Genomic DNA, 72,089 nt, shown 5'->3' with positions numbered 1-72,089 from the left:
ACACCATGAGGGGACCACAGGGTTCCGTTCTATGTGCCTATCCTGGGACCCACCAGAAAAGTGTTTTAGGGCCTAGGTGGAACCCATTAATTTCATTTGTCATCTTTAGAACATACCTTTTGTGAGTTTCACTGAAATAAAACTTATTTCTTCTATTTTTCCTTTATTAGAAATCATGAAAATATTTAACATACCCAGACTCATTTCACATAACAACTGCTAGTTAACCTTTTACTAAAATTACATTTGGAAGTTTATACCATATTCTACTTCCAAAATTTTTTCTCAGTGTAACAACCCTTTCACACCAAAGCCCACTAAATAAACATGCTAGAAGTCACATACTGACATTGTGATTTCAGGCCAAGACGCAGTCACCAGCTTACTTGACAATAGTAGTTTCTAATCAGAGAATATCATATGGAATAAATTTGATTTGTGTGCCCCGTGTGGATAAACCCAAAATGCTTTACTTTGCAAACATACATCAAATAAGAGCGACAAAAAGGTACTATCTTCTATGATTCTCCCATTCGTTGTGTATGTGAACTATTTCCATGTGTTTCAAAGCTATTCCTCTGTGCTCAGCATTAATTTTGTTCTAAAGATGCATTTCTGTTCTACAACATTTTAGGGCAGTGCGGTAGTTTGTTGCAGTAATTGTGTCCAATTTGTTCAAAACGTCCTTTTGCCCGTACTTCAGGTCGTCTCCTTCCACCACGACAGAGCCTCGCTATGCGGTTTGTTTTGGCCAATGGGACAGTGGCAAAATGTAATGTAACAAGGGGCTTGGGAGGCACCTGTGCACTGGGGCCTGCTGTTTTCTGCTGCTTTTTAGTCTAAGACCAACATGTGAAGAAGCCCAGGCTAGCCTCCTAGAGAACGAGAGATGCTGAAGCAGAGATGAGCCATCCTCGCTAAGACACTCTAGAGCAATGGTCCTCAAAATGTGGTCCCCAGATTAGCAGCCTCGGCATTACCTGTGAACTAGTTACAAATACACATTCTTCAGCCTCACCCCAGTTGTACTGATTGGAAACTCTGGAAGTAAGTGAGGCCCAGCAATCTGTTTTAATGAGAGCTCTAGGTTATCCTAAGACATGCTCAAGTCTGAGAACCATTCCCTAGACCAGCAAGCCTGCCAACTGCCAAATACATGAGTGAGGACATGATAGACAAGGGGCGGGCAAGGAACACAGCCACACCCATTCGTTTACATGTTGTGCATGACGGCTTTCACACTGCAATGGCCGAGATGAGTAGCTGCAACAGAGACAACATGACATGCAAAGTCTAAAAATATTTACATTTGGCCCTCTGCAGAAAAAGTTTGCCCACCCCTGTCTAAGAACAACCAGCTCCTGCTGAGTCACCAGCTAACAACAGGGATCAGCCAAGCTGGCCTGGGCCATAAAAACAGTCTACAGAATCATGAGAGATAATATGTTTATTTTTTTTAATATTGAAGTTTGGAATGTTTTTGTTTGCATCAAGACATGCAAGATACCAATGAATGCAAAATACATTGCCTTTCTGAAAGTTAATTGCTGACTCCCACCACCTTCCAGAAAATGACTCCCTTGCACTTAATCTCCAGCCTTCCCACCTACAATCAAGTCTTCTCTTTCCATTTGGGTGAGTATGATAAACCTACATTGCTTTACATTTTATGATCCAATAGTATTTAGTTCCTTCTAAATGATTGCTACTAATAGAAACTTAATTAATCATTAATTTGATATAGTTTGCTATCCGCAAAAATCTTTGGTACCTTGCACTGAGATGGCACATATGATTTTTCCCACTAAAATCAATGGAAATATTTTTGCAATTTAATGGCTTTTTATTCAGCAGAGTTTGCAGAAATAAATAAAGTTGTTAAAAATATAGAATCTGAGAAGAAATATAAGATGTTAGTGGTTTTGTCTTTGCCGTGGGATTATGCATGCTTTTATTTTTGGTCGTTTGTACTTCTCCTATTTTAAAAATAATGAAAGGATGTTATTTTAAAATCAGGAGTCCTCCGTTCTCTCCACAACAGATATTACTCACTTGTTTTATTTTTTGAACTTACATTAAGTTGTTTCATATGCTATAGTATATTGCCTGTGCAATATTAAATGACTAATGCCTCCAGATTTTATGTTTACTAATTTATTACTTATTTAATGTGGGGTGTGTATGGTAGGGGAGACCAATTTAAGATATAAAATAGACAATTCCAAGTTAATTTCACCAGAGTAGACACCAGAAAACACTGCCTCTTTGATTTGGCAATTATGCAGGAAAGTGAATGAGATCCCACCCTGCAGAGAAAGTGAAAGAAAATACATTCTCAGGTTGTCGGTAGTCTCTAGCTTCTGTGAAAATGGAAAAGAAGTTTTAATGGCTTTTAATGAAGATAGAAGAGTCATAACAAAATACATTTGGTGCAGGAGGGAAGGTCAGGTCCGACAGTATTGCCAAGATAGAGGTGAAAATTTTCCTTTTCTAAGTATCCTTTTAAGTCTAGATTAGACCACCATCTGCCTTGTATGACTCAGATGAAGACCCTCGTAGAGGCAGCAGGATATACAGAAATGACGTGTTGGACCTTGTGACTTTGCAATTTCGTGGAAATAAACCAGGAATGAGCTTTCACAAGTAAGTTTTCTCCACTTGTTTCAAGTTAAATATAGTTCTCCTGATTATTCAAGGCAGTGTGTGAGCATCTGTGGCTGGAGTGGGGTCCTCCTCACGGTCTAACAAGGCCACTTCTATGTGCAAGCGTTACTGCATAGATCACTGACACATCAACCAGTCTGGCCCAAATGAGCGAGGAATCTAATCAGACAACACCAGCCTATTTCACACAGTCCTGCTAGACCTTGTAAGTTCAAGCAGCAGTAGATGCGGTATATGCAGAGGGGCAGATGAGGTTGAGCAACAGTGCTTATACATTGTTGGAAGCTATGTGAATGCTGGAAGTTACACGAAAACATATTCTCCACCACTGCCCAAAGGTGAGGAATTGAAAAAGAAACCTTAAATTTTCAACTAAAGTAGAAAAAAATATAAGTAATTTGTTCAGAGACTTTTAAGATAAGACCAGCACTTCTGCTGTGGTAAGGTTAGAGGATTTTTATGAGGCAGAAGATCTCATCAGTTTGCTAGTACCCCAGATGGGGATGCCTGGACCTGATTCAGAGAGAAATGCCAGGAATGGGTCCAAATTTCAAGCAGGGGAAATAGCAGGAATTGCTTTCTCCTGACTATATTCAGTGTTTTTAGTATAAATCACTTATCAGCCAGAAGTACTTGTAACTTATGCACTAAGGTATTTTGTGTGTGTGGAAAATAGAGTATCAGGGGAAAAATGAACTAATATCTTTCATAAAGGTCTGGTATTCAAAGTTCTTTTGGACACAACTGCCAATGATTTTCACCACCCAAGATGAGGTGATGGAGCAAGTCTATTAGGCCTAATAGTCTTACATCCTCAGAGCTGAGATGACAGCCGTCACACACATACAAAAACCTCATACTGATACGATAGTCCCTGAGTTATCACTGTGCATGAAAAAAAATAATTCTGAGCTGGAAGGGTTTGGCTTGATTAACAATAATATTTCAGGTTTCATATTAGTGTGCAGTTACCTGGGTCTATTCCAAAAACACCCTAGATATTTTCCTCCTCTTTTTGGAAGTGTTTTCTCAGGATTTCTCTCTGGCAGCCACTTAGGCTAAGAAAGCTTTGGGCTCTTGGGCCACCAGGGGTCCCTCTCTTGGTTGTTCTGACCTACAAAGAAGGCTTCTTGCTGAAATAATTTCAACTTTTCCTAAGAACTTAGGCCCATTAGTAAAGTGTCTTGGGATGAACTTTACAAATCTCATCAAACATACCAGGGGGTGAGTAAATTAGTGCTCACAGGTATCTGCAGAAACAGCCAGTTGCTTCTTGGAGGCCAAATGCTGTGGTTCTGGGTCTCTAACTGAAGGCAGACTCAGACCTGCTCACTGGCTGAGAAAGACGGCGGAAAGCAGATGCGCCTTGACCTCAGACCTGGTGTTCAGGAAGGGCCTCCATGGGGGTGCTGTGGTTCTCGGAAGGTCTTAGCTGATCAGTCCTGGCAGGTGTTAATCCATTCCAGCAAAACAACCCCCCAGTGCCAGTGCTCTTTTGAATTGCTTAATGAGAAGCCTACTGTAGCAGGCTTCATAGGAGCACTCTGTTCTTTGAGCTGTAAAGAATACTAGGCCTTATTTCAGGAGGAAGGAAGAAGCAGAGGCTCTGAGGAAGTGGAAGTTCATGCAGATGGGAGGACTTGTTCTAAAAGTAACTCCAAGTCCAGTGCTCTTTGTCCATTATCCATACTGCCTGCATCACGGGTGCAAGGAGACCTTTGGCCCAAGTTAGACATTGAGACCCCATCATCACATAAACTATTTATTAAGTGCCTATTATGTGGAAGGCACTTTGCTGACAGAAAATAAGAAGAACAAGTCCCAGGTCTCAAGGAGATCAGGGCATAACGGCTAATTTGCAAGTTTGAAGGGAAGATGGAGTGAGACAAGGCAGGGGAGTCAGTGGCCTCAGTATGTGAAGATGCGTTTCTCTCCAGTAGAGAGAGGGTTCTTTGATCTTGAGTCTCAGAGGTGCCCATATAAGTCATGGTTTTCGTTCTTTGTTTTAGTCTTGATTTCAATGTTAAGAAAAATTCCCTTCTGTAGACTATGACGGCAGAGAGGGTAATTATTGATCTATTTACTGGGCAGTTCTTTGTGTTTGCCAATTCAGACTTGAATGGCTCTAGAACAGGAAAACTGAACAAAGGAGCCGTATAGAAATCAAATCACCTGACTTAATTTTCAGGAAATCTGTTGTTAGAATATTCAAGTGTATTGGCTTATGCAAAACATTTCCTCTGTTTTTAATGATTTAATGATTCTTCAGATGCACTGAGCTGTTTTTATTCCCAGTGACATACTGTACTGCACTGGGCTACTCTGAGTCCCATCTAGACCAAGTCAAGGAGGGCTCCATATGAATGGACTAGTTATTTGTTACAAATTGAAAATGGCTCTTTTATATAAAGAGGAGCCTTTTATAATATTCCCTTCTGCCAGGGCTACCATGTAGAGCCAAGCCAGCTGTACATAGGACAATTCTACAGGTATTTCTAGAGGTGTACAATATTGCAACCCTGTAAACCATTCATAAAATTGAAATGGCTGTAATGACTCCTAATGAGCAAACACATCATAATAAATCAGACAGTGGTCTTCCCAGACTTTCTATCTCCTGATTCTCCTCTGCTTTAATCTGTATGTATTATACAGAGTGACTGGGAAAGGACAAGGTGATGTACTATACAGGTATATCAGACAGGATTTGATCAGAGAAGTAGGACAACTCTGAGTGATAGAGCACATGGGATTCATTACAGGGCTTAGATCTCCCACCAGGATGGGAGCTGCTGAAGAACTCTATGGAAGACTATTGCCTCTGTATCTTGCATGGGCCTGAGGTCAGTGCAGACCAGCAGGGACAAACGTTGGGGAAAAACTAGCCGTGAAGTGGAGGAGAGCAAGGACAAACCAGCACCTCCCCAGGCAAACTGGAAACTGCATCTTTCCCTCACCACCTCCAGCGTCTATGCCCGGGACACTTGAAGAAGCAGCCAGTGTCTTCTCTGTGAGCTGCGAACACTGCAGGCCGAAGTCTTGGAGAAACTGGAGGATGGGATCCAGCAGGAGGAGCTGCGGGCCTGGCTGCTGCCCTGTGACGATCAAGTGAGCAGCACACCAGTGACGACAGGGGCATCTACACAGCCCCTGGCGCTCTGCCATCCTTCAGACTGTACCAGCTGCTTCACTGCTCTAAATATCATGCAAATTTCTGTGCAGACCCTCCTTAACGAGGAGCCATATTGGAGAGGAATTTGGGGAAATGTAGTTCCAGCTTAGCTAAGTTGACCTAGCACAAAACAACCATACCAGACTTGGACATACTGGTGACACACAGTGACTCACTTTATATTTTTGTTAGAGAACTGAAAGCTATGTGACACACGTGACACACATATAAATATCTAAACTTGCTGTTCTCACTAAATGAGTCAGTCGTAGTGAAAGAATACTGATTTGAATAGATACGGAAAATGATACAGTTTTATTTCAAAAGGTACTATCCTATTCACCTCCAAAATGGAGCCAGAGCTTATGTTCCTTAGATTCATGATTCTATCTTAAAATCAAATTATTAAACTAAGCTCAAAAATTCATCTTGACCACTCCTTTGTTACCTTCACTGAGCTAGATTATGCTCCACTCATTTATTCAGGAAACACATACTGATCTACCATTGGTCCACATTCTAAGGTGATCAGAATCCCATCCCATCCTCCCCTGACAGGTCAACCAGTCATTACGGCCCCGCTTGAGATGTGCTCAACTTCAAGTGCAGCACCAAGTGCTGTAGCAATGTCTGCGAGAGCTGCTCTGGAGAGACGAATGTGAATGTAAATCAAGCATTTGTCAAAACCGAATTTTTATTTCGAGAGGACCCTGAAAGGTACGTCAGTGAAGCCACAATGTGTGTGAACTTGAAACTCTTACTAATTTCAACTTCCTTTCTCTGATTTCAAAAGGGGAGAGATTCATTACCTCCACTGGAAACAGCAAAGAAAATTTACAAAAGAACTTTTGTGATTTCCTTATAGATACTAATCAGTACAAAAGAACAGAGTTTGAAATATCACTCTTTAGGAAGTCATAGTTGATATTCTGAATCAGATCATTTTTTAAAGTGATGATGAGAAAAATTACCTAGTGGTTGTAATAAAAATAGGTTTAGACCAACTGACTGTTTAAAGCCAACCCTCACAAAGTGTTGCATAATTTGGGGACCATCTCAGGTCTAGAATCTAGTCTCCTGCTTGGCAATTCAAAGGCTTATGTTTTGTTATTTCTGTGGTAGTGATCAGGCTCAAAGAATTGATTTATGTCCCAAAGACATAGAAAATTGATTCATAAACACAATATTAAGTTAAAAATATAAAGGTCTTTTAATGATCTTCAGATGAGAATAAGTGGAGTTAGATATTCTTTGGAGATATTTGCATCAAGATTGATAAATTATGCTTCTTTACTGTAAAAGTAATTGTTTTTATCTAAAATTTTTTGATGGGCCATTTGGGAGCAGCGCCCCCTTCCCCCCACTCCCAACCTCCATCCTCAGCTGGAAATCACAGAAGAGAACTATAAGCAGGCCTGTTGATTCTGTGCAGGGATGGTGGCAGGGTTCTATCCTGCTTGTACGCTCAGTTATATGACAGTAAATTGGAGGTGAAGGACTTTGTATTGAATGACTGGGAGGGAGTTTGAAGAGAGCCGAGAAATTTTAAAGTAGTCTATAATGAGACTATAGAAAAGGGAGAGCGAGCTGACCAGGGATAATGACAGGAGGGTGGATGAGGACGGCTGGTGGTCATGAAGTTGTCTGTCTTCCTTAAGAACTACTTGATGTCTGTGTATGGGTGTCCAGAGAAGGCAGGCAGTTGAATTCACTCAGGGTTGGGCTCTGCTAGCCCAGCAGGTGCAAAGGGATAAAGGTTGAGAGGGTGTCCTCCTACACATCCCTGGTTAACTTTATCTGCTTAACTCTGAGCAGCTATCAGCATCTCAACAAACATTGAACTTCAAAATGAAGCATCTTTTTCTCTCTAACCCCAGGATAAATTTTAAATGTCCTTTCCTAAAATACCAAAGAATGGAAAACTAAATGTGAAGATTTCTGGCTTATCTTTAAGGTTGCTGGTTTCCAAGACACTTGGATTTTGGAGAAAATTGTTCTCATATGCAACACTTCACAGTACTTCTAGCCATTTTGGACTTGGACCTTTCCGAGTGTTTGAAGAAAACTGCATCCATGTAAAAACTTACAAAAATTTGCAAATTACTTGATGAAGTCCAGGTTAAGAACCTATTAGGCATTTTAATGATATTAGTTGGTATTTTTGCCATCTAACATTATTGCCTTTCCAACAGCATGCTGATTTCATTTTGGAGAATAATGTCTCTCCCATTTTGGGTTCTCTTGGTGCGGAGGTAAAGCAAGGTACCCTCTGTTCTCCTAAACACACTGGACTCACACGATCCAAGCCAGAGCAGTCGGTTATTTTCTTCCTGGATGCTCAATCATCAGTCAAGTTACAGAAATGACAGAGAAAAAGATGGTAGATTAAATGGCTAAAAAGCATTCATTTCTGATGATTAGTAAAGGAAAGTTGTCCATGTGAGATGGTTGAGCAGCTCCTTTGAATAAATGCCAGAGCCATCCTGTAATTGTACTAGTTCCTATCCTATTGTTGAGCCTATGCTTTGGCCTTTTAAACCCCCTTGTGCACTATTCACTCTCTCTGCAATAAACTGTTTTTTATATTTGTCCAATTTATTTATTATTGCTTGCCATTAAAGAACCCTAGGAGAATCCAGCCCAATTCAGAATTCTGTACCTTAGCAATGCAACTTTCATGGAGGACAAGGCTGTGATGATCGATTTTCATTCAGAGGAATAATTTCTGGTTAGTTGGAACATCTGGCAAGAACTTAGTCTTCCTCAATTTGGCTTTTTGATAAGAACATCTCGTACGTACCTATTTATATATTCTTCTTGCAAAGGTGCATGTAGTCTTTGATGTTCTAGTCCCAAAACAACAGATTTCTCTATTTTATTTTATATCATTACCTGATATAAACATTTTAGGATTTGAACACAAGCTTTGGCAATGATTCTGATAAAGTTCCAACTCTGGAAAAAATGGGTTGGGAAGACTTTTTTCCTACAAGTGCAGGAAGGACTCTTGATGTATCACCAGCCAATGGTCAATTAAATAATTATTAATGCCTTTTGAGTTGGATTCTCTAATCTGGGTTCAAGGTGGATACTAAACTCACGGCTTTGAGTCTAATGGTATACAAGATTGGAATAGCAAGATATAAAGTAAAGATGGTGAAAGCATAGAAAAGACCTCTTCAATGTCTTCAGTTGCTTTCTATTAAGCTTTCTGGTTTGACAGATACTAGAGGATCATTAGAAGGCTGAAATGAGCTGTGACTTTCTCATGCATGAGAAATGTGTCCCCAGGATGGCAAGACTCTTGGGGAAGACAAAAAGGGATTAGAAAAAATAACTCAACAAGAATATAGGCACACTCATATTTATAAAATATTGCTGTCAAATTCATTCAGTCTTAATAATTAACTTGGCAGGTATAACCCCTACAGGACAGACTCAAAGTTAGTCCACCTTATATTAGGAAATGGTTGCCCTTTGTCTTTTCCAAATTACAGAATCAAAAGTTTGCCGGATAACCCATTACATTCTATGCCAAGTTTCCTACAAACAAACCACAGACCTGATTTTTCCAACTGGTATCATTTGTGAAGGGTAAGTAGACTTTTGACCTTTTAAGTTTCTTGAATGATTCAAATGAATGTGTTTTTTGATCAAAAGCTACCACTATTTTTTTCCTTGTAAGCGTATGGGACATAAAATAATAAAAACTAGTTCAAAACCCTACTTTTCAGCTTTTCTATTTCTAGATTTAGCTAAAATATTCTTATGTTTGCATTTCCACCTTGCAGTTTTCAAGTGTATTCATTACTTTTCAAAGACAGCATCTGTGTTGGTTGTTTTCTGAGGATATGGAGGACATAGCTAGAATCTCATCAGGAAATTGACTCTCAGTCCCACCAAAAGATGGATAACTTATGAGAAATCCAGACTATGATGCATAGTTTCTTATGTTTCTAGCATAGAAACTGTCATATTCTGATCTGTTCCTAATGTGTAATGAATGTTTCAAGATACTTTGTTGAGAATGAGAAAGAAGAGGAAGTTTGAAAAAAAAAAGCGTGTTGTGTAATTTTTGGAATAAAAGAAATAACATTAAGTAGGAAGAATTATGAATGAGAAACATGCACTCATTTCCTCATCCAACAGTTACTGAATGCCTATCTATGTACCAAGCAGTCCCTCCAAAGAGCGAATTCAACCACATAAAAGTAAATGGGCAATGAAAACTATCATTGTGTTAGGGGAAAACCAGTGCTATGGGAGCTCAAAGAACGGACAGTACTCAGGTATTTTTTAGCTAAGACATGAGCACTTCCATCAAGTTGAGGGGCTTTCTGAGGTCCACTTTATGGGAAAATGCAGGGAGCAGGTTGCATTAAAAAGCTGTGGAAATGAAGTTCAAGGGGGAACTTCCAGGGAAGTGAACAGTGGGAAGGACATGGGAGGTAAAGAAGCAGGTGAGGTCAAAGGGGATAAGGAGAGATTCTCAAGCTTTCTATTCAGGGGAATCTGGGAGCTCATTTAAAATTGCAGCTTCCCAGATCCTGCTCCTAAAAATTCTGATGCAGGGGGTTTGGGACAGTGTCAGAAAAGCTGCACTCTAAAGAAACATCTAAGTGATTCTTATTTAGGTATTGTCTCTGACCTCACTTTGAAAAACACTTTGTGTCATCGAAAGCCCCTGTCCCCTCTGTTTGGTCTCTGCTTGCCCGCTCCATTCAGATCTTCCCAATGATCACATTTACACACCTTTCCCGCCATGGAAATGAACTCGCATTTCATAAATTTCTCCTAAAAAGATGCTTTCATTTAAAAAAAACCTTCAAACACTTTGAAGACGTGATGTGTTCGTGATTGTGGCTGCTGCCTAGCAACCCTGTCTGCCTTTGCCACCTTGCCCTGTCCTTGGAGGGCAGGCTCTAGACACCAGGCTCCATGGATCCCAGATGCGGGCTACTCCCGGGGCAATGTAGCTGTTACTGGCAGGATAGCAAGTGTGACCTTTGTCTCAGAGAGTCCATTTCTCAGCTCACATGTCCTCTTCCCCAAGTACCTTCTGTGACCCCTCTGGAGCATGTGACAATCTCTCTGTAAGCAAAGTAGGTTAGCGTCCCGGCTTTGATTGAAACTTGACCAGTGGAAAACATCGTATGAAGCAGTAGCTCCCCACAGCAAGGGTAGACCCTAAAGTATGATTTATAGCAACGCCACTCTCTTCTGCAGTTTACAGACCTCTTTCCCGGAACAGTGAGTTAAACATGGCTTATTAACACTGGCAATTTTAGCACTTCCCGCCTCATGTCGTAATAGTAAATTCTTTAAGTTTTCATATTAAGGAACAGGCAGAAGGTATTGACAGTCTGCAGAATCTTGCTGCAGGCCTTCCCAGGGCTGCCCACTAATTCTCTCCTTCAGTAAACCTGGTGAAGCCTAAGATTCAGACATGTTTTATTTATTTTTATTTATTTTATTTTTTTGAGAGGGCATCTCTCACATTCATTGATCAAATAGTTGTTAACAACAATAAAATTCTGTATAGGGGGGTCAATGCTCAATGCACAATCATTAATCCACCCCAAGCCTAATTCTCATCAGTCTCCGATCTTCTGAAGCATAACGAACAATTTCTTACATGGTGAACAAATTCTTACATAGTGAATAAGTTCTTACATGGCGAACAGTACAAGGGCAGTCATCACAGAAACTTTCAGTTTTGATCATGCATTATGAACTATAAACAATCAGCTCAAATATGAATATTCATTTGATTTTTATACCTGATTTATATGTGAATCCCACATTTCTCCATTATTATTATTATTATTACTATTATTATTATTATTATTATTATTTTTAAATAAAATGCTGAAGTGGTAGGTAGATGCAAGATAAAGGTAGAAAACATAGTTTAGTGCTGTAAGAAAGCAAATGTAGATGATCGGGTGTGTGCCTGTAGACTAAGTATTAATCCAAGCTAGACAAGGGCAACAAAACACCATGGATGCAGAAGATTTCTCTCAAAACAGGGGTTGAGGTTCTAAGCCTCACCTCTGTTGATCCCCAATTTCTCACCTGACGGTCCCCTGCAACTGTGCCTGCCTTAGGTTGTTCCTCCCTTGAGGAATCTTACCCATCTCTGGCTAACCAGTCATCTTCCAGGGCCATACAGGGAAATGTAAAGTTGGTAAGTGAGAGAGAAGCCATATTGTTTGAAAAGGTCAGCTTTTTACTTCTTTGCAGACTTATGCCCTGTGGCTTTTATGCCCAGCATTTGTCTTGAGGTATCTTTACCACTTGGAGGAATTATGATACTCAGTGAATTCGATATGAGGCACAAATTCTATTTAAGGGTTTTAATTAGGAAGGAAGAAGAAAAGCTATAGAGGTAGCATATGGAAGAAAACATGGGAGGATTGATTATTTCTTTGACATATCTTCTTGTAGAGTAACTTAAGCATGTATAGGTTTTAAACTACTAATTAAATTGCACACACACATTAACATAATAGGAATACAGTTACATAACCAAAGCAGATCTATAATTACCAGCCATCTCCAGTGAAACCAGGAAAACCGGTTAGGCATCCTAGGCATTTGTGAAAATTAATCTATGATATGATGGATATTGTCCAACTGTACTTGAACAGTCTGAGAGAAATCAGACAAATTAAAACAACCTATTCCTGGGAACTGTTCACATCCCATATGTTCTTTTAACAGTAGATAGTCTGTAGTCTCAAGATTTTGGAGTGCTGCAACTTGCACTTCTCCTAATTCTTGGTTGAGTTACAACAGTATAGATCCAGTCAAATTTGTTGTTTTACTGTATGCACAGGCCAGCTTAGATATCTCCTTCTTCATTCCATGGCAAGTCCAGGAACTGGTGGGATGAATGCAGCTACAAATGCAGCATCGCCTGGATCTTTGTTGAGGTTTTTTGATGATCATCTTCTGGTATGAGTCTTCCAGAGAGTGCTGATGTTGGAAGTTCTTCATATCGTATCTTAGTTCATTTTCTGGGTAGCCAAATTAGGCTTTGATCCTCTGTATAAACACAAACAGACCCTTTGCCCACACTTTGATATGCCCTTTATACCATTATGAAGAACTTATTGGAGGTCACCACACAGGAACTGCTTTTTTTTTTTAAGAGAAAGGAATATTATCAGAAAAATATACTTCCATAGCTGATCATCTGACACCCTTTAAATGATCAAAATTAAGGATATTTAAAGCATGCATTAATCGTTGATTTACAGTTAGTTTTATCCTATCAGGGAGTAATCCCCCTTTCCTTTCTTTTTTTTTTGTTATCATTAATCTGCAATTACATGAAGAATATTATGTTTACTAGGCTCTCCCCTATACCAGGTCCCCCCTATAAACCCCTTTCCAGTCACTGTCCATCAGTGTAGCAAATGCTGTAGAATCACTACTTGTCTTCTCCGTGTTGTACAGCCCTCCCCTTTCTCCCACCCACCCATTATGCATGCTAATCATAATAGCCCCTTTCTTCTTCCCTTGCCTTATCCCTCCCTACTCACCCATCCTCCCCAGTCCCTTTCTCTTTGGTACCATTCTTGGGTTCTGTGATTCTGCTGCTGTTTTGTTTCTTCAGTTTTTCCTTTGTTCTTATAATCCACAGATGAGTGAAATCATTTGGTATTTCTCTTTCTCTGCTGGGCTTATTTCACTGAGCATAATACCCTCTAGCTCCATCCATGTTGTTGCAAATGGTAGGATTTGTTTTCTTCTTATGGCTGAGCAATATTCCATTGTGTATATGTACCACATCTTCTTTATCCAATCATCTACTGATGGACAGACTTAGGTTGCTTCCAATTCTTGGCTATTGTAAATAGTGCTGCGATAAACATAGGGGTGCATCTGGGTCAAATGGTGTCTGTTTTGAGCATTTTGAGGAACCTCCATACTGCTTTCCACAATGGTTGAACTAATTTACATTCCCACCAGCAGTGTAAGAGGGTCCCCCTTTCTCCACAGCCTCGCCAACATTTGTTGTTGTTTGTCTTTTGGATGGCAGCCATCCTTACTGGTGTGAGGTGATACCTCATTGCAGTTTTAATTTGCATTTCTCTGATAAGTAGCGATGTGGAGCTTCTTTTCATGTGTCTGTTGGCCATCTGTATTTCTTTTTTGGAGAACTATCTGTTCAGTTCCTCTGCCCATTTTTTAATTGGATTATTTGTTTTTTGTTTGTTGAGTTGTGTGAGCTCTTTATATATTTTGGACGTCAAGCCTTTATTGGATCTGTCATTTAAAAATATATTCTCTCATACTGTAGGGTTCCTTTTTGTTCTATTGATGGTGTCTTTTGCTGTACAGAAGCTTTTCAGCTTAATATAGTCCCACTTGTTCATTTTTGCTGTTGTTTTCCTTGCCCGGGGAGATATGTTCAAGAAGAGGTCACTCATGTTTATGTCTAAGAGGTCTTTGCCTATGTTTTTTTCCAAGAGTTTAATGGTTTCATGACTTACATTCAGGTCTTTGATCCATTTAGAATTTATTTTTGTGTATGGGGTTAGACAATGGTCCAGTTTATTCTCCTACATGTAGCTGTGCAGTTTTGCCAGCACCATCTGTTGAAGAGAGTCATTTCCCCATTGTATGTCCATGGCTCCTTTATCAAATATTAATTGACCATATATGTTTGGGTTAATGTCTGGAGTCTCTAATCTGTTCCACTGGTCTGTGGCTCTTGTTCTTGTGCCAGTACGAAATTGTCTTGATTACTACGGCTTTGTAGTAGAGCTTGAAGTTGGGGAGTAAGATCCCCCCTACTTTATTCTTCTTTCTCAGGATTGCTTTGGCTATTCGGGGTCTTTGGTGTTTCCATATGAATTTTTTGAATTATTTGTTCCAGTTTGTTGAAGAATGTTGCTGGTAATTTGATAGGGATTTGCATCAAATCTGTATATTGCTTTGGGCAGGATGGCCATTTTGATGATATTAATTCTTCCTAGCCATGAGCATGGAATGAGTTTCCATTTGTTAGTGTCCTTTTTAATTTCTCTTAAGAGTGACTTGTAGTTTTCTGGGTATAGGTCTTTCACTTCTTTTGGTATAGGTTTATTCCTAGGTATTTTATTTCTTTTGATGCAGTTGTGAATGGAATTGTTTTCCTGATTTCTCTTTCTATTGGTTCATTGGTTAGTGTATAGGAAAGCTACAGATTTCTGTGTGTTAATTTTGTATCCTGCAACTTTAGCTGTATTCCAATATCAGTTCTAGTAGTTTTGGAGTGGACCTCTTTAGGGTTTTTTATGTACAATATCATGTCATCTGCAAATAGTGACAGTTTAACTTCTTCTTTACCAATCAGGATTCCTTGTATTTCTTTGTTTTGTCTGATTGCCATGGCTAGGACCTCCAGTGCTATGTTAAATAACAAGTGGGGAGAGTGGGCATCCCTTTCTAGTTCCCTATCCAGAGGAAAAGCTTTCAGCTTCTCACTGTTCAGTATAATGTGGGCTGTGGGTTTATCATATATGGCCTTTATTATGTTGAGGTACTTGCCCTCTATTCCCATTTTGCTGAGAGTTTTTATCAATGAATGGATGTTGAATTTTGTCAAATGCTTTTTCAGCATCTATGGAGATGATCATGTGGTTTTTGTCTTTCTTTTTTGTTGATGTGGTGGATGATGTTGATGGATTTTCGGAATGTTGTACCATCCTTGCATCCCTGGGATGAATCCCACTTGGTCATGGTGTATGATCCTTTTGATATTCTGTTGAATTCTGTTTGCTAATATTTTATTGAGTATTTTTGCATCTACATTCATCAGGGATATTGGTCTGTAATTTTCTTTTTTGGTGGGGTCTTTGCCTGGTTTTGGTATTAAGGTGATGTTGGCTTCATAGAATGAGTTTGGCGAGTATTCCCTCCTCTTCTATTTTTTGGAAAATTTTAAGGAGAATGGGTATTATGTCTTCTCTGTGTGTCTGATAAAATTCCGAGGTGAATCTGTCTGGCCCCGGGGTTTTGTTCTTGGGTAGTTTTTTGATTACCATTTCAATTTCTTTGCTCGTAATTGGTTTGTTTAACTTTTGTGTTTCTTCCTTGGTCAGTCTTGGAAGGTTGTATTTTTCTAGGAAGTTGTCCATTTCTTCTAGGTTTTCCAGTTTGTTGGCATATAGGTTTTCACAGTAGTCTTTAATAATTCTTTGTATTTCTGTGGAGTGTCTCGCGATTTTTCTGTTCTCATTTCTGATTCTGTTGATTTGTGTTGATTTTCTTTTTCTCTTAATAAGTTTGGCTAGAGGCTTATCTATTTGTTTTATTTTCTCAAAGAACCAGTTCTTGGTTTCATTGATTTTTGCCATTGTTTTATTCTTCTCAATTTTGTTTATTTCTTCTCTGATCGTTATTATGTCCTTCCTTCTCCTGACTTTAGGCCTCATTTGTTCTTCTTTTTCCAGTTTCGATAATTGTGATGTTAGACTATTCATTTGGGATTGTTCTTACTGTCTTCAAGTGTGCCTGGATCACCATATACTTTCCTCTTAAGACTGCTTTTGCTGCGTCCCACAGAAGTTGGGGGCTTTGTGTTGTTGTTGTCATTTGTTTCTATATATTCACTTGATCTCTATTTTAATCTTGTTCGTTAATCCATTGATTATTTAGGAGCATGTTGTTAAGCCTCCATGTGTTTGTGAGCCTTTTTGTTTTCTTTGTAGAATTTATTTCTAGTTCCATACCTTTGTGGTCTGAAAAATAGGTTGGTAGAATTTCAATATTTTGGAATTTACTGAGGCTCTTTCTGTGGGCTAGTATGTGGTCTATTCTAGAGAATGTTCCATGTGAACTTGAGAAGAATGTATACCCTGTTGCTTTTGGATGTAGAGTTCTATAGATGTCTATTAGGTCCATCTGTTCTATCTGTGTTGTTCAGTGCCTCCATGTCCTTATTCATTTTCTGCCCAGTGGATCTATCCTTTGGGGGCGAGTTGTGTGTTGAAGTCTCCTAAAATGAATGTATTGCAGTCTGTTTCCCTCTTTAGTACTGTTAGTATTTATTTCACAAATGCTGGTGCTCTTGTGTTGGGTGCATATATATTTAGAATGGTTATATCCTCTTGTTGGACTGAGCCCTTTATCATTATGTAGTGTGCTTCTTTATATCTCTTGTTACTTTCTTTGTTTTGAAGTCTATTTGTGTCTGATATTAGTACTGCAACTCCCTGCTTCTCTTCTCGTTGTTGTTTGCCTGAAATATGTTTTTCCATTCCTTGACTTTTAGTCTGTGCATGTCTTTGGGTTTGAGGTGAGTTTCTTGTAAGCAGCATATAGATGGGTCTTGCTTTTTTATCTATTCTATTACTCTGTGTCTTTTGATTGGTGCATTAAGTCCATTTACATTTAGTACGACTATTGAGAGATATGTACTTATTGCCATTGCAGGCTATAAATTCGTGGTTACCAAAGGTTCAAGGTTAGCCTCTTTAGTATCTTACTGCCTAACTTAGCTCGCTTATTGAGCTGTTATATACACTGTCTGGAGATTCTTTTCTTCTCTCCCTTATTATTCCTCCTCCTCCATTCTTCATATGTTGTGTGTTTTGTTCTGTGCTCTTTTTAGGAGTGCTCCCAACTAGAGCAGTCCCTGTAAGATTCCCTGTAGAGGTGGTTTGTGGGAAAGCAAATTCCCTCAGCTTTTGCTTGTCTGGGAATTGTTTAATCCCTCCATCATATTTAAATGATAATCGTGCCGGATACTGTATCCTTGGTTCAAGGCCCTTCTGTTTCATTGCATTAAATATATCATGCCATTCTCTTCTGGCCTGTAGAGTTTTCTGTTGAGAAGTCTGATGATAGCCTGATGCGGTTTTCCTTTATCGGTGACCTTTTTCTCTCTAGCTGCCTTTAAAACTCTTTCCTTGTCCTTGATCTTTGCCATTTTAATTATTATGTGTCTTGGTGTTGTCCTCCTTGTATCCTTTCTGTTGGGGGTTCTGTGTATTTCTGTGGTCTGTTCGATTATTTCCTCCCCCAGTTTGGGGAATTTTTCAGCAATTATTTCTTCAAAGACACTTTCTATCCCTTTTCCTCTCTCTTCTTCTTCTGGTACCCCTATAATATGGATATTGTTCCTTTTGGATTTGTCACACAGTTCTCTTAATATTGTTTCATTCCTGGAGATCTTTTTATCTCTCTCTATGTCAGCTTCTATGCGTTCCTGTTCTCTGGTTTCTATTCCATCAATGGACTCTTGCATCTTATCCATTCTGCTTATAAATCCTTCTAGAGTTTGTTTTACTTCTGTAATATCGTTCCTGGCATCTGTGATCTCCCTCCGGATTCATCCCATTGCTCTTGCATATTTCTCTGCATCTCCGTCAGCATGTTTATGATTTTTATTTTGAATTCTTTTTCAGGAAGACTGGTTAGGTCTGTCTCCTTCTCTGGTGTTGCCTCTGTGATCTTAGTTTGCCTGAAATTTTGCCTTTTTATGGTGATAGAAATAGTTTGCAGAGCTGGAACGAGTGAAGGCTGGAAGAACTTCCCTTCTTGTTGGTTTGCAGCCTTCCTCTCCTGGGAGAACAGCGACCTCTAGTGGATTGTGCTGGGAAGCTGCACGCAGAGAGGGCTTCTGCTTGCTGCCTGGCTGCTATGGAGTTTATCTCTGCTGTTGCTGTGGGCCTGGCTTGGACTGCTGCTCCAAAATGGTGGAGCCGCATTGGATGGGGGGTGGCTTCCGTAAGGGGCCTCCATGCTCCCTGCTGCCCAGGGGGTTAGAGTGTCCAGAGATCCCCAGATTCCCTACCTCTGGAGTAAGTGTCCCGCCCTGCCCCTTTAAGACTTCCAAAAAGCACTTGCCAAAGGAAAACAACAGCAACAGCAACAACAAAATTAAATAAATATTAAAAAAACAAAACAAAAAACACTCGCTTTTCTTTGTTCTCTGGTGCTGGCCTCTGGTACCCGCTCACCAGTCTTGCTGGCCTGTTTCACTCGTATCCAGGACCCCACACATGCACTGTGTCTGCGCTCTGGTGTGGATGGCTGGGGCTGGGTGTTCAGCAGTCCTGGGCTCCCTCTCCCTCCTGGCTCTGACTCCTCTCCTCCTGCTGGGAGCCTGGCGGAGGGGCGCTCTGGTCCCATGGGGCTGGGGCTTGTATCTTACCCCCTTCATGAGGCACTGGGTTCTTGCAGGTGTGGATGTGGTCTGGATGTTGTCCTGTGTCCTCTGGTCTCTATTCTAGGAAGAGTTGTCTTTGTTATATTTTCATAGATATATGTGGTTTTGGGAGGAGATTTCTGCTGCTCTACTCATGCTGCCATCTTGGCCCCCTCAGACATGTTTTAAAGCTGCTGCTTATTAATTGTGTTTTGAATGAATCAAATTTGCATTGCAAGAGACTTAATTTTTTTTTAATTATAAGCCATTATAAACACACACATAGATGTAATGAGAATTATATAATAAACCCTCTTAGATCCATTAACCAAATTCAAGAATTATCAAGATTTTTTCATTTTCTTGTTTTTTTTCTATTTTCTTCCTAAAGCAGTTGAAAACAAATCCCACATCTAATGTTATTTTATTCTTACATATGTTAAACATATATCTTTTAAAGTGATCTAACTATAATATTTGTATCATCTTTAACAAGAAATCATTGGTATCATCTAGTGCATGGTTCACAGTTACATTTCCTTAAATGTCTCAAAATGCCGTTTCCAATTGGTTAGTTTAAATCAGGATCATAATAAGATACACTAATTAAGAACTTCATTTTGAGTAATGATTCTAGAGTTGGGTTTATGAAGGTAGCCAATCTAATCATAAGGTTATGTTTTTCTGGAACAAGCACAGAGCAGTGCACTGATTCTTTCCACCCTTGACTTTCCTCTCTCCTCCTCAAACCTTGGGATCAAGAAAGGAAACTTCTTGTATATCATGTCTGTAAGGTTTAATTTTAAAGACAAGATTAACATGAAGCCAAATGAAACTACCTTCACAGGGATTCCCTGAACCTCACTTGCAGTTTTATGTTGAAAATGGAAGGAGCTGACATGCAAGAGAATGAAACTGGATTACTGTCTAACCCCATACACAAAAGTAAACTCGAAATGGATCAAAGGCCTGAATGTAAGTCATGAAACCATAAAACTCTTAGAAGACAACACAGGCAAAAATCTCCAGAATATAAACATGAGTAACTGCTTCCTGAACATGTCTCCTCAAGCAAGGGAAACAAAAGCATAAATGAATACCGGGGACTACATCAAACTAAAAAGTTTCTGTACAGCAAAGGACACCATCAACAGAACAAAAAGGCATCCTACAGTATGGGAGAATATATTTGTAAATGACATATCCAACAAAGGGTTAACATCCAAAATATATAAAGAGCTCACATGTCTCAACACCCAAAAAGCAAATAACCTGATTAACAAATGGGCAGAGGATATGAAGGACAGTTCTCCAAAGAAGAAATTCAGATGTCCAACAGGCACATAAAAAGATGCTCCATATCACTACTTATCAGGGAAATGCAAATAAAAATCACAATGAGATATCACCTCACACCAGTTAGGATGGCCACTATCAAAAAGACTAACAACAACAAATGCTGGCGAGGATGTAGAGAAAGGGGAAGCCTCCTACACTGCTGGTGGGAATGTAAGCTAGTTCAACCATTGTGGAAAGTAATATGGAGGTTCCTTAAAAACTAAAAATAGAAATACCATTTGACCCAGGAATTCCACCCCTAGGAATTTATCCAAAGAATATAATTGCTCAGATTCAAAAAGACATATGGACTCCTATGTTTATTGCAGCACTATTTACAATAGCCAAGAAATGGAAGCAACCTAAATGTCCATCAGTACATGAATGGATAAAGAAGATGTGGTACATATACACAGTAGAATACTACTCAGCCATATGAAAAAAACAAATCTTACTATTTGCAACAACATGGATGGAGCTGGAGGGTATTATGCTCAGTGAAGTAAGCCAGGCAGAGAAAGACAAATATCAAATGATTTCCCTCATTTGTGGAGTATTACAATGAAGCAAAACTGAAGGAACAAAACAGCAACAGACTCACAGACTCCAAGAAGGGACTAGAGGTTACCAGAGGGGAGGGGTGGGAGAAGGTGGATTGGGAGGGAGGGAGAAGGGGATTGAGGGGTATTATGATTGGCACACATGGCATGGGGGTCATGGGGAAGACAGTGTAGCACAGAGAAGGCAAATAGTGAATGTGTGGCATCTTACTACACTGATAGACAGTGACTGCAATGGAGTATGGAGTAGATGCGATAATGTGGGTGAACGTGGTAACCACATTGTTTTTTTCACGTGAAACTTTAAAAAGAGAGTATATTAATGATACCTTAATAAAAATAGTTTTTAAATCTTAAAAAAATAAAAGAAAAGAAAATTGAAGAAACTGGGTTGGAAGTCTGTGGTCAGCTTTGTATCCTGTAAAGGATCCTAGCGGTGATTCCCCATACTCCTCCCTGAATCACATCTCTGCAAAGTATCTTAATGGGACAATTAGAACCTGATGTTATCTTTGTTAGGCTGCACTCTCCAGAATACCCCAGGACTTGCTATCCTATTCAGACATTGCTAGTTAAGGCCAGTGTCAGGGTGACACAGTGCGAAGATTTTGGAGTCATTTATCCCTGATTCACATAGTTCCTCTGTCCTCAGTAATGTGTTGGTGTTTTTGAACTTCAGTTCAATGTCTTTGAATGTCAATGTCCATATCGGTAAAGTGGTTATAACACTGCCTATATTAGAGGTTAATTTGTGAGGATAAAATGGGATAACATACAACAAACCTTATATAAGCTGCATCATGAACACTTAAGTGCTACTTTCTTCCTCTGCCACCCATTCCCTCTAAATTGCTAAAGAAATAGGAAGCCTTTGACTGCTTAAAAAATGTGTAAAAAAAAATTTGTAGTTTTTAACCTATGTTGGAGTCCTTTCTTGGAGGCATCTCACTTCTCTAGTTCCTTCCTGGCTGAATTACCCTAACTTGGCAAAACTGACATTAAACGGGATGGCTGTTACTGGTTTGAGGAGATAATAAATGTAGACGTGTGGATGGTTTAGAGACAATTTACATGCTGGTTTAGCAGACAAGCCTCCCGAGGCCTCTTTATATCCACACTGGCCAACTGCAGCTTAATCTGACAAGGATAATGTGCAGAATGTAAATATCACCATTTGTTTCATGTCATCTCAGATCAGACACTAATTTGCAAGTGCAATTTATCATGTCTAAAGAAAACCAAAATGACAGCCCTTACCAGTATTTGGTATTTTTGTGTTAACAGTAGTTCATTTATGATTGTTATTGTTTCAGGCAGAAAATGTGTCTCAGTATGTTCTGCTGACAGTGTGGGCTTTTATATCACAAACTTCTTCGAGCCTTTTCCATCCTCTCACTTGTTGCATGCTGTTACCTAGGCTAGTTTTTTTTATTGTGTGCTCTCGTCACCACACTTTTCATGCAGCTGAAGGAAATAATTTGATAATATTTCAAGTTTTGGGATATGTTTTTGAAGTACACTAACTGACTAACATGAACACTCTGGGCTGCATTTGATCTAAAGTGCATTTTGTCTTTTTTCATTCAGGGTCTCCATCACAAAGGAAATACCTAGAGCAGCAAAATTCCTGAAAACCTGGTGCAAGGCAAATACAAGATGAATTTAGGCTGGCCAATTTGTAACAGTCAATTTCAAGGACTTTCCAACCAGTAGGTCAAGAAGCTACCATATCTAAACTGTCCAATTTTTAAGGACCACAGAATACTAAGCCTGTCCCCAAATAAAAACCATCTATCTATGCAAAAGAAGAGAGTTCACCATGTTTGTTATATTATTGAGTGGGTTCCTGTTAGTTCACCATTTGTTATTCTTTCTTCTCCCTGTTCATGACTCTTCTAAGGTTGGCAGAAGATTCTATTTTGGCAAGTTGATAATCCCTTTTATCTTTGCACTGCAGTTCATTGCACAGCAAGCTGTAGAAAGATCAATATGTCCTTGTGTGACTGCTGGTAATTTAGATGGATGCCAGGAAAGAGGGAGGGCAGCAAATTGCTACTGACCCTGGCAGTCCATGTGTTAGAGAGACCTGCCAATCCCTGTAAAACATTCACAACATTTCAGAAGAACTACAGGATCTTTCTGTCTCCTTTCTCACATGGAAAAATAGGGAGATTCATGTGTCTGCAGCTGTGAGAAATAGGATTTTGTTTATCTTTAATTGAAAACAATGTTCCCCCACAGAATTTGCACCAGGTCCTGTGCAGCTCTCAGTGGTGAAGGGCACAGGAGATAAGAATAGAAAGAGTTTGGGAGGGGCCCAGGCCTGCAGATAACACTTTTGTCATCTTGATTGGAAAAGCTTGTGCAGCTGCTTGGATTCAGTAAAGCTAAATTTATAAGATTTCCTTGACCTTTGCTTAAACTGTGTTTCAGACAGACTATTTTTGTTACAGCCTGATGAGCTAGAAGAAACATACAAATTAATCACAGTGTGAATAAATCATTAAAAAGTACAAGATAACTGATGTAGAGTTCTGAGCTGAGAGTTAGCACCTGGTTGATGGCAACAATGTAAACATTGTTCAAGAGGCCAGAAGTTGGACTTTATGTATTTTGTGCTAGTTTCTTAACTGCTGTGGGCTAAGGTTGTTTCAGACATGCATTTGAAAGACTCACAAGTATTAACACAACATGCATGAAGCTCTTGTGAGTCCCTGCATGAAAAGGCTTAGGTTTGGAGTGGGGCTGAATTTTATTTATGAATGTCAGTGTCCACTGAGGCTTTCCTTACAGCTTTGTAGCGGTTCTTGAAATCAAGTAGGCACCACCATCCTGAACAAATACAAAATCCTCCATGTAACTCCACAGGGCAAAGGATCCAGAAATTGTGGTAAGATGAAAATTATAGTGAAGTAGATAATGATTACAGCTTTACATTTCTACTAAACGTAACTGAAATCCAGTCTCTTTGTTAGCCTTAGAGGGGGAGCTTGTTGTAATGGATATAATCTGAAATTCAAACACTCAAAAGTATTTGGGATTTGTGCCATTGATTATGTATTCAGCCTTGCTATATTGTCAGAAGATGTATGTTCCATAGTCTTTCTGATAAGGCATTATTTTTCATATATACATCTCCATTATGTAAAAATAAAGCTAAACTCAAACCTCTGAAGTATGAATTTTCCCTTAAAATAAACTTTATTATATTCCAATCACCATTTTGTAGATTCCAATCACTTAACATTTTATAGGCTTCTTTCATAGTTTCTTAATTCCCACAACAAACAAATATTGCGTGTACCTCAGTTCCCTCATCTGTAAATAGAAATAAAAATAATATATACCTTACTGAGTTTTGAGTTTTAAATGGACTAAAATTTGTACAACACTTAGAAAAATGTCTACAACATAGTAAGCACTATATATGTTAGTAGTTATTATTATTATTATTTATTCTTTACCAGCACAATTGCTAGGGGTAGGGATTGGATGCAGATATTAAGAACCATAAATCATGAATACTTTTTCTGTGATCTAGCTAGAGAGGGATACCAACAAATGTCAAATAAGTAAGGATCAAGACCTGGAACCAGGCAATTATTATAAGATGAGGGGCAACTCCTGGGAGAGAGGAATTACACTGAGTTGGTGTATTTGAAGGAAGGTCCCTTGGAAGAAAGACAAGTCTATCTGAGGGCTAGGCTGGGATGAAGAGTCAAGGACAGGAAGGTTGCATACCTGGCAGCACGAGATCAAAAACTTTTTATCAAGGCTGAATGAGGCATTTTTAGGGTTGGAGAGAAGCCTTAGTTGAGTGGGGGACAGCACTGGGTGTGGGAATGTGGGTCAGGCTGGGAAATAACAGGAGGAGATTATTTGGATTATTTGGATAGGCATGTTGCGAGACTTTGTGTGCCACATTGAGGAATTTGGATTTGAGCCTAATGGCATAGAGAGCTTTGAGAATGTTGAGAAAGGAAGTGACCACACAATAGTAGTCTTTTAAGAAAGCTATTGTGTGAATCAGAGACCTTAGAGAAAACTGCAAAGATGGATACATAAATCAAGGCACAAAGGGATTTGGATTTTAGAGATGATATTCTGGGATTAACAGCAACATATTTTCTAAAAATTGCTTAGGCTTATGTCTTTGAGGCTACACTGTAAGTTAGACAAATTACCATCCATATCTTAGTGAAGAACTTTTAATAGAGCTTATATGATGAAGTCAGACTTAATTCATTAAATACTTACCAAATACCTGCCATGTTCCAGGTTGTATGTTGTGGCCAGTGATGAAATAGAATCCAGAATATTTACAAACTCTAAGAAAAATTATGATTAGAGTATTTGGGAAATGCTTGTACAAAGAGTGATTGAATAAAAGAATGAATGAATAGACCACCTTATTTATAATGTTTTAGAGTGATTTCATATAAAAAATAATAAAGTATACCTTTAGACTCCTAATCCAACATGTGCACTCTGTTCTTAGTTCTAGCCAGTTCAAACCACCATAGGTCAAGTGTATCTGAACAGCTTCTTGGAGAATATATTATTTTTCTATTGCTGTTATAACATATTACTACAAACTTTGTGGCTCAAGACAGCACACATGTACCAACCTACAGTTTTGTTAGGGCAGAGGTCTGATATGGCTCTCACGGGGCTGAAAACCAGGTGTTACCTCATCTGTGTTCCTTTCTGGAGGCTCCAGGGAAGAATCCATTTCTTTGCTCATTCGGGTTGGGGGCAGAATTCAATTCCTTGTGGCTGTAGGACTGAGGATGTACAATCTGGCTGTCCACTGAGGGTTGTGAACAGCTTCTAGAGGCTGTGCCTTCCTTGGCTCAGGGCCCTTTTCCTTCTTTTTCAAAATGGTGGGTTGAGACACCTCACACTTTCGCTCTCTCCTGCCTCTTCTTCCAATGCATCTCTCTGATTGACTCTCTGGTTGATTAATGCTTCTCAATTTAAGGGTTCATGTGATTATACTGGGCCCACTCAGATAATCCAAAATAATCTTACTTTATGGTCATCTGATTAGTGACCTTAATCACATCTAAGTCCCTTTAGACTCCCACCTGTTTACAGTTTCTGGAGATTAGGGTTGAGGTATCATTAGGGAATCATTATTCTGCCTTCAACAGAGCAAAATGAAGCACAACATTAATGGTTAAATTTAAGAGTCCCAAATACTTCTTTTCATTCAGGATTGCTGAAGGCAAGTTTCTTAACTTCATCTCCTTTTTCTCTATATACTATATCACATTTGAGGGAGAAAAATGGCAAAAGCACATATTGTAAGAAATACCACCTTATTTAAATATTGACACTATGAATCAGGCAGAATGCCCTTGTGAGGAGGTCTGCATTTCCAGGTGATGTATTTGTTTATCACAAATGATATTTTCTGCCAAATTCATGGCTTTTTACTGGCCAGTGTGGAGATATACAAAGAGCCCTTATTCTCAAGTTGACAAGGTGTTAGATGTATGCAGTTAATTGAGCAAATAAATCACTGCAGTTCAAAGAAGTCCTTCTTACTATGTGCTACCATAATGGACTTACAGACTGCTGTGGAGAATTGATATCTCTCATCTAAGAAGTCAGGGATTAATTCGTGGCAATTGGGCATTGAGGAACAGGCAGAGTTTCAATAGGCAGAGAAGGAAAGAGGCTTTTTTGTTGGAGGAAGGTGAGCCAAATGAAGTTCAGAGCTGGGGAACTACTGTGTATCCTTAAGTACTTGGAATTCCTGCAGATTGAAAAAAAGGGTAGATAAAAAGGTTTACAGGAATAAAAAATGAAGTGTTACACAGATTGGAAAATATACCACAAAGGGCCCATTTGTCAGAAACAAGACTTTGGACTTTTTCCCACAGAGAGTGGAGGACACCAAGAGCACCTGAGCAGAGGAACGGCAAGGTCAGTGCTGGGCATCAGGAAGGGAACTACGTCTGCAAAGGTAAAATGGGGAGGAGGAAGGGTCTGGGAGGGGGGCCCGCCAGGGAACATGTATAACGGGGTAGGAGAGAGATCATGAATGGCTTCCTAACCAGAGGGCAGAAGGCAGATGGTATAAATTCAAATAAAAGAGAAAGTGAGATGGACCTAGGGGGACATGGAATAAAAAAGAATGTGGTAGCTGTTAGGGGTGAAACAGAGTGAGAGAAAAGCTAAGTCCAGGAGAGTTCTCAGGGTTAGGGTTTAGAGCCTGGACAGGAGGCTCCGCGGGTGTAGGCGTGCCATGCAGTGACCCAAGGAAGTCGGGAGGGGGAGGAGATTCCATCTGTATTTATAACGCCGCTCCTCACCGGCAGGCACCTTTGGGGAGGAGCAGTCGGGATGTAAGCCTCACTTGAAGAAGGATTTTTTGTTGCTGTTGGGGAAGCATTCTGAGTACAGTGTAATTTAACAAGAGGGGGAAGCCCGTACGGAATACTGACAATGGTATGGCAAGTCACTTAAAACCAGTTTAAATGAAATGGGAGATTTTAGCTCCTTAATTGTGTTTATCTTTTAAAACATCATTTTAAATTTCCAAAAAGGATACATACATTTTTTTTTTTTTTGGTTTCAGACTAGAAATTCTTGTAGTAGGAATCATATGTATGTGAATGTCCAGCATGTACACTATTTGTTAAATAGCTTGAGTTGTGCATAGGTTTACCCTTATGCATAGGTTTACCCTAAGGGTAAAATGCCCAGCCCCGAATATTAACTGACAAGGCTACAGATCTGCCCCCGGGTCCCAGCCGAGAGGGCAGGGAGAGGGAGCCCTGTCCTAATCACTGCCGTGAGGCCAGGGGCCTCCCCGGAGCCAGCGGGGCCTGAGGAGAGCGCTGGCGCTGCGCTGCAGACGCTCTTCTGAAGGGTAGCATGAGAGGAATGTGCTGCGAACCCCCATCTACTGTGTATCTGGGAGGGTCTGGCAGATAGTGTGAGCTTGACAGTGAATTCTAACCCCGAAAACTGATGAGATGCCAGCGTTTCCCTGCAGGAGCTGCCGGGGTATCTCTTCTTACTTTACAGGGGAGTGACTGGTATTTGAGCGCTGATAACAGCAGTCTTGGTGGTGGGGCTGGGTCAGGGAGGACATTCCAGGCGAGCCAGTGGGTGAGAGAAGAGCCGGGCCTGCATGAGGACAGAGGTGCAGAACCTTGCTCCAGCTGTCATCGTGCAGACAGGAGGGCAAGGCACAAGTGGCGTTGGTAGGAACGTTCTCTGGAGGAAGACCAAGCGCTCATAAGCTTATGTTTAAATGGGAGGTGAACTGAAGAAGGGAGTATGTTTGGTCTCTGGCCTAGAATCATACTAACCTATGCTGAGGAATTTTTCATGTCACTGATGGGCAGCTGGAGCAGGGAGTCCAGGCTACAGAAATTCTGTCTGAAAACAGTTACCTTTTGAAAATCAGGTCTACATTCAATTGATTCCAGTAGGACAGCCGAAAGGACGCTTTCTCAGGACACTGTTGAATGCTGTGTGTACTCCCATGCGGCTGTGTCGCCTGCAGGTGTGGCTTCTGTCCCCGCTAACTAAAAACCATAGAACAATCCACAGGGACTAATCCTTAATTAGACCAAAAAAATCAAATTAAAAGGCTGCTTATGTTTTTATCTTTGGGTTAAATTGAACCCAGATATGCATGGGAAGGAACACCAAGACAGAAGACTATGCAGACTGTTGTATGAAAACACAGCAAGTATATTTGGTGAATGTCTTTCTAAATTCTACCTTCATTTGTCACCTTTATAAGAATTTAAAGGAGACACAAAGCTGTTAGGCCAGCAACAAGGGATGCAGTAGCACTGTGGATACAAACAGCCGAAAAAGGAAAAGCAAAGACTGGGGGCTGAGTAAGACAGAGCACAGGGCTCAGAGGGCTTCAAACTGGCCAGGTGGGACCACGACAGTTCAGGATTCAAGAAATGGCCCAAAGACTGAACAAATTTTAATCTTGTGTCATCATAAAGGCCTTAATGATGGAAAATCAGTTTTATTAATGCTACATGCTGGAGGGCTGCACATTTATTATCTTTCTGAGTAATACTACAACGTGTCGTCTGATGACACCACAGTGCTCTTGGACAAGACGTCCAGCTGATCAGGGAGTCCCCGGAGGCTGCACAGTCCCTCACCACTGCCCTTTCCAATGCCCCCTAGGAGGCCTGCAACATTCTAGTGACTTGGGTAGGTATTTATTATTTTTCCTCATCACTTTATAGAGTTTCCTGCCATCTTTTGCTATTAATTTTTTGGCTGAAAGTGTCTGAATTTCATTGGCAGAGGGCTTGGTAGGTGTCAAACACCCATGCTTTACATAAGCACCGGATGGGCCTGTGGCGCTTCCTTCTCCAAAACACCTCGGAGAGAGAGAGAGAGCACTTATTTTTAAATGCCAGCCCTTAAGTTTAGAGACAGTGTTCTTTCCCTGAAATAATTATGAAGACAAAGAGGCGAAGTCAAATTCCTTATTTATAGCATAAAAACTACATTTTTATTATACTCATTAATTTTCTCATGTTGATAACATTCAAGTCCACAGTTTCCTGAATTTCCTGCAATTTGTACCCATTTCTCAGAGAGGCTTGGTAAACATTCTCTTGTTTGCTGTGAAGCTCAAACCCAAGGCCAAACATGGTTTATCCACTCATCAGGCTTGGCACCTTGTTAGTTCTTTCAATCTCCCCATGGCAGTATAACACACCAACAGTGACATTTCTTAGGCAATTACTCTCTTTCTAGGACTATATTCAATTAGAAATGCTTGTATTGGAGCAAACACCGAGGACAGAGATTTAGTTCAGTCACTTGCCCAGATAAAGGGAAGGATTATGGCGATGTCTTGGTTTGTACTTGTGATGTCCCTATATCAAGTGTATTTGTAATGTTTTCTTCTCAAAAATATGGAAGATGTATTATATGCATTTGCCTGCTTTACTAAAGAAAGTGAGAAGAAAAAATAGGAAAATTAAAAATATTCTTAGCAGGACAAATGATTGATTGTGGGTTGGTATGTCTTTATTGCTGAATTAATTGTAAAATAATTATAGTGATAATTTCTATTGTATGTTAAGCATCTATCCTCTGCCAAGTATCATGCTTAGGGGCTTTGTGTGCATGTCATCTATAGACTGTATATATTTTATATATACATATATATGTATATATACATATTGAGTATCTATTTAATTCTAACAATGATAATGAACAGGTAGCAATATTATTTTCATTCTCTATATAAGGACACTTGAGTTTGCGAAAAGATCTGACCAAGTAAGTGGCACAGCTGGCCTTTGAACCAGCACCCATGCAAGTCCAGAGCCTGCCGTCTTGCACCCTAGTTTGGCTGCTTTAGAAGCAAGTTACTTAGAAGAACATATAAAGCAATATATATGAATAAGTGAGTATATGTGCTTTCTGGTCAAAATGAATTTGGAAACTCACTAGCAGGTAGGGTATCTTTTTATAAGAAATTGTCAACTTGTTTCTTTCCTTTGCAACCAGGAAGGTGTTCAAGAAATAAACATTTCTTTTCATCCCACATTTGGATTCCTTCCTTATAGTTCCAGGCAGTGTCATTTCCTGTTCCTATGATCTGAAGAGGGGCAGGTAGACAGCTGGGTGACTAGAGGAATAATCAGTGGATGCAGTGGCTGCTGTGCTTCAGGTGACCCTGCATAGTGGCAGAGAATCTCAGGGTAAACATCCTGCCCCAGGTGCAGTGGAGGTAATTCTCCATCTCCTTCTGCAAATTTTACTGAGAAGGTAAATTGACTTTGCCTGGGAGTGTAGGTGTCACCTTCCATGAGAGAATGCAGAACCAGAGGGCCATGCTCTCTTTGATTCTTGTTTACAGAGAAGGGCCTTCCTTATTTGTTTAGAACAGATATATTTCTAAAAAGTTGAGTAGAATTACATTTGAGTTTATTGATCTTTATCTAAAATGCAGTGTGCTGCTGCACTGTTTCCATTTGTTTTCTTAGTATTGTAAGTAGTAAAATTGGAGGAACTTAATATTTATAGATATTAAGATTTAAGTTAATTTAAGGCATAGAGTCAAGTCACACTCTGGTAATTGCTTTTATGTAAACCTTTTGTAAGATGAATAACCTCTATTATTTTTTAAAGCTCATTTTTCACTTAGAAGATTTCTTAAAACAGAACACATCTGCTTTAAGCTGCTAGACCACATATTGACTAACACATACTCACAGACCAACTGTGAAGCTGGTGAAGCTGGACATTTATTCATTCTCCCTAGTCCTCGGTTTCCTCATCTGTAAAGAAATAGGATATATAAGTCACAGGATTGTTGAGAGGACTTGATATACTACAATGTGGCAGAAAAGACCCATTATAAGAGCCCGATTAGTGATGTTTTTTAAAAGCAATCAGTTTGAAATCCAGAAAGCACTGTCTGAGAAAACAGAGTTCTTTGATTTGGGTCTTAATCCCAACACCAACTATTTCTATGACCTCTGTTATTTCATCTCGAAAATAGTAATGACAATTTATTTGTCTAAACTTTTAAGGACTAGACCAAAATATCTTCATATGTTTGTTCTAGGTCTAAAATAAATACGAATGCAAAAAACAAAGTTTAATTCAATTGAATAGTTTGACTTAGAAGCGAATAATGATGAATCCCTTGACTAAATCTGCTACTTGTATCTTAACTGGTTTAGTGTTCTTGTAGTTATCACTGCCATTACGGAGACAGGACAGGCTGACTTCACACACACTCATACACGTGGGAACCCTCTTCTGTTCTTTGCCAGTGACATTTTTCCTAAGACCTTCATTTCTTTCAAATACATCATATTTCTTTCTGTTTCTTGTCTTTTTCCACCCCCCACCAATAGGGCTGACTTAAAAAATGAGTTCAGCATCTCAACAAATTTTGGGGTTGTGATGCGTTCCGTGCCCTGGCTCATTTGTTAGAAGCCCTGATTTCTTCTCATCATGCCTCCCCTCCTGATAGATTTGCCCTCCTAATACTCTTCAACCCGACGGGCTTACCTTATCTCCCTGGACTCTTTTGCTTCTCTTATCTTTATCCTGTTAGCCTGAACTGATGTAATTTGTTTTCCTTGGGTTTCTCTCCTGCAAAGACACGGAACACTCACACTGAATATTTCTCACCTCTTGCATTAATCTTTGTCAGCTGAGTCTCAATCTAATAACACACTTTTCATGAGAGTTCATAGCCAAGTGAAGGCTTTTTTTTACAGTCCTGGATTTTCATTTCTCTTGGCACAGTGTCATATTATACTCTATGTACCTAATTCCAGAAAATTTGTTTTAGATGTTGCTTCTCATATTCTGATATGCAGTTAGTCCTGGTGTCAGGTTTTGGCTGAGTTGTTCACCTCAGCTTTAAGCAAATATTCTCCCTGGAGATTTTACCTGTACTTTATTGACCTGGGGGGACCCATTGGATGTATAGCTCCTGGTCTACCCCATAGTCTGGTTTTAAAGGGCAGGTCACTGGTCTCTATGGTCTTCAGTAAAATGTCCGACTGCATATATCATTATTTTCCAGATCAAGACTTAAACATCCTTAAAGAGGACAGTCAGGTTCTAAGAGCAATTCTGAATTTTATTTGTAAGGTTGCATAGATAATCTCAAACATCCTTGCTCTTTTGGAAATCATTTCAAGTCACTGTGAGGTGGGAACCTTGCATTGTAATCTCAGACTATGCATATTTTTATGTATCTTTGATGAATAACATTGGTGAATATAGTTAATTGTATTTACCATATTTAGTTTGGTTGAAAATTTTTTTTCCAAACCCATGAGCTGAGATGAGGGGTAGCAGATAAATGATTAAAGGAGCCTTTGGGAATTGATGGACTAGATGTTCCCAGAGGTCCCCGTTGGTCCTTTGCTTCACGAGTCTGTGGCTCACTGGGGGCAGGCTGGAATGTGTCTGCGGAGGAAGCTGTCTCTCAGGATTCGGGTTCTGCAGCTGAGTGGCAGGATGGAAGGTGGGAGGTTTTTCTCTGAGAAAGGGTGAATTGTCATCCTTTCCCTTCCCAGCAGGCTTGATCTTGCACAGGCTGGTGCATCCTTGGGGGTTTATTTAATGCTCTGGAGTTAAATATGAAGCAAATGTTGCTTCAAGCACAATCTCACCTTGTCTTTTCTTTCTTTTTAGTTTTCAGACTACCAGGGAAGTGACCCAGGGAGAATGTTTTCTCTCCAGAGGTTCTGTTTCCTGGGGTGGCAAGACTTTGGTAAGTTACAAGGTAACCACAGAGTCTGACGTGAGTTACAACCATGGGATTAAGTGCCATGTGGTTTCTCAGAAAATCTCAAAATGTTAGGTAAAATCCAGGGACTCATCTGGAGAACAAGGTACCGTAGGTTTTACAAAACAGCCTGTAAGAATCTTCTCACCTTGTAGTCAGAGAAGAAGACAGTGCAAAGAGAGTCATGTTTCCCGTTTTTTTAATTGTTAAGAAATTAGGATAAATGATCAGCTAACAGTTAGCTGGTGACCTATTTATAACATATATTTCCAACATAAAGCCAAGATTCTAAATGTTAATTATATGATAAAGCAATTCATTGTGTCAACATGAAAATTATGTTTTATGACATAATTGCCAAGCATATCCCTGAAAATTAAAGGGAGTATGTGGCAATGTTATAGTGAATAGAAACAAAAATTTAGAGTAAAAAGGTAATTATTCATTTAAATACCTATTGCTGGTTAACATAGAAGTTAAGAGTAAGGAAAGCCCTATAAAGAGAATGCCTGGGTATAAAGCCCAGCTTCATGAACTACTACTTGTATGACTTTGGGCAAGTTGCCTATCATCCTGCACCTTAGTTTCCTCATGTGGTAAATGGGGAAATTACTAGCAATAGTGCCCATTTCATAGATTTGTTAGATGAAATGATCAATGCATATAAAGCGCTTAGAACAGTTCCTGGCACAGAGTACTAATTCAGTAAACAGAGCTATGCTAAGACCATGCACATCTTTGAACAATCAGAGAAAATACTGAAGATACACTGATGAAATAAAAAGTTCTTAGGAATAATTGAAGAAAAATGACCTGTTTCTGTGGGCAACACCAGCCTCCCTAAGGCAAATATAGTAGAAAATTCTTTGAAAATGTTGAACAACCAATATTTTTTTAGATTAGCCAACACGGTTGACTTATTATAGAGAGAGATTTTAATACTGAATCAAATTTGGAATCACTTAGCTTTTTCCCACAATAAGTAGCATATAAAATAACAACATATGACAGACATGTATGAAATACCAATAATCAGAGTAAAACTAAAACCTGATGTTACTGAGCCAAAAATAAACAGGCTAAGAAAATTCATAAATATGAGTGTTTTCATGTGCAGACTTAATTTCCCTACAATGATTTTTGCAGGCTATGAACATGCCTGTTTTAATTAGAGGGACATTGTATGTGTTTATAATCATCTTTCTAGTTATTCATGCAAAGGGAATTAGTGGTCACTGTAGCTTAATGCCCAGAATTACAATTTGTCCTGCGTGTTTCTATTACTGTTTTGCATCTCTAAAAACAGTATCCCTTGAATCATGGTGATCCTCTCCATTTAATATTTGTATCTGATAGATAGGTAATATTCATTCATTCATTCATTCAAAATGTGAACAGTCACTGTGTGCCAAGAACATGGGAATATGGAAAATATATTTGTGATGAGAACAGACATTCTTTGCCCTTGTGGGTCTTACAGGTAAACAGGAAGACACACATATCAAAATTTTATAAGTAATCAGATAATTATAATACAGATATGTGTGGTGATGGTGTCCAGGTGTTATGAGGTTTATATTCATGGAGGACGGGAAAGGCGTCACTGAAGAAGTGACATTAATTTGAACCCTGAAAGAGAATGAGGAGTTACTGAAGTAAAGGGTGCAAAGAGGGTGGGAGAGGAGGAGAGAAAAGCATTTCAGGAACAGGAATAGCATGTGCGAAGGGGCTGAAGTGAGAAGGACCCACAAGCTATATGGCAGGATGTAGTGAACTGTGGGACACTGTGTTTAGAATTCCAAATGGCTCTAGAAGCAATGGAAGCTATGATGAGTTCAAAATGGAACTGTCATTATCAGGCAATACAGGTCACTTTAGCTGTTGAAGAAAGATTAGAGGACATGATGCTAAGTGAAACAGGGGAAAGAAGGGAAGAGGCTGTTCTACAGACCAAAAACAAGATGTGGATTGACTGAACATGGAAAGAGACAGAAAGAAAGGGAAGCATCAGGTCCATCTAGCTTTCTTCATGAGAGTCTCAGGGGTGGCACTACCATTGACTGAGGTGGAGAATGTTGGTGCCACCAAGAAGAAGGTTTGGAGGGATGATCAGGGATTCCATATGCTGGCAAGATGCCCCAGTGGAGCTGTACTGTGGGCAGCTGAATATGGGTCTAGATAACCAGAGAGGTTAATGAAAGGCCAGGTAGGATAAGGTCTGAAATGTCCACTTAGAATTCGTTACTTAGAAAGTACTTACAGACCTGACCAGAGAAGTTTACTGGAAATGGTGGCTTGACTAAATGGATTAGGTATCATAATTGAAATGATTTATGACTCTATTATTTGTGTAAGAAGATGCAATTTTTAAAGAATAAGAGAGGAAAACTAAATTCTCTTTTCTATAGTTCCTATTTTCAAAGTCTGGGGCAAATGCTTATATTTTTTATCTATCTCTTTTTAAAACACATTTTCATTCCAGCCAGGTAATTTTGCGGGTAATTCTAAAACTTTAAAGGTGCAGTCTAGAATGATCTAAACTACTTTAACATTTTATTCCATGAAATGCATGGCTATTGTATTGCTGCCCTGATGGTTCTTAATGTGGAAGTTTCACCTTCCAGATTTTGAGGGCCACGTTATTGGATTCCATTTATTTCCTGGGGTTTCAAACTCTATGCAGATCCAGGCATGTGCCTAAATGGTTTAAGTAAGCATACTTAGGCATGTCGTGGGAACTGTGGTGCTAATACTATTTGATGCCCATCTAAAGGGTCGAGGAATTTTCAGCGTTAGTTGCTGACATGCTGAAATGTGGACCTCCCCCCTGTTGCCAGATCCCTCAATCGTAAAAGAAGAGCCAGATATCTCTTATTTTCCTATGAACTTTCCTGATTTAAAAATTACTTTACAACTAAATATATTTTTTAAACCCTCACAGTCAAAAAAGAAGAAAATAAAACCACCCATGTCTGCTGGAGTGATCTGGTTTATGGACAGTCAGTTCCCTGCTCTAGTATTTCCACCCACCTTCTCATTTACTGTTCTCGAGGGGTCGGTTACTCACCGGCACGATCACCCTACACCCACTGGTGGGCACCATGCAGCGATCAGTCTCAGAATGGTCGAAGGTTTTGATAACTGTGTGAAACAACCCTTGTCACATTCCTCTGCAATTAGGACTTCTCCTCTGTTGAAAATGCCTCAGAGATGATGAAACCTAAGTGCCCGAACAAGTCATCTGTCTTGAGACTATCAGAATGAGTCCCCGACTGCTCAGGCTCAGCGGCACTCGGCTGCGGGCCGGAGGCTCCGTGAGCGGGGAAAGGTCTCCCGGTCCTGGGGCGTTGAGTGTTGAGGCATTTCTTAAGAAAGCCGATAAAACAAATGGTGGCTTTTTTTTTCATAATATTTTCAGACTAAAAAATTAATCATATGGCCAATTCTTGCCTTAGGCCAATTTGGAAAAATTGCTTTTGCCTTTCCCCCTTCTGTCCTTCTCTCCTACAAATTCTGGCTATGGTTCTCTTCACGTTAGGAAAGTCTTGATAAAACTGTATTTTACAGGCTACCAGCACTTGACTGGTATTCCAGAGGGTCAAGGAGTAAGTAGGTGTTTGATTAAATGCGTGTCTGAAAGTATTGGAAGCCTTTGAAATACAGTGTCGGAGGGTGGGCCTCCTGCTTCTGGGGAAGTTTGTTGTAAGACCACGTGCTTTCTCCTTTCATCAGCTTGCTTTAGTGGCTTGATAGCATTTCTAGAAGTTCATTTAGGGGAAACAGGAGTGAGGTTTCCAGCAAAATCAAGGCTGGTTTTCCTGCCGTTGGGAAGGCGATGCCTTGAGGACGTGAGGATCAGAGAGCAGAGCAGCAGAGAGGCGCCGGAGCCATCATCCCCGAGGCTAGTAAAACTGAAGTCTGAAAAATATATTTTTTTGGAAATGCTCACAACTTAGTCACTCTGTTAAAACACAATTGACATAACCTTCTTTCCTTTAAGGCCTCTCCTAAAACAACAGTTAAATACATGAGTAAGGCCGAAGGCTCCTCCCCAGTTCGTTGGGCATGATGGGGTGATCGCCCAGACCATCGTTAAACTGTTCCCATTTTAATGATTGATTCTAAAAGGCTCAAGGTGAATCCAGAACTTCTTCGGACAAGTCTTTGAATCATCTGTCCACCCAAAGCACAATTTTACCAGCAGTAGTGATATATTTTTAAAAGGGGAAGCAATGATTTTTCTCTTAAACAAAAAACTCAGCTTGGAGTCAGAAGATCTGGGTTGGAAATCTGCCTCTACGCCTTGCTAGCTGTGTGTCCTTGGGCTCCTTATCCATCTTTATGAGTCTGTTTTCTTCCTTATATAATTAGGATCCAGTTGGAATAATAATTCCTAACTGACAGGATTGTTATTATTAATAACACCAGAATTAAATGAGGTAATAATTGTTTAAGTACCTAGTACAAGGCTCAGTGTTCGATAAATGCACATTCATTGATTCGTTCACTTATTGTGCCAAGCAAACAATATTTCTCAGTGTAAGTTGGCATCATTTGATCTTAATGAATAGAGTAAGTTACCACAAAAAGATGATTATTTACTATACTTTGCTTTTAAAATCTATTTTAGCACATGAGTATGCTTCCTTAAGAGTTACCCTTCTTCTTGATGCACCAGGCTCCCGCCTTCCATTTGCTCCAAGTGTTTTTTTTTTAATATTAAAACTACAGATAAATACCATATTACTTTTTACATTCCCTGGAGATGTATTCTCTTTAATGATACACCTTTTGTCATTTTCAGGGAGTTCAGCCTTCTGTAGGGTCTCCCTCTCCTCTGACCTCTTGTGAATGAGCTGTACCATTGTTCATGGAATAGGCAGCGTCCTAGAGGCTGGTTTCTTTTCTTTGAAAGATGTTCAGGGATGCTGGTGGCTCACTTTTCTTCAAGAGTGTATGTAGTCCAACGTTTCATTTTCCTGATAGGCATATATTGTTTCTCTGTAACTTAGGTGGTTGTTCTAAACCTACCCTAGTTGTTGAGTGTTCAATTTAATCCCTGTTAATTATTTTGATCACATTTAGTTGAATTTTAGACACATAGGATTCCTTGACTCACCTTTCTACTCATATTTTCTGTCTCATCTGATTGTTTTTTGCTACCTCTTGTCTCTCGTTCTGATTGGAAATTACCCCTTTGTGGCCCTATTTTCTTCTTTGTTCCCACATCTCCAAATGGAGACAGAGAGGAAGGTGCCCCTATTCCCCACCTCAAACAGTGACAGGACGAGATACACCTCACTCCTCTTGCCCTCACTCCTCGGGAGTCATTTTGCTGGTGTTGAATTCAGAAATCAGAGGTCAAGGCTATGATAGTGAGCTTTAGAGTTCTTTAGGGGTTTTTGTTTGTTTGCTTGTTTTTTAATCTTCAAAATCCCCTCTTAATCATCACCTTTTACTTTTATTTTTGTTGTTTTGAAAGTTCTTGGAGACATTTACATGGATTCCAATTCTATGTAACTTTTTGGCTGTGGAAGATCTAAAAATTGAATACAAAAGAGTGACTATTTTAAAAGTTAGGGATGGCTTCTCAAATGTAAAGGTAAAGAAGAAATATCTTTTTTGTCTTTATTTCATGGTTCATTTCCATCCAGGGATTCTCTGATGTATGATGACATGTCAAAGACACATCACAGGTAAGTCCAAACACCATTCATGAAGCAAGAGGAAGAAGAGCTGGGCCACAGTTTTCTCCTCTTTCCCTCCCCTGTAGAAGAAACTACCTATAATTTTATGTTTGTTAGAGACTATTTTTTCCTTATCTTTACTTTGAGACCATGGCATAAATAATGCAGTGTTTTTGAAAAGACACTTTGCTATCTAAGCTTTTAGGAACCAGGGAAGTACACAAACATTTCTTGAGAACCAATTATGTACAAGGCATTGAACTATGGAGAATACGAAGATAGGGGATCCTGCCTCAAAGCAACCTAGGGTGTTCTCAGGAAGGTGTGCAATGCAATGCATAAAACTCCCACCCAAGGCAGTGGGTAACACATGCTATCTGAATTCTGTGAGGGTTGCTACGGGCGCGATATATTGCCCCTGGCTGGAGAGGTTATTATAGGCTTCTAGGAGGAAAGAGAGCTGAAGCTGGGTAAGAGTTTGGTGGGCTGAGATAAACAGATATCCCAGGTAAAATAACAGCATTGTCTGAGCAGAAATGAATGAATGAATGAATGAATGAATAACAAAATGAATAATTTTGAAATAGCTAAGAAAACAAATTTCACATGATGTAAGGGGGAAATTTAGTGTTGCTGCTACAATTTAAAATTTAAATGAAATTTGTACTCAGCAGTGATAAAAATAGTTCATACTACAAAATGCAAAAAAAGCGGATGTCAGATGATGTGGTCCAGATGATCAGCAGGGGCTTCAACCATCTGTGGTCTTTGGACAAGAAGAGCTCAAAAATCAATGCAAAAAACTCTGAAATTTAGCCAAATTCCCCTTAAAATGCCTGCTATCTCTAGGTTGTTCTGGGGTTGAAGGAGTTTTTTATTCTGGACATTTTATCACAAGATAATTTACCCTGAGGGAGATATATCTGGTGAGAGAAGATCTGTGTCAGCCCTGGCAATTTTCTTTGAAACTGAGAACACTCCTCCGCTGAGTCTCCAGGCAACATTCCCATCAGCAGTGCTTCCACCTGGGCATCAGGATGAATCTGCACCACAAGGGTGGAGACATCCATCAGACTCACCACCACCATGCACTGAAAGCAGTCCAGGTGCCAGGCACTGTGCTAGCACACGTTTGCCCCTCATGGTGATGCTAGGAAGCTGCTTCCATGCTCATTCTACACATTAACAAGTGGATGAGAAAGGCTAGTGTGGATAAAATCAAGGTTCCTGTGGCCAGGATTCTCACCTGGCCCTGGCCGGCTAGCTCACTACACATGTGTGGGCAATACGTTGTTACTGACTCTATATAAAGAGTTCTGCCCAGTGATCTGGGTGACACGGTGGCAGGGCTGCAAGGCTGCAGGAGAGCAGAGCAGAGGCTGGAGTGGTAGCAGCACCGAGGACAGAGGCTGGGATGGCTGTGTAGGTAGAAAGGCCCAGAGGTAGAGATCGGCTTCCTGCGTGCAGACTTGCTCTGAGTCTGGGTTTCTAGTGACTGACCTGCCACCGTGGAAATAAAGTTGGGAATAATCCTTTCACCCCAAGAATGTTCTACTGTCATTTCTTTGGTCACATTGAATCCATAGTGAACCGGCACAGGGCTGAAACCCAATGGCAAAACAGGAAACCTGTCTAGGGTCTTAACAGATTCAAGCTCAGGCTGAAATCCATAAACCTCATGTTCTTTTTCATTTTGATAATTCTACATAGCTCATTAATTGAGTTATTTACACTTGCTAAAGAAAGGTCTTATTATTAATCAAACAAGTAAATCAACCAATAAATACATAAAAAGCACAACAATTTCATTTTCTTTATATGATCTTTCCTGAAATTCTTTCATCAGGAGGTTCTTTCCCAGAGTGAAGTATGGAGAGATGTTGACTCTCTTAACCAAAACACACTTGCGTGCATGCTGTCATAAGGCAGGGCCTGAAACAGTGCATCAGGGAGGAGTTTATTTTCTTTCTTTGCTGGTGTCTGCAGTAATACCTGAGAAAATGACCCACACCTTCCCCCAGAGCTTTGGAAATTCCCTAGGCAGGTTGGAAAATAGGCCAGGTTTTATTTGCAAACATTTTAATTTGAGATTTATTCTCTAAACCCTTTCATGAATTATCCCAGGATTCTAAAATGAAGGAGAAAGAAGAAAAAGAGGGAGAAAAAGAGAAAAAGGAGGATGGAAGAAGACGATGGGGAAGAAAACACAATCATATTGATTTGTGTCATCTGAGGAATTTTGTAATTCCTTGGTTTTGTCAATAAATATTTTCCATGCAATTCTTTTTCCTTTTATAATGTCTCATTATTAAGAAAGAAATTTGCAATAAAATGTTAATTTTCCCCTGACATTTATCAACCCAATCTTTGTCTGCAGGGGTGTGAAGCACATCTTGCTTATATCATCATCATCTCACTACTGTTTAATAAATGATCTTGGATGGTTTACTAAACTTAAGCATCAAACGTTAAATGTAATTCAAACTGATGAATCCTGGTTTTCAGCTCAATATATTGATAATAATATATAGGAGACAAATACAAACAATGCTGAATTCCAAGAGTTTTACTTGATCTTGAGTCTTAGAGCTTTTCTACAATCACAATTTTTCTCTTCTCATGAAAACATGCATAGTCATTGACAGCTGTTGATATTTCCTTCCATTTTAAATATTAAAGTCACATTTATGCCATTGATGTATGCAACTATCATTTATAAAATGTTGGCTTCAGATCCGATATATTTGATGCATTTGGTGGGGGAAAGTAAACATTACGTGCATCATTCAACATTTGGAACTCATGACCAGCAGATACCCTGCATTCATTTTGGCATTTGCGTGATGGACTTCACCTTGCTGCATGAAGACAAGAAGAGTTGTCTTTCATAAGGCGGCATTCAAATACTCCCCACTTTAACCAAATGTTCAAATATATAATCTAATATTCAGTTATCTGAATTCATAACAATACTCATGTTTAAAAAAAGGAAACAACCAAAAGTAAAGACTACTAAGGCATTGCTTAATCTGATAGGAAATTACCCAACTAGCTGACAGAATTAGAGAAAAAGTACCACTTCTTCTAAGCCCTGTACAAATAGTACTTGAACATCCAAAGAGAAGTGAGGTGCTGAGAACTTCACAAGCTTTAGGAAGTTAGCTGAATAGTTTCCTTTGCAAGTGCTGGATAGTAAAACCCCAAAACCTGAAGACACCGAGGACGATAATGTTCCAGATGTTAGAGCAAATTTTGATGAGAACTCAAAGAATGAAGCTAACTAAAATATTTTCTGGTTTTTGGAAGCAGGCATGGACTAGATTTAACAAATCAACTATGTGGTTATATTAATAATGCTATTTGTTCAGTATTTTTTAGTTATTTGATTTTGCATTTTGCACTTCCTCCTAAAACCTATTCTTTTGGTCAAAATATGATGTATTAATGCAGTTTGAAGGGCTTTGGGTTTTGATTCTTTTTGTTGGAGTAGTTTTAGTGTGTGTATGTGTATGTATATGTGCCTATAGTGGAGAGCAAATTGGAAAATAGAACAAGATACACTTCATGTCAATAACAAATTGTTTAATTCTTACATGTGCACTTAACAGGTATCTTAGCTCTTTCACCAACATCAGGTAACTGTGGGTCATAAGCAAAGTATGTTGGTTGAGCAAGCTGAAACCACCAAAAGGTATTTCCATGGACTTGAAAAAACATTTTTTAAGGGAACATTCAGAAATACAGCTCACTTGGACCAGATCTTTTTGATTTTCAGTTTCCTTTTTCCCAAATCATGGAATAAACTCTTTGATGGAACATACCAGGTTTTCACAGGCTAATGAAAAAGTCACATATACTTTTTATTTTTAATTTTGAGGCAAAAGCCCTGGTTCTGTTGTTCGAAGAAGACAAGAGCCTTGCAATTAAGTTCATTAATGTAGGTTAGTGTCTGGTTTCCTTTATTCCATTGCTTCTAGAGGAAGATCGATCTCTGTCCTCATCTAGTAATAATATCAGTTTGTAACGAACACATAACCCTTTGATGTATTTCTTTGTAGGATTTGCTTCAAGAAACTTTTGATGCTTTGCTCTATCTCCTCCTATTAGTGCTTTTATCTAACCCCAAAAAATCACCCACCAAAGCACACACTCTGAAGTCCCACCGGGCTCCATCAGTCCAGTAGAGAGGGCTGACATGGCATATTAGTCTTAAATCTAAAACATATGTTTGGAAAATGCCTAGTTTCCTGGCAATAATTAAGAATGCTACTTGGCAGATTGGCAGTCACATAAAACAATCATTAGCAAACCTTATATTTATTATGTTCCCATTTTATGGAAATGAAACCCACATTACAAATAGGCATAGGCAATGGGACCCAAAATGATGCGCAGGTAGAATCAATTATGTCGAAGATGAAAAGAACATTGATAGTTATTTTCCAATTAACTTTTCTTATCCCAAAAAGGGTCTCTCCCCAAGGAAGCCACATCAAAACATCAAAAAATTTCTACCAGTGTTTAAAACTCTTTTAGATAAATTTCCTCATCAGTCAGTACTCATGTGTCAGTGTGGCTCACGAAAGAGTTCTGTCATACAACCAATTAAGGTAAGATCTTACAGTCATAGGGGATTTTCCCTTTATACATGTAAAAAAGATTCCAAATACTTGAAAAGCTATTTCAACTCTTGTGAATTCATACATTTGTTATGTGTATATGTGTGTGTGTGTGTATATATATATATATATATATATATATATATAGAGAGAGAGAGAGAGAGAGAGAGAGAGAGATGATATGCACTAAGAATACACAGTATAGTTACGTTTCTCGTTAAAATACTGAAATAATTATGAACCAGATAGAAAATATACACTGCACCAAGCCTCCCATGTATAAGTCTATCTTTTACCTTGGGACCCATTGGAATCCCTATAATGAAGCAAATGGAGAGTTAATGGCTCTGCTCCATTGTCCTTTCTGTTCAGTGGGTGCCTGTGTTGTAAGTTGCTATATATCTGAAAAATTACTGCTGCACACAAGTACTGCCTCATGTGCATGACCTTTTCACACATGAAGTGAGGAGACCCTCTATTCTGATCAGCAACATACTGTCAGTGATGTGGAAGCCGCATGGTCGAGAAGGCTAAGAAACCAGCCAATCAACGACATGTGGGCAAACACACACTCACGTTATTGTCATTATTAACGAATGTCCTGCAGAATGCAAGGATGCTGTTCTCCTAAAGAAATGGATAAAGGAATTGCGGACTATCAAGGAGAGGTGGGTGGGTTCCTGTTCACCAAATGTTGGAAAACTGACAGCCACAGTATGTGGGACGAAAATATAGCTGGCACAATTTTCTCTGGTGCATCTTCCATCTATAAAAGTGAGAATTAAAACTTTTCATTCTTCATTTGTCTAGTTCCTTGTGAACTAAGCCAGACTATGTAAGCAATCTTATTTACTTTGTTTTCTAAATTGCTGACTGCATGAAAAAAAGTTCTCTTTGTTAGAAAGTTCAGATTCCACAAATAAAGGCACGGGATGGAGAATTCAAAAGAGTCTTTAGGGAAAATGTTTTCAAATGTCGAAGATGAAAAGAACATTGAGTTTTTTTCCTGTTTACTTTTCTTATCCCAGAAAGGGTCTAATTGTTTTCCTTCTATCTTTAACTTTTTAATTTTTATCTTCTCATTTGTCATTATTTTCAATGTAAATTTTATAAGACTTTTGTCCATTTCAATAGTAGTTTGTACATAATTGACCAAGAACACTAGTTTTACTCTTTTATTCTACATGTATATGTTGATTCTGCTTGGGGGTTTTGTTTGACATGGTAAGATGCCTTTCCAACTCTAAACCTAAGTGTACTCAATAAGAAATCAATAATACAATTTTACAACCATATATTGTGCCTAGTATTTTGTCATATTAGAAGTATTCATTACTTTAATTGAATTTAAGTGGTTTCCCATTTACTAGTGGGCTTTAGGCAACCCTTTTTGAGTTCTAGTCATAATTTGGAGTCTCTAAGGAACTTTATTGACAATTATGAGTATAGCAAATGATGATAGTGGTACAATCTTGCGTTAAGCACAGAAGCTCTGGAAGTAAAAGATAAACAGAAACAAGTTAGGTTTACTCCTGACTCTGCCACTTATTAAACCTATGATCATGCGCAAATTATTTTAACCTCTCTCTGTCTCAGTTTTCTGAGCTGTAAAATAGGTGACAGGATTAAATAGAATAATGCATATGTCCGACATATAAATACATAAATGGTATTAATAATAGTAATTATCATAATAAATAATAAAGACAGAACTTCAAAGAGTTATGAAAGCAAGTTTCTTATCAGGTTAGATAAAAATTTTAGTCTTTCATCCAGAATATAATCTCTACACAGAAATGTTTTCATCAGCTTGGAAGAACTATTAGCTTTGGCTTTCTGCTTTTATCACCTTATCTTCACCCTGTTGGTAAGGGTGGTATTCCTGTCCTAAGATTATGAAGACGAACAAAGACACAATTCCAGACACCGGACAGACAGGATCAACAACAGTTCATTGGCCATGTGTACCCATAATGCAGAGGAGGACACCCCCTGCTGTGAAGGGCCCCGTGGCATTGCACTTGGAAACAGAGTGATAAACTGAGGGCTGGAGAAATATCCAACGGGTCAGGTGCTCCCCGCTTTCAGACACGGGGGGGATGTGTTTAACTTGTTTGAATAATTCCTCAAACTGGAAAGGCACTGGAGTCCCTGACTTAGGAATAAGCAGACACTGTGCTTGGTCCCCTTGACAGGGAGGCTGTTTGGCTAGAAGACCTCATCCACAGAAGAGAGTGCGGAGGAGAATGTGAGATTAGGTCAGAGGAGGCCCTCCTGGGAGCACCAGATGTCAAGGCAGCACATAGGAGGACTTATATCTCTTCCCTATGATGTCTTTATTCTAAAAAAGACCTGAATGATGCACAGTTCAGTTGACTGAGTACTACTAGGTACAGGAGTCTTCAGATCTGCTGAGGTTGTTCCTCTGGGCATTGCTGAGCCTCACTTGTGGGAAGGAAAATATCTGTGGCTACATCAACATACTTAGGAATGAAATGGATATCTGGCCACTACCCAGGTATATTAGGATAGGGTAAGGTAATACTTTCATCAGAGAACTAAGTGAAGGTTCTTATGGCCAAGATTCTCACCTGGCCACAGCCAGCTTGCTCACTGCACACATGTGGGCAATGTATTATTATTGAATCTATATAAAGAGCTCTGCCCAGTGCTCTGGGCTGCTACAAAGCCACATGCCTGCAGGAGAGCAGAGGCTGGAGTGTTGGCAGTGCTGACGATAGAGGCTGAAATGGCTGTGGGCAGAGGCCCAGATGCAGAGATCAGCTTGCTGCATGCAGACTGGCTCTGAGTAGGTGGGATTCTACTAATTAAACCTGCCACTGTGGGAATAAGGTTGGGTATGAACCCTTTCACCCCAAGAATGTTCCACTATTTTTTCAGTTCTCATTGAATCCATAGTGAACTTGCCCAAGGCTGAAACCCATTGGCAAGACAGTCACTTACCTCCACGCAGTAGTGACTGTTGGAGCCATGTTGAAGCAAAACTGAATCTTGCCTGGAAGACTGAACTTTGCAACATCAAAGATTGCAACAAATAATTTTCTAAAGAGAATAGTAATTGCTGATCAAAAATAACTAAGTAGACAGATAAAGCACCATTGGCACACACAGGTGGAAAAGGTAGACAATCAAAACAGCTACAAAGACTTTAAGTACTGATATTTTCAGCCACAGATTACCAAATAACAAATCTTCAAAGGAGGAAATAGCAAACTATTAAAAATGACCTGGCAGCTTTGGTAAATGGTACCACAGTGAGGCCTGAAGGGCAACAGCAATGCCTTCAGACAGAAGGCTCTGTAGCAACGGCATGCAGAGGAGCACACATTCACTGCTTGCCCCAGAGCCTTCCTAACCGCTGCGCATCACGGTGGAGGAAACTTGATAATCTTGACGTTCCATAGACCCTCACACTGGTCACCAATATTGATGACACACGAGTAACTGGATAATCTAAGCAACAGGAACTATAAAGCATCTCATAACATATCTAACAAAGGATGTGCAAGACCTTAATTGAGAAAATAATAAAATCATTGTAAGGCTTAAAGACTTAAATAGAGCAGCATACTAGGATGAATCAGTATTACAAATTTTATCAATTTTATCAACCTTTCCACATTTTATCAATAAATTAATGTAATTCTTATCAAAATTCCAGAAGGTGTTTTTTGTGAAATTGAAAAGCTTATCTTAAAATTAATGTGGAAGAATAAAGGGCACAACATAACCAGTAAAACTTGAGCGTGGGTGGACAGTCAAGAATTACTACAAGATAATTGAGACAGTATGGTATGGGTGCACAGGAAGACAAATAGACCAGTGGACAGAGAGAACTGAGAAACGGATTCATGCTTTTATGGAAACTCATTTTGTGGCAGATCTGGCATTACAGAGGAGTAAGAAAATGATGGACTGCTTAATAAATTTTACTAGAACAACTGGCCATTGATATAGGGAAATGGAAAGTAGATCTTCAATCCACACCATATTGAAAAAATAATTTAAATGGATAAAAGACCTGAATGGGCAAAGTAAAACCTGAACACCTTTAGAGAAAAAATAAGAGTATCTTTATGACATTGGATAGGAAGAAATCACTTGAGACAAAAAGAAGCAGCAAGAAAAGAATCGATTGATTTAAATGACTAGTATAAACCGAAAATTCTGTATCACAGAACACACAATAAATGAAAAGAGAAGTAATAGGTTGGGAAAACATATTTGCAACAATATAAAAGCAAAATATTAGTGTCAAGAGCATATAACAATCTTTTCTAAAATCAATTAAAAAAATAGCAATCAACAGATGGAAAATTGGGTAAATATATGTTTCAGGACAATTCACAAAAGAAGAAATGCAAATGGCCAATATTATAAGAATAGATGGTCAACTTTAGTAGTAATTAATGCAGAAAAATGCAAAGTAAAAGAAGACAGCACTTTTTACTTAATACATTAGGAAAAATTAAAAGTGTGAGAACAAATTGTGAGGATTTAGAGAAATAGGAACTCTCTGGGTGATGTGTGTATTGGCACAATAACTATGGAGAATAATCTGTTGATGTCAATAAAGAATATGATATTCTATAGCCCAGTCATTGTTATTCCAGGTATATACCCTGTATACCTGCCTAAGGAGACACATTCAAGCCATTTCAACTGTACGTCTACATTAGTATGGCTGTTTAATGGACTCTTAAAGAATATTAATATAGAAGATCACCATCTTCATTATCATGATCATCATCCTAAATAAATACTTTATTTGTGGAAATTCCATAGCACTGAATACAGTAAATTAGATAAACAAGGCCTTAATTTAGGAGGGCATAAAAATTGGCAAGAGTATGCTCACATACACACACACACACACACACACACACACACACACACACACACACCTAAAAGCATTTGACAAACTCATGAACTACTATCTAGTGAAGTCCTAATTATCAATGGTAATGGAATACAGACCTGGTATCATCCTGAAAAGGACAATTATTATAAAATCCAGTTTTAGCCACTAATTTTAACCTTCTTGCCTGCAAGTTTTTTTGTTATACCTGCCAGTTAACATGTCTGCCAATCTTGTACCAGTTTTGTTATAACTCTGACCAGTGGAGATATAACACTATAAAACCAACAAAAAGCTGAAGAATTTAAGATTGTTATTTTCTTTTTTGCCTAAATACTTAGCCAATTCAGAACAATAGAGTTAAGGAAGGAGGTATTGTTCACACAACGTAATGAATTCCCAATTTGTTAATGAAAGTAACTATTTAAACTATCTCATTTATTTTGTGTGTCTGTCAGGTTTCTATCCTTGCAGACCTTCTAAGTGAAGAATTGGGCTCCTTAATAATATTAGCAAATTGGGAAGGAAAGTGAACATACAAAACAATTTATTATGGGGTCATGTATATTAGCTGTTAACTACAAAACAAATAGGCCTTTCTGAAAGCTATGCAGAGGGTTTTACAGTCTTGGTAACATTGAATTGGAAATGTTTCCCAAAAGCTCCAAAGTCAAATATTGAACATGTTTGTGCTGCAGTGTAGTGAATCTGAACTATAGCTGTGTCCATGCAAATAACCTCTAGCACCACTATACTAAATATGCAAGAGGTTAGATCAATGGTTATCTTCAGCACATGATTTCAGAACTCTAAAGAACTTCCATTCAGCCCCCAATTTCCCATCATCAGACTGGCTTCTGAAATTGTACTATTAAAGATTCATTTCTATGGTGTAAGAGTTCCTTCACTGCCAAAATGTAAAATTCGCCAGGAAATGAATGCATTAAACATCATCAGTCATTTAAATCTTAATAGGAATAAGATCACAGGACCACGTCTACCACCATTTTTATAAATGTTCAATTTTCAGGTCTTCAAAACTCAGGTATCATATGTATTCAATAATTTAATTCTTTGAAAAAAAATCTGGGTGAAAAAAATTGCTAGGTTTTTATTTGTGTAGCTGGATCTCAGGTAATACTTATTAAATGTTTGAATCTGGCTTCCATATTCCTTTAGATAATTTCTGAGACAAATACTGAAAATATTAAAAAAGGAATAAAAGTTAACACCAGTGTGGTGAATCACCGATTTTCCCCACACATGCTACATATGTTCATGTGTTTATAGTAATTAAAGTTCACAGCAATTACAGGTAGTGAAGAATTATAGGTAGTGATTTTTTTGGCCTTTTAGGAAAATTTAGATGAAATATGTAACTCATTCTAGATAACCTTATTTTTCAAGTAGTTTAAGAATAATCTCTTAAATTCTGAAAATGTAATGTATTTAAAAATAAAAATCATTGTACAACACAACAAACATTTTTCTGACTTCAGTTTAGCATTAAATTAAGCTTTCATAAAATTATGTTTGATTGAAATTTTATTCCCCATCAAAATTGAGATACATTATAGAAGATGGAATACCTTAGAGCACATTACATTTTGAAAACATAAATATAACAAAGAAGAACCAAATGAGGAGGGGGAAAACAATGGCAGAGTAAGAAGAGAAGGTGGAAACCTGCTCACACACACACACACACACACATACACACGAAGAGGCAACTATAGCAAACATAACTAACCCTGACAATGACCTGGAGACTGTGGAAATAGACCACCTACACATGGTGAAGAAGGGTAAACTGGCAGAGCCACAGTCAGGTGAGACCCATCCCTTCCCCCATCCCAGTGGGTTGGAAAGGAACAGAGCAAGGAGGGGATGAACGCTCAAGATCTCTGTGCACCTGACTCTGGAGATCTGCTCTGGAAACATGAGTCCACACATTGGGATCTGGTGATTAGTGGGGGCTGGACACCAGGGAGAGTTGGAGCATTCTGAAAGGCTGAGTCTCCTGTTGCTGTGGAGGACAAGCATACTCCATCAATCTCACTGAGAACCAACACAGAGGTGGCAGTTTGAAAAATATTCCCACAGAAAGAACAGTGCCAGAAGGGTTAGGGTTGGATGGAGTTCTGTCTTCAGGAGAAAGGGTAAGTAGACAACACTTTCCCAACTTTCCCTCAGCCCCACAGACCAGGACCTCATGGGAGCCCCAAACACTACATTCCTGTTGCTGGTGCCTCAGCCCAAAGGTGCTTCCCTGCAAAGCCCACCCTGCCCCCTAGCCTGCTTTGCCCAGCAGCAGTCAAATATTGCTTCCTAGCAAGCAGAGGGAGTATTTCTCAGCTTTTTTGACATTTTCTCAGCCCAAATGTGGGTGCCAGCTCCGAGGGCTCCTTCATTCTCATGAGCCAGGTCCTGATGGTCTGCATGCCTTGGTGCAGCTCACCTGACCACCATGATGCCACATGCCATTGTGTCACTGCACAACCATATGCCAGCACACTCTACCGCAATATAGTTGCATGCCCTGGTTCACAACCACCCTACCCACCACCTTGCCCCAGCAATGCCACCATCACTGCAGGGCAGGAAGAGGGCAGCCCCATCTGCAATGATCCCAGCAGAAGCACCTCTGCTCATCTCACAAAAGTCCAGCTGAAGTGAACTGCTGTTTTCAAGGGACTGAGCTAGACCACTGCTGGAAGACAGACAGAAAGGTAGCCCTACCCATGTCCACCAACAGCAACAGGGGCTCCAGTGCAAAGAAGAATCATGTGCTGGAGAGTAAAGGAACTCAAGCTTCTGGCAACATAGGATGCCTTTTTCATAATGCCATTACTTTCAAGATCAGGAAGCATAGTGGAGATACATCTATTACAAAGGAAAAAAGGTAGAAACCCTGACAGAGGAGGCAGAGGAATATGTTCCAAATAGTACTACAGGATAAGACACCAGAAAAAAGAGCTAACTGAAACAGAGATCACCAGTCCTCTTGATAAATATTTCAAAGTAAAAATCTTAAATATGCTCACTATTCTGCAGAAAAGTATTGATGATCTCAGAAAGGACTTCAACAAAGAGATTGACTTGAAAAAGAGCCACTCAGAGCTCAAGAACAGAGTAAGTGAAATGAAATATAAAATGGAGAGAATGAATAATAGGTGGATGCAAGTAGAGGAGACAATGAGAGGAAATTCTAAAACAGGGAAACAACAAAGCTGAGGAATAGAGAGAAAAAAGAATCTCTAGACAAGAAAGAATGCTAAGAGAGCTCTGTAACAACTCCAAGTGAAACAATATTTGCATAATACGGTTACCAGAAGGAGAAGTGAGAGACAAAGGGGCAGAACATTTCTTTGAAGAAATAATTTATGAAAACGTCTCCAACCTGGGGAAGGAAACAGAACTCCCAAGTCCTGGATGCACAGACAGCTCCTAACAAAAGGAACCCCAGGAAGACAATACCAAGACATACAATAATTAAAATGACAAAGACTAAGAATAAGGAGAGAGTTTTGAAAGTAGCCAGAGAGAGAAGAAAAGACTACTTATAAGGTAAACTCTATCAGGCTTCTCAGCAGAAACTTTACAGGTCAGAAAGAAGTGGTATAAAATATTTGATATATTGAAACAGAAGGACATTTTCACCAAGAATCCTCTACCTCACAAAGTTATCATTCAGAATTGAAGGAGACATTAAAAGTTTCCAAGATAAATGAAAGTTAAAAGATTTCACCACCACAAACAGGCCTTGCAGGATATGTTAAAGGGACTTCTGTAGATGGAAATGCTTTTCAGCCTAAATAGTTTTCATCAGTGAAAATAAATCCACAGTAAAGATAGTAGACCAATTACTCACCAAGCAAGTATCATGTTAAAAAAAAGTAGTAAAATCAACTGTATGCAAAAGTCAAGGGATATACAAAAATGCAGATTATGACATCTAATATATAAAAAGTGGAGGAGGAAAAAATAAAAAAGAAGTAATCTTAGAATGTGTTCTAAATAGAGCAACCAAATATAGACTAGTATGTATTTATGTAACTATCTATGAAACTTATGGAAACAAGAAACCTAAAGCCTATATAGATACAATAAAAATTTTTTTTTACAGGAATCAAGGGAAAGCAGAGGATTAAAGATGGCGGCATGAGAGGTGAGACAGAGGCTTCTTCCTAAAACCACATATAATACAAAAATATAATTAATATGACTAATTCTGAAAGAGCAACAAGAATGAGGGCTGTGCCAAACTGCATACAGCTGGAGAAAAGAACAAGCCTCATGGAACAGGGTAACGTACCAAAGCCATGGCCTGGCGGGACCCAAGCCCTTCCCCAACACTAGCTCACCAGCAGGAGGAAGAGAAACAGAGTGGGGAGGGAGTGGAGGCCTGGGACCACTGAATACCTGACTCTGGAGCTCTGCTCTGGGAGCACAAACCTACATTTCATGGTGCTTGCATGATACTCCCATGATTAGGGGGTTGGAAAGCTAAGACAGGCAGAATATCTAGAGAGACTGAGATTCCAGCCACTTGTGGAAAACAGGGATCCTTATCCAGCTGCTCTGGGACAAAAGAAAGGCAAGAAGTCTGAGAGACTTCCAAACAGCAAAAGAGCTCCTAAAGTGGCAAGGATTGCACAGAGTTTACTGCTCAGGAGAAAGGAGAGGTAGACAAAATTGTCTGGGTGCACTCTGCCCAGCAGACTGGGAACTTTCTCGATCTTCGGGTGCTCAAGCTCCCTGGTTGGCTACACAGCTTGAAGGACCCCCTCCGTGATACACAGCCTACTGCGCCTTTCTCCCAGCAAGCCCCACCAGACTCACAAACCGACAAACCGTACCCTGCTGTTAGGCCAGCCAGAAGGAAGCCCCATCTACAGCAACTACAAACACAGAGCATAGAGGCTTATACTTGTGTGTTCGGCCCACTTGTTCTGGCAGTGGAGGCAGGAAGAGCAGCCAGGAAGCAGAAAAGAGCTCTTTCCTCCCCCCAGGCACCAAGCTACCCTGAGACCCCTGACATGCTTCAGGAACTGAATAGTTCCAGAGAGAAGAGCTTCTGGGCACTAGATAGTGTCGTATAAAAATATGAAATGCCAAAGAAATCTAGTTCAAAGAAAAATTATGAATAACACACATGAGAAAGATTCAAAAGAAATCAACCTCATGAATCTTCCTGAAAGGGATTTCAAAATAAAAATCATTTACATGCTCATGGAGGCACAGAAAAATATTCAAGAACTCAGAAATGAATTCTGGTCAGATACCCAACCATTGAAGAGCACAATGCAGAATATTAAAACCAGATTAGATATGGCAGAGGAGACTATAAATGAAATAGAAATTAGAGAAGAGGAATACAAAGAAGCTGAGGCACAGAGAGAATAAAAGGGTCTCTAAGAATGAAAGAATATTGAGAGAACTGTGTGACCAATCCAAATGGAACAATATTCACATTATAGGTGTACCAGTAGAAGAAGAGAGAGAAAAGGGATACAAAGTGTCTTTGAGGAGGTAATGGCTGAAAACTTCTCCAATCTGGGGAAGGAGATAGTCTCTCAGGCCATGGAGGTGCACAGATCTCCCAACACGAGGGACACAAGGAAGACAACACCAAGACATATAATAATTAAAATGGCAAAGATCAAGGATAAGGACAGACTATTAAAAGCAGCCACAGAGAGAAATAAGATCACATACAAAGGAAAGCCCATCAGGCTATCATCATACTTCTCAGCAGAAACCTTACAGGCTAGAAGGGAGTGGCATGATGTATTTAATACAATGAAGCTGAAGGGCCTCAAATCAAGAATACTTAGTCCAGAAAGATTACCATTTAAATTTGAAGGAGGGATTAAGCAATTCCCAGATAAGCAAAAACTGAGAGAATTTACCTCCCACAAACCATCTCCAGAGTGTACTTTGGAGGGACTGCTACAGATGAAAGTGTTCCTAAGGTTTAATAGCTGTCACCAAAGGTAATAAAATCACAGTAAAGAAAGTAGAATAGTTAATTACTAAGCAAATGCAAAATTAAATCAACTATCTCCAAAGTCAATCAAGAGATAGAATACAGAATATGCTACCTAATATATTAAGAATGTAGGAGGAAGAAAAAGGAGAAAAAATTAACCCTTAGATTGTGTTTGTAATACCATATTATGTGAGTTAAGTTAGACTCTTAGATAGTAAGGAAGTTAACCTTGAACCTTTGGTAACCACGAATCTAAAGCCTGAAATGGCAATAAGTACATACCAATCAATAATCACCCTAAATGTAAATGAACTGAATGCACGATTCAAAGGGCATAGAGTCACTGAATGGATAAAAAAAACAAGACCCATCTATATGCTGCCAACTAGAGACTCACTTTAAACCTAAAGACGTACATACACAGACAAAAAGTGAAGGGATGGGATAAGATATTTCACGCAACTAATAAGGACAAAAAAGCTGGAGTTGCACCACTTGTATCAGACAAAATAGACTTCAAAACAAAAAAAGTCACAAGAGATAAAGAAGGACATTACATAATGATTAAGGGGGTCAATCCAAAAAGAAGATATAACCATTATAAATATCAGAGAACCCAACACAGGAGCACCAACATATGTGAAATAAATACCAACAGAATTAAAAGGGTAAACAGAATGCAATGCATTCATTCTAGAAGACTTCAACACTCTACTCAATCTGAAGGGCAGATCAACCATTACAGACAATAAGTAAGGACACAGAGGCACTGAACAAAACATTAGAATAGATGGACCTAACAGACATCTACGACCTCTATAACCAAAAACAGCAGAATACACATTCTTCTCAAGTGCACATGGAACATTTTCAAGAATAGATCATATACTAGGCCAGAAAAAGAGCTTCAGTAAATTCAAAAAGATTGAAATTGTACCAAATATGTTCTCTGACCAAAAAGGTATGAAACTAGAGATAAATTATGCAAAAAAATGAAAAATACCACAAACACATGGAGACTTCACAACATGCTCCTAAATAACCAATGGATCAATGACCAAATAAAAACAGAGATCAAGCAATATATGGAGGCAAATGACAATAGTAATTCAACACCACAAAATCTGTGGGATGCAGCAAAGGCCATGACAAGAGGAAAGTATATTGCAATGCAGGCACACCTCAGGAAAGAAGAACAATCCCATATGAACACTCTAAACTCACAATTAATGAAACTAGAAAAAGAAAAACAAATAAGGCCCAAAGTCAGTAGAAAGAGAGACATAATAAAGAGATTAGAGCAGAAATAAATAAAATCGAGAAGAATAAAACAATAGAAAGAATCAATGAAAGCAAAAGCTGGTTCTTCAAGAAAATAAACAAAATAGATAAACCCCTAGCCAGACTTATCAAGAAAAATAGAGAGTCTACACACATAAATCAGAAATGAGAAAGGAAAAAGCACTAAGGACCCCAGAGGAATACAAAGAATTATTAGAGAGTACTGTGAAAAATTATATGCCAACAAACTGTATAACCAAGAAGAAACAGACAACTTTCTAGAAAAATACAACCTTCCAAGGCTGACCCAGAAAGAAACAGAAAACCTGAAGAGACCAATTACCAGAAAGCAAATTTAATTGGTTATCAAAAAATTACCTAAGAACAAAACACCTGGACCAGATGGCTTGACCACTGAATTTCATCAAATATTTAGTGAAGACTTATTACCCATCCTCCTTAAAGTTTTTCAAAGTATAGAAGAAGAGGGAATACTTCCAAACTCATTCTATGAAGCCGACATCACTCTAATACCAAAACCAGGCAAAGACACCACAATAAAAGAAAACTACAGACAAATATTCTGATGAACATAGATGCAAAAATACTCAACAAAATATTAGCAAACCAAATTACAAAATACATCCAAAAGATCATCCATCTGGTCAAGTAGGATTTATTCCAGAAATGCAAGGATGGTACAACATTCGAAAATCCATCAACATCATCCACAACATCAACAAAAAGGACAAAAACCACATGATCATCTCCACAGATGATGAAAAAGCATTTGACAAAATTCAACATCCATTCATGATAAAAACTCTCAACAAAATGGGTATAGAGGGCAAGTACCTCAACATAATAAAGGCCATATATGACAAACCCACAGCCAACATCATACTTAACAATGAGAAGCTGAAAGCTTTTCCTTTAAGATTGGGAAAAAGACAAGGATGACCACTCTCCTCCCTTCTATTCAACATAGTACTGGAGGTCCTAGCCACGGCAATCAGACAACACAAAGAAATAAAAGGCATCCAGATTGGCAAGGAAGAACTTAAACTGTCCCTGTTTTCAGATGACATAATATTGTACCTAAAAAACCCTAAAGAATCCACTCCAAAACTACTATATCTAATATCTGAATTAAGCAAAGTTGCAGGATACAAAATTAATACACAGAAATCCGTTGCATTCGTGTACACTAACGATGAAGTAGCAGAGAGAGAATTCAGGAAAACAATTCCATTCACAGTTGCATAAAAGAGAATAAAATGCCTAGGAATAAACCTAACCAAGGAAGTGAAAGAACTGTACTCTGAAAACTACAAGACACCCATGAGAGAAATTAAAGAAAATACCAATAAATGGAAAAACATCCCCTGCTCATCAATAGGAACAATATTTTCAAAACAGCCATCCTGTCTAAAGCAATCTACAGATTCAATGCAATTCCTATCCAAATACCAAGAGCATTCTTCAATGAACTAAAGTAAATAGTTCTAAAATTTATATGGAAGCACAAAAGACCCCAAATAGCCAAAGGAATCCTGAGAAGGAAAAGCAAAGCAGAGGTATAATGCTCCCCGACTTCAAACTCTACTACAAAGCCACAGTAATCAAGACAATTTGGTACTGGCATAAGAACAGACCCATAGACCAATGGAATAGACTAGAGAGCTCAGATATAAACCTAGGCATATGTGGTCAATTAATATACAATAAAGGAGCCGTGAATATACAATGGGAAAATGACAGCTTTTTCAACAAGTGATGTTGGTAAAACTGGACAGCTACATGTAAGAGAATGAAACTGGATTGTTGTCTAACCCGATACACAAAAGTAAACTCAAAAAGGATGAAAGACCTGAATGTAAGTCATGAAACCATAAAACTCTTAGGAGACAACATAGGCAAAAATCTCCTAAATATAAGCATGAGCAACTGCTTCCATAATGCATTTCCTCAAGCAAGGAAAACAAAAGCAAATATGAACACATGGGACTGCATCAAGCTAAAAAGTTTCTTTCCAGAAAAAGGACACCATCAGTAGAAGAAAAAGGTATCCTGCAGTATGGGAGAATATATTTGTAAATGACATATCCAACAAGGGTTTAACATCTAAAATATATCAAGAACTCACATGCCTCAACACCAAAAAAACAAATAACCCTATTAAAAAATGGGCAGAGGGTATAGAGATACAATTCTTCAAACCAGAAATTCAGATGGCCAGCAGACACATGAAAAGATGCTCCACATCACTAATCATCAGGGAAATTCAAATTAAAACAACAGTGGGATATCACCTCATGCCAGTTAGGATGGCCAACATTGAAAAGACTAAGAACAACAAATGCTGGCGAGGATGCGGAGAAAGGGGAACCCTCCTACACTGCTGGTGAGGATGTAAGCTAGTTAAACCATTGTGGAAAGCAATATGGAGGTTTCTCAAAAAACTAAAAATAGAAATGCCATTTGACCCAGGAATCCCACTCCTTGGAATTTATCCGAAGAACACAACTTCTTAGACTCAAAAAGACATATGCACCCCTATGTTTATCGCAGCACTTTTTATAGTAGCCAAGATATGGAAGCAACCTATGTGCCCATCAGTAGATGAACGGATAAAGAAGATGTGGTACATATACACAATAGAATGCTATTCCACCATAAGAAAAAACCACATCCTACCATTTGCAACAATATGGATGGAGTTGGAGGATATTATGCTCTGTGAAATAAGCCAGGTGGAGAAAGACAAGTGCCAAATATTTCCCTCATTTGTGGAGTGTAACAACGATGCAAAACTAAAGGAATGAAATAGCAGCAAACTCACAGACTCCAAGAAGTGTCTTCTGGTTACCAAAGGGGAGGGGTATGGGAGGGTGGATGGGAGGGAGGGAGAGAGGGATTGAGGGGTATTATGTTTAGTACACATGGTGTGGGGGGTCTTGAGGAAAACAGTGTAGCACAGATTAGGCAAACAGTGAATCTGTGGCATCTTACTACACTGATGGACAGTGACTGCATTGGTGTATGGGTGGGCACTTGATAATATGGGTAAATGTAGTAACCACATTGTTTTTTCATGTGAAATCTTCATAAGAGTGTATATCAATAATACTTTAACAAAAATTTTTTTAAAAATCAAGAAGAAAAGATGACAGTGTGAGAAGAGAAGCAGAAACCTCCTCCAAAAACCACATATAACATGAAAATAAAGCAAGTACAACTAATGTTGAAAGAGTGATTGCAAAGATGACTGCAACAAATGGCCTACATTTGGGGAAAAAAGAAGACCCCCATGGAAAGGGTATAGTAGCAAGATGTGATCTGGCAGGACCCTAACCCTTCCCCCACCCTAGCTCACAGGCAGGAGGAAGAGAAACAGAGTGGGGAGGGAGTAGAAGGCCAGGATTGCTGAACAACCACCCCTAGAGATCACCTCTGGGAGCAGGAAGTCACATTACATGGTACTCTGGAGATTAGTGGAGTTGGAAAGCAAACACAGGCAGAATACTTGGAGAGACTGAGATTCCAGCTGCTTGTGGAGAACAGGAAACCAAAACTAGCTGCTCCAGGATGAAAGAAAGGTGGATACTTTGGAAGATTTTCCAATAGTGAGAGGGCTGCTAAAGGGGCAAGGATTACACAGAGCTTGCTGGTCTCAGGGGGACAAAATCATCCCAACTCAGGTTGGGAACTTAGAGGAGCTTCAGATGCTCCATCCCACTAGCTGGCAATAAAGTCCTACAGTCTTGCAGTGCATTATGCAGCCTACTTCTTCCTGGCCAGCACCAGATTGCAAACCTGCTGCCCTGCCATTGTGCTAGGCTAGCCAGAGGGCAGCCCCACCTATGGCATCTAGAGGGGTATATTGCAGAGACTCCTCCCTGTGTGCTTGGCTTACAGGCCCCAGTAGTGGAAGAAGGCACTGCAGCCAGGAAGCAGAAAAGAGCTTACACCACCAGAGTGTAAAGCTTCTGGGCACTAAAGGGTACCATCTACACAAAGTTATTATTCCATAGTAATAGCTAGAAATATGAAACAGCAAAAAAAAATCTGGTACAACCCAAAATCACTCAAACACCAAAAAGAGGACTAAGTGACTGTAATCACCAACGATTTCAAAATAAATATTATAAACATGTTCAGGATGTTACAAAAAATTATTCAAGATCTCAGGGAGGACTTCAAGAAGGAGATAGAGACTTTGAAATATACAGTACCTGAAATGAAACATACAATGGAGGGATTTAAAGGCAGGTTAGATCAAGTAAAGGAGACAGTAAATGAAATATAAGTTATAGAACAGGAATACAAAGAAGCTGAGGCACAGAGAGCAAAAATGGTCTCTAGGAATGAAAGAATAATGAGAACTATGCAACCAATTAAAACAGAACAATATTCATGTTATAGGGGTAAAAGAAGAAGAAAGAGAAAAAGGGATAGAAAGTATCTTTGAGGAAAAAATTGCTGAAAACATCCCCAAACTGGGGAAGGAAATAGTCTTACAGGCTACTGAAGTACATAGATCTCCCAACACAAGGGACCCAAGGAAGACCACACAAAGACATATAATAATTAAAATGGCAAATATCAAGGACAAGGATGGAGTATTAAAAGCAGCCAGAGAGAGAAAAAAGATCACCTACAAAGGAAAACCCATCAGGCTATCATCAGACTTCTCAGAAGAAATCTTACAGGCCAGCAGGGAGTAGCATGATGTATTTAATGCAATAAAACAAAAGGTCCTTGAACCAGAATACTCTACCAACAAGAATACCATTTAAATTTGAAGCAAGGATTAAGCAGTTACCAGATAAGCATAAGTTGAGGGAATTTACCTCCCACAAACCATCTCTACACTGTATTTTGGAAGGAGTGCTATACATGGAAGTATTCCTAAGACTAAATAGCTGTCACCAGAGAAAATAGAACCACAGTAAAGGAAGTAGACCAATTAATTACTAAGCAAATGCAAAATTAATCAACTACCCATGAGGCAGTCAAGGGATACAGAAAGAGTACAAAATACGATACCTAGTATATAAAGAGTGGAGGAGGAAGAGAAGGGAGAAAAAAAAATAACCTTTAAATTGTGTTTGAAATGTACCAAACAAGTTAAGTTAGACTGTTAGATAGTAAAGACACTGGCGTTGAACCTTTGGTGAACTCAATACTAAAGCCTGCATGCAATGAAAATAAGTATCCATCTATCAATAATCACCCTAAATGTAAATGAACTGAATGGAGCAATCAAAAGACAAAGAGTTACAGAATGGATGAAGAAACAAGACCTATCTGTATGCTGCCTAAAAGACACTTACTTTAAACCCAAAGACATACACAGACTAAAAGCGAAGGGATGGAAAAAGATATTTCATGCAGATAATAGGGAGAAAAAACATGAGTAGAAGTACTTTTATCAGACAAAATAGATTTCAAAACAAAGAAAGTGACCAGAGACAGAAGACAATACATTATGATAAAGGAGTCAGTCCAACTAGAGGATATAACCATTATAAATATCTATGCATCCAAAATAGGAGCACTTACATATGTGAAACAAATACTAACAGAATTAAAGGAGGAAATAGAATGCAATGCATTCATTTTAAGAGACTTCAATACACCACTCACTCCAAAGGACAGATCAACCAGACAGAAAATAAGGAGACAGAGGCACTGTAAAACACATTAGAACACTTGGACCTAACAGACATCTATAGAACTCTACACCCAAAAGCAGCAGGATACACATTCTTCTCAAGTGTGCATGGAACATTTCCACAGTAGATCACATACTAAGCCATAAAAGAGCACCAGTAAATTCAGAAGGATTGAAATTTACCAACCAGCTTCTCACACCACAAAAATATGAAGCTAGAAATAAATTATGCAAGGGGAACAAAAAGCCCACAAATGCATGGAGGCTTCATAACACGCTCCTAAATAATCAATGGATCTATGACCAAATACAAACAAAGATCAAGCAATATAAGGAGACAAATGACAACAATAACTCAACACCAAAAATCTATGAGATGCAGTGAAGGCCGTTCTAAGAGAGAAGTATATTGCAATACAGGCCTACCTCTGGAAAGAAAAATCCCAAATGAACAGTCTAAAATCACAATTAATGAAACAAGAAAAATAAGAACAAATCAGGCCCAAAGTCAGTAAAGGAGAGACATAATAAAGATCAGAGCAGAAATAATTAAAATTGAGAATAAAACAATAGAAAGAATCAATGAAATAGGAGCTGCTTATTCGAGAAAATAAACAAAATATATAAACCCCTAGCCAGAGTTATCAAGAAATAAAGAGAGTCTACAAAGATAAACAGAATCAGAAATGAGAAAGGAAAAATCACTACAGGGCCCATGCAAATACAAAGAATTATTAGAGAACACTATGAAAAATTATATGCTAACAAATATGACAACCTGAAAGAAATGGACAACTTTCTAGAAAAATACAACCTTCCAAGACTGACCCAGGAAGAAAAGGAAAATCTCAACAGACCAATTACCAGCAATGAAATTGAATTGGTTATCAAAAACTACCTAAGAACAAAATCCCTGGACCAGAAGGCTTTACAACTAAATTTTATCAAACATTTAGAGAAGATCTAATTCTCATCCTCCTTAGAATTTTGAAAAAAATAGAAGAGGATGGAATACTTCCAAATTCATTCTATGAGGCCAGCATCACTCAATACTAAAACCAGGCAAAGATACCACACACACAAAAAAACTACAGACCAATAACCCTGATGAACATAGACTCCAAAATACTGAACAAAATATTATCAAACTGAAGTAAAAAATACATCAAAAAGATCATCCATCATGATCAAGTAGGATTTATTCCAGGGATGCAAGGATGATACAATATTAAAAAATCCATCATCATACACCACACTAACAAAATGGACAAAAATCCCATGATCATCTCCATAGATGCTGAAAAAGCATTTGACAAAATTCAGGATCCATTCATGATAAAAACTCTCAACAAAATGAGTATGTATAGAGGGCAAGTACCTCAGCATAATAAAGCCATATATGACAAACCCATAGGCAACATCATACTTAACAGAGAAAAGCTGAAAGCTTTTCCTCTAAGATCAGAAACAAGACAGGGTTGTCCATTCTGCCACTTTTATTCAACATAGTACTGGAGATCTTAGCATGGCAATCAGACAAGATAAAGAGATAAAAGGCATCCATATTGATAAGGATGAAGTTAAAGTGTCACTGTTTGCAGATGACATGCTATTATACATACAAAGCCCTAAATATTCCATGAAAAAATATTTAAAAGTAATAACTGATTTAACAAAGTTTCAGGATACAAAATTAATACACAGAGACCTGTTGCATTTCTTTGTACTAACAACAAACTAGCAGAAGGAGAAATCAGGAAAACAATTCTATTTACAATTGCACCTAGGAATAAACCTAAGAACATGAAAGACCTATACTCTGATAACTATAAGACACTTATGAGAGAAATTATGGAAGACACAAATAAATGGAAATCTAACTCATGCTTATGGATAGGAAGAATTACTATTGCCAAAATGGCTATCCTTCCCAAGGCAATTTACATATTCACTGCAGTCCCTCTTAAAATATCAACAATATTTTTTAAAAAACAAAAGCAAATAGTTCTAAAATTTAGAGGAACGAGAAAAGACTCCACATAGCCAAAGCAATCCTGAGAAAGAAGAACAAAGCTGGGGGTATTATGGTCCTTGTCTTTAAGCTATACTACAAAGCTTTAGTAATCAAAACAGTATGGCAGTGCCACAAGAACAGACCCATAGGCCAATGGAACAGAATAGAGAGCCAAGAAATAAACCTACATACATACATACATACATACACACACACACACACACACACACAAGCTTATATATATGGTCAATTTATATATGAACAAGGAGCCATGAATATACAAGGGGAAAAAGACAGTCTCTTTGATAACTGGTGATGCAAAAACTGGACAGCTACATTCAAGGGAATGAAACTGGATTACTGTCTAACTCTATACATAAAAGTAAACTTGAAATAGATTAAAGAACAAAATGTAAGACATAAAACCATAAAATGCTTAGAAGAAAACATAGGCAAAAGTCTCTTGAACATAAGCATGAGAATTTTTTCCTGGACACATCTCCCAGGGCAAAGGAAACAAAATAAAAAATGTATGAGTAGGACTACACCAAACCCAAAAGCTTCTGTACAACAAAGGACACCATCTACAGAATAAAAAGGCAGACTACATTATGAGACAATATATTTGTAAATGATTTGAGTTAACAGCCAAAATATAGAAAGAACTCATAACACTCAAACCCCCCAAAACAAATAACCCAATTAAAAAATGGACAGGGCACCTGAATAGACATTTTTACAAAGTACAGATGGCCAAAAGGCAAATGAAAAGATGCTCCACATTGTTAATTGTAAGGGAAAGGCAAATGAAAACCACAGTGAGATATCACCTCACAGCAATAGAATGGGCACTATCCAAAAGACAAGAAATAGCAAGTGTTGGTGAGAATGTGGAGAAGAGGAAACACTCCTAGATGGTTGGTGGGAATGTAAATCAGTGCAACCACTGTGGAAAGCAGTTTGGAGATTCCTCAGAAAACTAGAAGTAGAAACACCATAAGACCCAGTAATTCTATTTCTAGAAATTTACCCGAAGAAAACAAAATCCCCGATTCCAAAAGTTATATGCACCCCTATGTTTACTGCTACATTATTTACAATAGCCAAGATATGGGAGCAACAAAAGTGCAACAATAGATGAATGGATAAAGAGGAGGTGGTACATATATACAATGAAATATTATTCAGTCATAAAAGAAAAGAAATCCTGACTTTTCCAATAACATGAACTGACCTAGAGAGTATTATGCTAAGTGAAATAAGCCAAGCATAGAAAGAAAAATACCATATGATTTCACTTATTTGTGAAATAAAAAACAAATCAAAGCAAAATGAACAAAAAAGTAGTAGGCTCATAAACACTAGAAGTGACTGGTGTTTACCATGAGGGAGGGTTTGGAGTTAATGGGTTGGTAGGGTGAGTGGATAAAAGGGTACAAAATTGTCAATCACAATATAAATTGGTCACAGCAATGGTAGTGTGAATATAAACTTTATACTGACTTTTCACTGATCTTTAAATAAACAAATTTTCATGTTTTATATGGTCTTTGTAGCTATAATTTTAATTCAAACAAAAATATTGTAATGAATTGCTTAAACGCCCTATGGCTGAATATATATATTTTTATTTAAAATACATTATTTGATTTATATATATTTATAAATCTATATGAATATAAAATGCCAATTTTTAAAATTCTATATTATTTTTCTTTTTTTATTTCTATATCCTTTTTCTTTATTGTAGAGTAGTTGATATATTGGTTTCAGGTACAGAACACAATGACTCAACAGTTACACACTTTATTAAATCCTTACCCTAACTAGTGCACTTACTGTCAACATAGGAAGATGTGACAGGGAGAAAGGAAAAGATGGCAGCATGAGTTGAGTGGCAGAAATCTCCTCCCAAAACCATATATATTTTGAAAAAATACAGCAAATATAGCTATTCCTAAAAGAGGGACCAGAAGATACAGTACACCAGCCAGGCTACATCTGCAAGAACCCAGCATCTCACAGAAAAGGGTAAGATACAAAGCCGGGACCTGGTGGGACCTGAGCACTCCCCCCACCCCAGCTCACCGTGGGGAGGAAAAGAATCAGAGTGGGGAGGGAGTGGAAGCACAGGACTGCTAAATAACCAGCCCTAGTAATCTGCCCCAGGAGTACAGGCACAAATCGCTTGGTGCTCTGGACATTAAGAGGAGCGGAAATGCAAAATCTGAGACTAAGACTGCAAACAGGTTCCTACAGCTGGCTGTCTTGGGACAAAAAGAAAGCAGTCTTAAGGGGACAATGGTTTAACAGGTGGTCAAAATCATCCTGGCACGCTCACCCCAGCAGGCTGGGAACTTGAAGGAATTTCAAGCATCCTAACGCCATGGTTGGCAATGCAGCTCTGAGACCCCTCACGGACACAAGCAGCCTGTCACTCTTTCTTCCCTGCTGGCACCTGCAAGCAAACTGCTGTCCCTGCCATTGCTGTAGACCAGCCAGAGAGCAGCCCTGCCTGCAGCAAACACACAGCTTAACACAGGCTTCTCTCTGCATGCAGTTGATGGGCAAATACAGTGAACATGGGGGTAGAGACCAGGAGGCACAAAGGGGCTTTGTTCTCATGGCAGAACATGTGCCACTCACCTGCAACCCCCACCAGTGCTGTATGCCATAGCAAGGGCCACATCACCCATGGAAGCTCAGGGGATTAACCCAGAGGCTGCTCCCTGCACCCAGTTGACTGGCAGACAGTGGAGACAGGTGCAGAGACCAGAAGGCAGGAACGGGCTTTGCTCTTGCAGCAGAACACACGCTGCTGGCCTGCAAACCCTGCCAAGGCCTTAGGCCATCCTGAGGGCCTCCCAGCCCACAGCAGCCTAGGGGATTAACCCAGAAGCTGCTCTCTGTGCATGGTTGACCAGCACAGACAGCGGAAACAGGCAAGGCATTCAGCAAGCAGAAAGGAACTTTGTTCTCCCAGCTGACACAAACACCACTCACAGGCGACCACTCCCATCACCATGAAAAGACAGAAGAACCTTGTTCAACCCAAAACTCCTCAAACACCAGAGAGAGAGCTTGGTGAGATTGAAATCACCAATCTTCTGGAAAAAGAATTCAAAATAAAAGTCATAAGCATGCTAATGGAGCTATAGAGAAATATTCAAGAGCTAAGGGGTGAATTCAGAAGGGAGATAACAGAAATGAAACAAACAATGGAAGGATTTAAGAGCAGACTAAATGAGGTGGAAGGGACTTTTAATGGAATAGATATCAGAGAACAGGAACACAGAGAAGCTGAGGCAGAGAGAGATGAAAGGATCTCTAAGAATGAAAGAATATTGAGAGAACTGTCTAACCAATCCAACAGAACAATATTCTCATTATAGGGGTACCAGAAGAAGAGAGAGAAAAGGGATATAAAGTGTCTTTGAAGAAATAATTGCTGAAAAGTTCCCCAATCTGGGGAAGGAAATAGTCTCTCAAGTCATAGAAGTCCACACAGATCTCCCAATACAAGAGACCCAAGGAGGACAACACCAAGACATATAATAATTAAAATGGAAAAGATCAAAGACAAGGACAGAGTATTAAAAGAAGCCAGAGAAAGAGAAAAGATCACCTACAAAGGAAAACCCATAAGGCTATCATCAGACTTCTCAGAAGAAACCTTACAGGCCAGCAGAGAGTAGCATGGTATATTCAATGCAATTAAACTGAAGGACCTTGAACCAAGAATACTCTGTCCAGCAAGATTACCATTAAATTTGAAGGAGGGATTAAACAATTCCCAGATAAGCAAAAGTTGAGAGAATTTACCTCAAACAAACCATCTCTACAGTGTATTTTAAAGGGACTGCTCCAGATGGAGGAGAAAATAAAACCACAGCAACAGAAGCAGATCAACTAAATACTAACTAAAACCAAAATAAACTCAGCTATTCACAAAATTAGTCAAGGGAAACACAAGAGAGTACAGAATAAAACACCTAACATATAAAGAGTGGAGGAAGAAGAAAGAAGCAAGAGAAATAAAGAATCATCAGACTGTGTTTATAATAGCATAATGAGTTAAGTTAGATGGTTAGATAGGAAAGAAGCTGCCCTTGAACCTTTGATAATCACAAATCCAAAGCCTGCAATGACAGTAAGTGAATATCTATCGATAGTCACCCTAAATGTAAATGGACTGAATGCACCAGTCAAAAGACACAGAGTAATATAATGGATAAAAAAGCAAGACCCATTTATATGCTGCCAACAAGAGACTTCAAACCCAAAGACATGCACAGACTAAAAGTGAAGGAATGGAAAAAGATATTTATGCAAACAACAGGGAGAAAAAAGCAGGTCTTGCAGCACTTGTATCAGACAAAATAGACTTTGAAACAAAGAAAGTAACAAGAGAAAAAGAAGGACATTACATAATGATAAAGGGGTCAATCCAACAAGAGGATATAACCATTATAAATATCTATGTGTGAAAAAATACTAACAGCATTAAAGGAGGAAATAGAATGCAATGCATTCATTTTAGGAGACTTCAACACACCACTCACTCCAAAGGACAGATCAACCAGACAGAAAATAAGTAAGGACACAGAGGCACTGAACAATACATTAGAACAGATGGACCTAATGGACATCTATAGAACTCTACATGCAAAAGCAACAGGATACACATTCTTCTCAAGTGCACATGGAACATTTTCCAGAATAGACCACATACTAGGACACAAAAAAAGCCTTAATAAGTTGAAAAAGATTGAAATTGTACCAACTAACTTCTCAGATCACAAAAGTACAAAACTAGAAATGAATTGTACAAAGAAAACAAAAAGGCTCACAAACACATGGAGGCTTAACAACATGGTCTTAAATAATCAATGGATTAATGACCAAAGTTAAACAGAGATCAAGCAATATATGGAGAAAAATGAAAGCAACAGCACAATGCCCCAACTTCTGTGGGAAGAAGTTCTAAAAGGAAAGTATATAGCAATCCAGGCCTATTTAATGAAGGAAGAACAATCCCAAATGAGTAGTCTAAATTCACAATTATTGAAACCAGAAAAAGAAGAACAAATGAGGCTCAAAGTCAGCAGAAGGAGGGATATAATAAAGATCAGAGAAGAAATAAATAAAATTGAGAAGAATAAAACAATAAAAAAATTAATGAAATCAAGCACTGGTTCTTTGAGAAAGAAAACAAAATAGATAAACCCCTTGTCAGGCTTAATTAGAAAAAAAGAGAATCTACACACATAAACAGAATCAGAAATGAGAAAGGAAAAATCATGATGGACACCACAGAAATAAAAAGAATTATTAGAGAATACTATGACAAACTACATTCTAACAAACTGGATAACCTAGAAGAAATGGACAACTTTCTAGAAAAATACAACCTTCTAAGACTGCCCCAGGAAGAAACAGAAAACCTGAATAGACCAATTACCAGAAATGAAATTGAATTGGTAATCAGAAAACTACCCAAGAAGAAAACCTTTGGATCAGATGGATTCACTGCTGAATTTTATCACACATTCAGAGAAAACATAATACCCACACTCCTTAAAGTTTTCCAAAAAATGGAAGAAGAGGAAATACTTCCAAGCTCATTCTATAAAACCAGCATCACTCTAATACCAAAACCAGGCAAAGACACCACAAACAAAGAAAACTACAGACAAATATCCTTGATGAACATAGATGCAAAAATACTCCACAGAATATTAGCAAAACAAATTCAAAAATACATTAAGAGGAGCATATGCTATGAAAAAGTAGGATTCATCCCAGGGATGCAAGGATGGTACATTCGAAATCCATCAACATCATCCACCACATCAACAAAAGGACAAAAACCACATGATCATCTCCATAGATGCTGAAAAAGCATTTCACAAAATTCAACATCCATTCATGATAAAAATTCTCAACAAATTGGGTATAGAGGGCAAGTACCTCAACATAATATAGGCAAAATATGAGAAACCCACAGCCAGCATCATACTTAATGACGAGAAGCTGACAGCTTTTCCTCTAAGATCAGGAACAAGACAAGGATGCCCACTCTCCCCTCTTTTATGCAACGTATGACAGGAGGTCCAAGCCATGGCAATCAGACAAAAGAAAGAAATAAAAAGCATCCAGATTGGTAAGGAAGAAGCCAAATTGTCACTGTTTGCACATGACCTAATATTGTATGTAAAAACCCTAAAGAATCCACCCCAAAACTACTAGAACTAATATCTGAATTCAGCAAAGCTGCATGATACAAAATTAATACACAGAAATCTCTTGCATTCCTATATTATAATGATGAAGAAGCAGAGAGAGAAATCAGGAAAACAATTCCATTGACAGTTGCATCAAAAAGGATAAAATACCTAGGAATAAACCTAACTAAGGAAGTGAAAGACCTATACCCTGAAAACTACAAGACACTCTTAAGAAAAAATTAAAGAGGACACTAATAAATGGAAATTCATCCTATGCTCTTGGGTAGGAAGAATATTAATATTTTCAAAACAGCCATCCTGCCTAAAGCAATCTACAGATTCAATGCAATCCCCACCAAAATACTGACAGCATTCTTCAATGAACTGGAACAAACAGTTCTAAAATTCATATGGAACCATAAAAGATCTTGAATAGCCAAAGCAATCCTGAGAAGGAAAAATAAAGCAAGGGTGATCTTCCTTCACAACTTCAAGCTCTACTACAAAGCCACAGTAATCAAGACAATTTGTTACTGGCACAAGAACAGACCCATAGACCAGTGGAACAGAATAGAGAGTCCAGATGTTAACCCAAGAATATATGGTAAATTAATATACAATAAAGAAGCCATGGACATACAATGGGGAAATGACAGCCTCTTCAACAGCTGGTGTTAGCAAAACTGGACAGCTACATGTACGAGAATGAAACTGAATTATTGTCTAACCCCATACACAAAAGTAAACTCAAAATGGATCACAGACATGAATGTAAATCATGAAATCGTAAAACTCTTAGAAGAAAACATAGGCAAAACTGTCTTGAATATAAACATGAGCAACTTCTTCATGAAAATGTCTCCACAGGCAATGGAAACAAAAACAAAAATGAACAAGTGGGACTATATCAAACTAAAAAGCTTCTGTACAGCAAACTACACCATCAGTAGAACAAAAATGCCCCCTACAGTATGGGAGAATATATTCATAAATGACATATCCGGTAAGGGGTTGACATCCAAAATATACAAAGAGCTCATGCACATCCACAAACAAAAAGCAGCTAAGCCAATTAAAAAATTGGCAGAGGATCTGAACAGACACTTCTCCAAAGAAGAAAGTCTGATGGACAACAGGCACATGAAAACATGCTCCACATTGCTAATCATCAGAGAATTGCAAATTAAAACCACAATGACAGGAGGTGGAGCCAGGATGGCAGCGTGAGTAGAGCAGTGGAAATCTCCCCCCAAAACCACATATATCTATAAAAATATAACAAAGACAACTCTTCCTAAAATAGAGATCAGAGGACACAGGACAACATCCAGACCACATCCACACCTGCGAGAACCCAGCACCTCACAAAGGGGGAGAGGAAGGCCACAAACCAAGAAGAAGGAAAGCTCTCCCAGCTGTCACTCATACCAGCTCTGCAAACTATCTCTATCACCATGAAAAGGAAAAACTACAGGCAAACAAAGATCAGAGAGACAACACCTGAGAAGGAGACAGACCTAACCAGTCTTCCTCAAAAAGAATTCAAAATAAAAATCATGAACATGCTGACAGAGATGCAGAGAAAAATGCAAGAGCAATGGGATGAAGTCTGGAGGGAGATCACAGATGTCAGGAAGGAGATCACAGAAGTGAAACAATCCCTGGAAGGATTTATAAGTAGAATGGATAAGATGCAAGAGGCCATTGAAGGAATAGAAACCAGAGAACAGGAACGTATAGAAGCTGACATAGCGAGAGATAAAAGGATCTCCAGGAATGAAACAACACTAAGAGAACTATGTGACTAATCCAAAAGGAATAATATTTGTATTATAGGGGTATCAGAAGAAGAAGAAATAGGAAAAGGGATAGAAAGTCTCTTTAACGAAATAATTGCTGAAAACTTTCCCAAATTGGGGGAGGAAATAATCGAACAGACCACGGAAATACACAGAACCCCCAACAGAAAGGATACAAGGAGAGCAACACAAAGACACGTAATAATTAAAATGGCAAGGATCAAGGACAAGGAAAGAGTTTTAAAGGCAGCTAGAGAGAAAAAGGTCACTGATAAAGGAAAACCCATCAGGCTAACATCAGACTTCTCGACAGAAACCCCACAGGCCAGAAGAGAATGGCATGATACATTTAATGCAATGAAACAGAAGGGCGTTGAACCAAGGATACTGTATCCAGCACAACTTTCATTTATATATGATGGCAGGATTAAACAATTCCCAGACAAGCAAAAGCTGAGGGAATTTGCTTCCCACAAACCACCTCTACAGGGCATCTTACAGGGACTGCTCTAGATGGGAGCACTCCTAAAAAGAGCACAGAACAAAACACACAACATATGAAGAATGGAGGAGGAGGAATAAGAAGGGAGAGAAGAAAAGAATCTCCAGACAGTGTATATAACAGCTCAATAAGCGAGCTAAGTTAGGCAGTAAGATACTAAAGAAGCTAACCTTGAACCTTTGGTAACCATGAATCTAAAGCCTGTAATGGCAATAAGTACATATCTCTCAATAGTCACCCTAAATGTAAATGGACTTAATGCACCAATC

Source organism: Manis javanica, chromosome 13 (genome assembly GCF_040802235.1).
Source record: "Manis javanica isolate MJ-LG chromosome 13, MJ_LKY, whole genome shotgun sequence".
Taxonomy (NCBI): domain Eukaryota; kingdom Metazoa; phylum Chordata; class Mammalia; order Pholidota; family Manidae; genus Manis; species Manis javanica.
This window is presented reverse-complemented; position numbering follows the sequence as displayed.